The following is a 72,089-nucleotide window of genomic DNA, read 5'->3' as shown; positions in this document are numbered from 1 at the left end:
TTCCACTCTTAATAGATTAGTAATTTGTTGAAATACAGTGTTAACAAAGTGTTTGCCATTATCGCTGTGTATTGCTGTCGGAACCCCACACCTTGGTATGACCTCTCTCACCAGGAATTTGGCTGCCTGGTCAGCATCACAACTGGAGCAGCGTCTTGCTTCAATCCATCGTGAAAATGGACACACCTGTACTAACACATACCTATATCCATTACATTTTTGTAGCATATCTACAAAGTCTGTGTGTAACTCTATGAAAGGACCTATTGGTCTAGGGAATGGAGGATAAATGCTTTTTGGTGACCTTTTATTAGAGTACTGATAACACACATGACATGAAGCTAGGAATACATCAACTAATGGTCCTAGATTAGGAATAAACAAGCTTTTATTTAATTCAGCCGTCATTACTCTTTTAGAATTGTGTGTTGGTAAATGAAGTTGTCGAAGGGCTGTTATAAGTAGTGACTGAGGCATTATAACTTTACCTGAAGTTACTGATCTATAAGGGAGATCTGAAAATCCAGTCACTACCCCCTTGATTTCCAGAGATCTTTTTCATGTTGTGATGCTGCATTTTGAATGTCTAATAATGCCTCTGTAGAAATATTCTCATGGTGTTTTATCTCAACTTCAGCATCTGCATCTTTTCATTGCATATAAACTAGCTTCCTATGCTGCTGTATCAGCAGCTTCATTTCCTTTAGACACCAGATCTGTTCCTTTTGTATGTGCCTGGCACTTAACCACTGCTACTTGACATGGTATTTGCATTGCGGCAATAAGGTCAGCTAAAAGATGTTGGTGCGCTTCTGGTGTCCCATCAGATTTAAGAAATCCTGACCATTCCCATCTCTTCAGCCCTGGGTGAACTGTGGAAGCTACATATGCTGAATCAGTGTATATTGTTACTGGCTGACCCTGACAAAGCCTGTAGGGTCGTTATCAATGCTTTTAATTCAGCCACTTGTGCTGAGTCTTGGGATGGCAAGGGTAAGAGGTGCAATGTGTGTAAGGTATAATCAGTAGGTGTACCAATAGCCTCAACAACAGCTGCACCTGTATGCCTTTTGCCTGTCTCCTGGTCTATCCATGAGGAACCATCAATAAACAATTGACGGCCTTCAGACAAGGGGTCCTCATGTGCCAGGTGATCTTGCTCCTCCAATGTTACACTACAGTCATGATCAGTGGGCTCTAGTGGGTGCACTAAAAAGGTTGCAGGATTGACTGAGTGTACTCACTCAATGCAGATAGAAGGATTTGACAGTATTACTTCATAACCTGTTGCTTTTTGAGTGGTCAGTGTACTTTTATTTTTCTGCAGCACAGCAAATGGAGAGTGCTCAACATACAGGGGTAGATTTACAAGCCCCTTGCGCCACTTTTGCGTCACCTTTCCTATGCTAAAAGTGACGCAAAAGTGTCGCAAGGGGCTTGTAAATCTGCCCCACAGTGTTACAGGGCATCCTGCTGTAATAGTACTACTCTTTTCTACTGCAAAAGCTGCTGCTGCAAGCGCTCGCTCACAAGGAAAGTGACCTTTAATTACTGGATCTAATAGTCCACTAAGATAGGCGACGGATTTGTGACCCATCGGGTATTTTTGAGTAAGGACTGATATCATCAAATCCTCTGTGGCAGCAGAAAACAGAAAAAATCACTTTATATAATCTGGATTTGCTAGCACTGGGGCTGAAGCAATTGCTTCTTTCAATGTCTGTAATGCACTTACACTGTCATCACTCCACTATATGCCTGTGTTGTCACTTTTAGCTTTCTTCATTACATATAATAGTGGTTGTATGATGGTAGTATAATCAAATACCCATGGACGTACAAAATTACAAAGGCCTAGAAAGCTCTGCATGTCTTTCACTGTCTTGGGCTGATCACGTATAGTTTGTATTCTAGAACCTGCTATCTTTTTGCCTTCTGCAGACAACACTTGGCCCAAATACAGCACTTCTTTTTGCACAAACTGTAATTTTTTCCTGTCCACTTTGTATCCCTTAGTAGCAAGTAGCATTAAGAGAGTGACATTGTCCAAAACACATTCAGATTCTGTTTTGCTACATGTTAGTAAATCATCTACATATTGTAAGACTGTACTCTCTGACTAGCAATGTAAAAAATCATCTCTCAATACTCTATTAAACACAGATGGAGACTCACAATAGCCTTGTGGGAGCCTAGAGTAGACGATTTGTTAGCCATCAAAATTAAAGGCTGTCAAATAATGAGTGTCAGGGTGTAAAGGTATGCTAAAAAAAGCATTCTTTAGATCCACTACAGAAAACCATTTGCTGTCACTTGGTATATTAGTCAATATCACAGATGGGTCTGGCACTATGGGGTACTCTACTAATACTATGGCATTAAGGGGGCGAAATTCCTGAACCATTCTCCAAGTATTACCTGTAAATTTTTTCACAGGATAAATTGCGGTGTTACAATGTGATGGACAGGAATACAGGACTCTGTGATTCTTTAGTCTTTGTAATGTCCCTCTAATACCTTCTTTTGCTTCTTTGGACAGTGGATACTGTTTTACACTTGGCAATTGTGCACCTGGCTTCAACTTTATCTTAAATGGTTCTGCAGATAGTATCAGTCCTACCTCATCTGGAGCTGATGTCCAGAGACAAGGTGGGACTGCTGCAAGTGCTTCAATATCATGGGACGGGGTTGGAACAACTGGTAACATGGTCTGTGCATGGAAAACATTCACTAACAACGGTGTGGTGTGTGTATAAACTATCTCAGTCCTGGTGGGATCGTCTGAAAAGAGTTCTGAGTCAGAAATGTCCCGTGGTCTCAGACCAGGCATAAGAAAAACCGGGACCTTCCAAATTCCTCCATCATTATCTGATGCCACCATGGAGCCCCACCTACTGGATATGTCCATGCATTCAAGGTAAAGGGTATTCACCTGTCCCAGTTCATCACCACCAGCTTGCCTCCTGAAAATTAGTCTAGGTGGCAATTCCATCCATTTCTCAAAAGTATTTCCTCTGTCTTCAGAACCGTAAGTACTGCATCTGCTAGCAATTTATAATGCACTGGCTCTGCCCTTCCAACCACATTTTCCTCTGGTATTCTTAGCAGATGTATCCCACATTTTGCTTGCCTTGGTATCTCATATGTTATGGACCCATCAGAGGAAAACCTTATTGTCATGTTTAATTTAGGCATGATATCCCTTCCTAATAAATTTGCTGGTGAATTTGTAGAATAAAGGAGATGCTCCTACATTCACACTCCTGCCACCTCTATGGGCACATGTGTTGTATATGGAATGTGCTGTACTTCACCAGAGAAGCCCTGCGTATCCATGGTGGCAGAGAACAATCGAACATTTCCTTCTGGGAGGCAAGATTTTGTTGCCCCTGTATCAACCAAGAAAGCATACCTCCTTCCCATTATAATAATTTCTACCATTGGTTCTTCCTCTGGGTCTAGAGTCCTAGCTACCAAGGAACAATTGGGATTCCCTGGTGCGTCCCATCACCTCTATGATAAAAGGGGTTTTCACCTTGAACAATCACTCCCCCTTGTCCTTGACTCCCTGTGCTCACCACTGCAGTAGTCTGCACCTGATGCTGGCCTCCTGTTTGTACAAAGGGTGCTGGTGCCCCTTGAACAGGTACATTAGCAAATTGCTGTTGTGGCATATAAACCTATGGTAGTGGAGTTATTTGGTGTTGAGGATAGGGGACATACTTGTTGTAAATTGAGACAATGATGTGATTAAGCATTTACTAAAGACATTAATTCCCCTGTTATAGATTGTGCTTTCTCTGTTATGTTGACCGAAGCTTGGACTCCATTTTGTATTGTCATGCTTCCACGTGTTCCCCACGAGAAGAGTCCAACCTCTGTGTTAGTTGCTCTTGTAATCTGCCCAGTAACAGTCTGTAAATAGCTCCTCTGTCCATCTGGCGCATGCCCAGACTTGACCACATCTGTTATCAGTTAGCCTTGCTTGATCATGTTTTCGCGGGCTCAAGGAGTGCGTTAGCTCCGCCCACATATTGATTCAGTATCGAAAATGACCATAAATGGTAATGTTCTTCGTCTTCATGTTGTATCCACCCACTCATGAGCCCCTCTACTGTGTATAAAAGGGGACCATGTACGAATGTTCTTTGTGCTACTCTATGCAATACTGAAGAGTGTTGTGTGGATTGTAGGACCACCCTTAAGGGTTAATAAATGCTGTCTTTGTACTTTGCAGTTTCCGTGCCAACTTCCTTATAGATTCCATTACAGGAGAGCGAACCCTTGTGTCCTGCGGGCCTAGCTGGGGCCTGTATTCATCAATTGGCGCCCGTCACGTGGGGCTCATCGGCGACTCGGATGCTCGAAGGATTGGTCGCGACGAAGGTGAGGAATTGGGCCGGGGACGTGATCACTGCCAGCGGCGTCTTAGCCCTGGCATCCCAAGGTTTTTCTTCCTTCCCTTCCGAGCTGACCGTCTGGGTGGCGCCGGTCCTCGACTGAGACCTCTTCTGTCGGTCTTGCCGTGAAAGCCGTTTGGGCGATTGTGGAGCTTGGCAGTTGGAATCTGGACTCTTGATTGGTAAGAACCGGTGTACGGTACTTGCTCCGAGTTTTTGAAGCCTGATCTGGCTATTTGAGTTTGATTTGTGATGACTAGTCATATTTTGGATTTGTCTTTGTGAATATATATGCGTTGCAACAGATATAGGCAGGTAATGTGGAGAGATTTCTCCGGAACTGTGTAACTTTGAACGGCGCAACGATTAAGTGCCATTTTTCTATAATATTGCATATTTTGCATTATTTCTGAGCATGCCTGCTTTCAGCGCACTCCGTAAGTGGTGCTGCTGTTTTGGGAACCGGTTGAACCTCGAGGAATCTGCTCCAGCTCCCCCAGAGGGGACTCCTAATAGGGATATGTACGTGAAGCATGGTCTTTCCTCCATAATGTACAGCACAGTATGGAGGAAATATACAAAGAAGGATCCTGAGTTGCGATGGCCTTTGTATGGATCGTTTGATATACGTAAGATTGAGTATGTGGAACAGTGTATGTGTAAGCGGCGTGCTCGTCAGGATATGTTTGAGTGTGTGCGGTTGTGGGTGAAGGAGGTGCGTGAGCGAGAGAAGCGTGAGAAAGCGCTGTTTGATAAAGAACAACGGAAGAATGATCATGTGCGAGCACAGGAAGCGAAGCGTCGGGAGGACAGAGAGCAGACGGACAGGCAAGAGAAGGAGCGTAGGCTACAAGTTTCGGGTCAATACGTTGTTCGGCAGCCACTTTATCCTGTCCTTAATAATCTTGATGATGATTTTTCTTTACTAGATCGCCCTCCGCCCCCTTATGTCGGCGCATCTGCTCCGAGGCCGCAAGATTCTGGCCCGGGTCCGGGTAAGGTAGATACGCGGTCTATGTTATCAGCCGACCAAATGGCTGAGCTTCGGCAAATTTCCTTCCGTGCACTTAACGGCAAGATATCCATAGAGGAATTATTTCATACTTGGGAGGCATGGCAGGAGAGAGATAAATTGTATTTTCTGGGTCATTTCGCGGATGAAGTGATTGATGCTTTCCGGAAACGTTCTGGTGTTTTTGAGCCCGACGAAGTATCATCGGATGCTAAAGCATTGCGTAATGGTGTTTTCTCTTTTTCTAAGGCTCCAGATACGGCTCGGCGGCTGTTCGCCTTGCGGGACGAGGTGCTGGTCTATAAAGAGAAAGCGCGCCAGCGAGCAGGGAAGGAGAAGCAGTCGGATTCGTGCACAACAGAGGGCCACTCATCCACCTCCCAGTCAGATAAGGATGACATAGTGCATGTTAAACCAATGCGAGAGGCAGCGCCTTTGTATGTTCCTCCTAAAGGAGCGGGGACTAGCTCGGACATCACCTCCGCCGATGCTAAGGGATATTTCGTGTATAATTGGGTTTACACTCCATGGCATAGGGCTGATGTTATGGCATTGAAGAATGCGCTGCCCGACCCCCGCAAGAATCCAGCGGCCTTCTATGAAGAAGTCGAGGGGGCCTTGAATTCTTGCGTCATGACTTTAGCAGATATAGATTTGTTCTTTGGGCTTATTCTACCACCAGACATGTGGCGATCTGTGCGGAAGGTGGATGATGCTGCCACTTTTAAGGCTCGATGGTCTGAACTGGAGGATGAGGATAGGGAGAGGAAGCCTGCGCAGAAACCGCCCCAGAATATTTTAGATCTCCCTGCTGCTATTGTGGCTAAGTTGAAGACAATTATCCCCCCCAAAAAAATTGACTGGAATATGTTAGCTGCATGTAAACAGAAAGTTGATGAGTCAGTTGCGGACTTCTTTACGCGCTTTGAGGAGACGTTTCATGATTTTAGTGGCCAGTCGCTTACCGACGATACGGGACGCCACCTTTTTGCGGATAAATATGTGGCTAATTTGCTGCCGGCAGTTGCGGCCCGTCTAAAAGCGAGTGAAAGTTCTTGGTCCTCCGCTACACCGACGGCCCTCCTGACTATCGCCCAGTATTATGAGCGTCAGGAGCAAGAAGCAAAGGGCCAGGAGGAAAAGAAATCGAAAGACTTGAAAACAAAGGTGATGTTGGCGCAAGTCTATGGCCCGCCTCGACGGGGTAGTAGTAGAGGTAGGGGAGGATCTTATGGTCCTCCCTCGGGCCGGCCTGATTTGAATAGGAATCAATGTGCGTATTGTAAGCAATCGGGTCATTGGGCTAGGGACTGCCCGGTGTTGCATGCGTTGCGTCAGGGGCATACCCCCGGTGGCCCGCGAGGTAGAGGGGGTTTCTCCAACTTACGAGGGAATTCTAATGAACAGGCTCGTTTTGACTCTGCTGGGCAGCACCGAGATAGATCAAATGTTTTCGATCGCCAGCATCAGTATCAAGCGTCAGGGATTGACCGGTCGGGGTATCATGACTCTCAGCATGCATAGGATTGCGTTGGATGGGGGTTAGAATCAGTTGAGGTACCGGTCGATCAGAAGGGCCCTTATGTATCGGCTGAGGTTTTGGGCTCTACTGATCAGTTCCTAGTGGATACTGGAGCGACACGTAGTGCGCTATCTAAGCAATTGGTTCCGGGGGCTCCCCCATCCGGCTTAATGGTCACATCGGTAGGGTTCGATGGTACACTCTCCCGAAGCCCTCTTTCACAGCCCCTCATGTTTAAGGTTGATTCTTTTTCTGCACCCTGTCCGTTTCTGCTTGCCCCGTACACACCGGACAATATTATGGGTCTTGATATGTTAAAGCACTTTAGGGCTACTATCCGCTGCTCCCCTGCTGGTGTGCGGGTAATAATGAATGACAATTACCCCCGATCTGAACGGATGTGTACGATGTCAGAGGATGCGCTGTTAGCTACCCTCCCTCATGCTTTGTGGGCAACTTCGGATACTGATGTGGGACAAATGGTGATTCCGCCGGTCCACATTAGCGTCCAGGAGGGGGCGGTGTTACCACGCCTCCCACAGTACCGTATTTCCCAGGAGGGCGAGGAGGCTCTCATACAGATAGTGCAGGATTTGATAACGGTTGGGGTAGTCGAGAAAGTCCCCTACAACATTTGTAACAGTCCGATTCTTCCCATACTGAAAAAGGATACGGATGCCAGAGTTTATCGGTTTATAATTGATTTGAGGGAAGTGAACAAGATCGTGATACCTCAATACCCAGTGGTTTCCGATATCACGACGTTGCTTACCTTGGTCCCGCCTACGGCGACCATGTTCTCAGTGATTGATTTGAAAAATGCCTTCTTTTCCATTCCCATTCACCCTGATAGCCGATATCTTTTTGGGTTTACACTGAATAATGGATCTTATCGTTTCTGTAGGATTCCCCAGGGCTATACAGAAAGCCCTAGCATTTACAGTCAGGCTTTGAAACGACAATTGGATTCCTTTGTCCTGCTCGAGGGTGTCGCCCTCATTCAATATGTCGATGATATCTTACTGGCGGCTGACACCCTGGAGTTATGTGAAAAAAGTACGTTATCCTTACTTTCCTTTCTAGCGTCCCGCAATCATAAGGTATCTAGGAAGAAATTGCAATTCTGTAGACCAAAGGTGACTTATCTGGGTCACCTTTTGTCTAAGGAGGGACGTGCACTCACACCGGATCGTATCCAAGTAATTTTGGATACACCAAGACCATCCACACAGAAGGATGTGCGTGCATTTTTGGGCCTTGTTTCTTTTTGCAGACAGTGGATATTGGGGTTTTCGCACATAGCTAAGCCATTGTTAGCCCTTTTGACAAAGGACACGCCTATCCCAATCCCTTGGTCAGATGAGTGTGATACTGCTTTTCAGCAACTACGACAGGCCCTTTGTTCAGCACCAGTGTTAGGAACCCCTGATTATGCAAAACCCTTTTCGTTGTATGTGCATGAGAAAGATGGATGTGCATTGTCAGTTTTAGTGCAGATGCACGGCGATAAGCAGCGCCCATGTGCATATTTTTCGGCTGTACTTGATCCTGTTGCCCGAGCATTACCAGGGTGTTTTCGCTCGGTTGCGGCGACAGCTGTGTCAATACGCCAAAGCGAGGGAATTGTGTTATCTCATAAGCTGTTGGTATTAGTCCCCCATGCTGTTGATGCCCTGCTTAATCAAACAAAGACGCAGCATTTGACCAGTGCCCGTTTAACGGGATATGAGTTGACGCTTTTGGCTCCTCATATTACGTTGAAAAGGTGCGTAACGCTAAACCCGGCAACATTGCTGCCATACCCCGAAACCCAGCCTGAGGCGCGGAAAGCGCATGATTGTATTCTCGTGACTGAGGAACAAACAAAGGGTCGTATTGATCTCCAGGATACGCCCTTTCTAGATGTAGATGGAGAACTGTGGGTGGATGGATCCTGTCTGAAACTACCAGATGGTACGGCTTCAGCAGCATATGCAATTACCACATTACAAACGATAGTGGAGACAGCACGCATACCACAGAAATCAGCTCAAGCAGCGGAACTGATAGCATTAACACGAGCATGTGAGCTCAGTACAGGATTATGTGTGAATGTTTATACAGATAGCCGCTATGCCTTCGGAGTAGCGCATGACTTCGGCCTACTCTGGAAGGAGAGAGGGTTTTTAACGTCACATGGAGTACAGATAATGCATGGAGAGTTAGTTCATAATCTTTTAACTGCATTGACATACCCAAAGAAAATTGCCATTGTTAAGTGTAGCGCCCATAGGAAAGTGGTTGATAAAGTTGGAGAAGGGAATGCGTTAGCGGATCGAGTAGCACGGGAGACTGCGATGCAGCCCGGTACTACTGCCATGTATGTAGTGAAGTCACAGGTGGAGAGATGGCATGATGCGAAGGAGGAAGTGCGAGAAATGCAAAGGACCGCTTCTGACAAAGAGCGGGAACAATGGGCTAGTGAGGGAGAATTGGATGACGAGGGTTGCTGGAGAAATAAGCAGATGGATAGATGGAAATTACCCACGGCCTTTGTACAACCTATGGTTCAGATGGCACATGGGCTAGCACATGTTGGAGCTTCCGCAATTGTGAAATTGCTTACCCAAGTCTGGGAGCATCCAGAGATTGCTAGCACGGCAAAGAGGGTGGTGCAGACCTGTATGATCTGCCTGAGGTACAACCCAGGAAAGGGTACTCGAACTCCAGCAGGAGGGTTTGTGACACCTACTGCGCCCTTCGAGGTTCTGCAGATGGATTACATCCAGCTTGAGCGTTGTAATAATCTGAAGTATGTTCTAGTAGTGGTCTGCGCTTTCAGCAAATGGGTTGAAGCGTACCCTACGAAAGACAATACTGCGATGACTACTGCGAAGCTGCTGCTGAAGGAGTTTTTCCCCCGATATGGCGTTTGTAGACTTCTGTGAAGTGATAATGGCCCTCACTTTGTAGCGGATGTTATAAAGTATGTCTTGAAGGGTCTAGGCATCACTCAGAAGTTCCACGCCGTGTTTCACCCTCAGTCTGCAGGCCTAGTTGAGAAGTATAATGGTACACTGAAGCTTAAGATCGCCAAAATTCAAGCTTCAACGTCTTTGACTTGGCCAGACGCTCTGCCACTGGCGTTATTGTCAATTAGATCAGTACCGCACTCTCGAACTGGCCTTACGCCGTACGAGATTGTCTTTGGACGCCCAATGAATATTTGGGGTCCACCAAGACCTAAGGCTGTGTATGATGTACCTTGTGTAATGATGAGCGATTATCTGGCACAGTTAACGGATAACTTGGTTTCTATCCATCAACAGGTCCGAGAGGCGCTCCCTGATCGGTCTACCGGCGAAGGACATGGTCTCCGGCCTGGTGACCATGTCATGGTGAAAGTCTTCGACAGAACGAATAGCTTGGAGCCGAGATGGGTGGGCCCTGAGCAGGTCCTCCTCGCAACGAGGACGGCTGTGCGAGTCTCCAACAGAAAGAATTGGATCCACTCTCTGCACTGTAGGAAGGTGCCGCCCGGACTGGTGGAACCTGCCGTGCTGACCGATCAACGAGAAATTTTGGCTGCAGAGACAGGCCGTGCTGCGGAGCCAAACGCCACTGAGGAGCTCTTTCCGGACCACGCGACTCCTGGAGGAAGGCGATATCATCTTCGACCAAGGAAGTGAGTTTTCCAGTAGCGGGACATACTGTCAGAACGGCCCTTGGGTTAGTGAAACGGAGAGCCGATGAGGCAAGGGGGGGGGATCAGCCCTGCATTAGTGTAGCGACACCCGTCTTGGCCCGCTGGTGAAGAAATCAACCGCTGCCCAAGGGGAAGAGTTCTGACAGACTTTTAGTTTCAGGAAGATATTGGGTTTTATTTTTACCTTGATATGGAGAAAAAGAAAATCCTTTGTGCATTAGGGTTCATGTTGACAGTAGCCATTGTTGGGATAACCACATGGTTCGTGGAGGATGTAACTCCCGCTCGGAAGATTCTTGTGTTGACAACTCCGGTGCCTGAGGAGCACTATTTTTATACATTACCGTATCAAGAGTTGAAGCATCGACAATCTTACTTGAATAACACTTTCATCCAGATGCTGCATCATACCCACGTTGCTACGAATGCTACGAACTGTTGGATATGTGGGATGATGCCAGCTCATCAGAAGAAAGGAGGAACGCCATTTATACCCCTTCCTTTCTCTCATAATGGCTCTTGTAGAGCATGGTATACTCTGCTTTTTGCCACTCGGAAACCGACAGTGGGACGATTGCTTTTTAGACTCAATAAAGAATGCCATCAAGACAAGAATGGGTATCCACAAGCGAATGGGACAATTTGGGAGTGGGAAGAGTACCGACCAGACAATGAATCCATTCCCTACATCTTTACGAACACAAGAGACACTGTGGGAAAAGATAAATTTGTGATTCAAGTAGCACAAGCTCAAGCGGACCTGTGTGTCCAGAGTGTGGGTTTTATCCCTGTTGGTGTCAGTGATTGCATTACTGTTTTGAATATTGATGGGTTGAACAATAGTACCTTTTTAGCCTCCCATAATATGTACTTTGTGTGTGGAAATAAAGGTTATTACCGTCTGCCGGCTGGGTGGTCTGGGGTATGCTATGTATCATTTCTATTACCTCCTGTATTCTTGGCTCCTGCATCTTATCATAAGGATTTGAAATTATTGAATAACGTGACTGTAAATAGGTATAAACGTACTTTATCAATTGATGATGTAGATCAGACTGACACCAGTCTGCAACAATATATTGATTTTAACCTAGGACTGTTTTTCTTTGTTGGAGCTGCCCTGAACAGTAGGAAGATCCGAAGATTAACAAGAGTGGTAGAAGCTGTGACAAATCAGACTGCTGCTGCTCTTGGGAATCTTACGGAGGAATTACAGATCACTAGAATTGTTGCATTGCAGAATCGTATGGTATTAGACGTTGTGCTAGCTGACAGAGGAGGAGCATGTAAAATTATTGGAAGTAGCTGTTGTGTGTTTATCCCTGATCATACGCCATCAGTTTATAATGCCATCAATAAACTGCATAAAATTGCAGCTGAGATCCATACAGAAAACGGCACTTGGTCTTTTTCTGGATGGTTTTGGGCGTTAATTACTGCCTGGGGATGGAAGGTTCTAACTGGTCTCTGTATTATTGTAGCGGTTCTGTTCTCATGCTGTATTTGTATTCAATGTGGTCCCTTACTCTGCTCATTATGTGTATCATTCTGTATCCCTGATAAGAAAGCTATTGCTGATGTTGCTCACCAAAAAAGTTTAGCTAAAGAAGTTGAAGGAATGATGACAATTGACATATATGATGATTATCCTAACAAACCGGATGTCTTCAGTAAATGCTGAAAGGGTCGTCTGTTGTAAATTGAGACAATGATGTGATTAAGCATTTACTAAAGACATTAATTCCCCTGTTATAGATTGTGCTTTCTCTGTTATGTTGACCGAAGCTTGGACTCCATTTTGTATTGTCATGCTTCCACGTGTTCCCCACGAGAAGAGTCCAACCTCTGTGTTAGTTGCTCTTGTAATCTGCCCAGTAACAGTCTGTAAATAGCTCCTCTGTCCATCTGGCGCATGCCCAGACTTGACCACATCTGTTATCAGTTAGCCTTGCTTGATCATGTTTTCGCGGGCTCAAGGAGTGCGTTAGCTCCGCCCACATATTGATTCAGTATCGAAAATGACCATAAATGGTAATGTTCTTCGTCTTCATGTTGTATCCACCCACTCATGAGCCCCTCTACTGTGTATAAAAGGGGACCATGTACGAATGTTCTTTGTGCTACTCTATGCAATACTGAAGAGTGTTGTGTGGATTGTAGGACCACCCTTAAGGGTTAATAAATGCTGTCTTTGTACTTTGCAGTTTCCGTGCCAACTTCCTTATAGATTCCATTACAGGAGAGCGAACCCTTGTGTCCTGCGGGCCTAGCTGGGGCCTGTATTCATCATACTGATAAGGACCATATTGAGGTGTTGGCCCCGACTTGTTTACATTTTGTCTTCCCCTTCCTCTCCATATTCCTATCACTCCCTGTGCTTCATCACTCTTGTTAAAGCGGCATCCAGCAATAAAATGTCCAATGTTACCACAGTAATGGCATTTAAAATGTCTTCTTCCTTGCATCTGTCTCCCCTCTCTTTGACTCCTTCCTTGCTCCCTGTTTGCAACAGGAACCTGCCCAGTCATTTCTTTTCCTGTCTTTTCCTTCTAATTTTTCTGTATTGTTTGTGTCACCATTTTGGCTTGGGCTCTGTCACTTTGGTCTTTATTTTTCCTCTCCTTTTCTTCCTGTTTCCTAAAAAAATGTATAATATTGTGCTTGTATTTCTGCCCAGGGTTTTACATCTAAGGCCACAACCTGATCTAAATGGTCTTGTATGTCTCCTGGTAACCCCTGTTTTAAAATATTCTAGAATAATCTAAACTACCTCCCATGTCTACAGGTACTACATCTGCTTCCCATTTTTTCTTCATCATTGTTATGTAGTCTGCACAGGTCTGTCCTGGAGACATAGTTTGTGTCATCAATGCCCCAATGTCTGGTCGGTCTGGGCACCAATTCCTTTATTCAGTACACACCCTAGAGCGCACTACTCCAAAAGCAGTCCCATCATGTTTTCCTTTAGAAAATAGTTACTCCTTGAATCCCTGCACTTCTCATTATACTGCCCACCTCATCCCCTACTATGGTGCTCAACAGGCTCTTTACATCCCCAAGAGCTAAAGGTATCCCAGCTGTTGCATTTTCAAATGCTTTTATCCATTTCCCTGCTCTTTCGTGTAATGGAGACTGGCCTTTTTTTAGATTTTCTTTATCCATGTATTGCCATGGAACATAGACGGGCTATGCTCCCTGTCTCACCAGTGGCATTTCCATTACAGCGGTATTCCTGCCACCATGTCCCTCATAAGGTGTCTCAGAACTTAAAGCATATTTCTTCCACACACACAGACTTTGTTGCATGTAATCATATTCCCACTCTGGGTCCCCATAACCTTGAAAAATACATAGATCAGCCATATTTATCAATTCAGGGTCAAAGGATCTTGCTCTTGGCCACACTTTCATCTGTGGCACCATGCCTTCTGTCCATCCTGCAAGGTTATTAGTAAATGAGACAACATTATACCAACTGTTTTCTCCCTTGACTACTATTTCATTGTGTGTCAAGTCACTGTTTCCTTTCCTTTCTTTTCTCTGTATAAAACTTGTAATTCCCTGCATATTTCGTACATGAAGGGATCTTACTTCAGCCGGGGGGGTAACTTTGTCCTAACTCTATCATACCCTCTGCCCGAAATGGATATCCAGGCCTTGTTATACTATTGGGAAACACAACTCTACTCTTGTTTGTTATCTAAAGGCACTTTGTTCCTCTAATCTTCTATTTATTTCGGTATTTCTGTTCTCAGCCTCTTGCCACAATTCCATGCCTTCCCGGTCAAGAACCCTTCTAATTTCACTCCCCACTGAGTTTATTTCTTCCTCATCTTTCTCATCCTTTCCTGTCACATTCTTGATTTCTATATCTTATCCTATATCCTTTACAACTGGCTTTTCATCTGGTTTAAATAATATAGATTTACATATATTTGAACAGTCATCAGCAATTGTATTCTGTATTTCCTTTACACTGGTGGTCATGTCACGATAACCCTTATCCTCTTCCTGATGTATTTTTGATCATGCTCCTAAGTCAAACTTCACCTGTGGGGTACTAGTATAGTATCCATTTCCCTCACTTGAGTTTTGAGGAATCTTGCTAGCCCATTCTAATATGTCTTTTGACTTTTGTTCCAGCAATTTTCCATTATTGTCTTGTCTTAATTTTACTGAATGTCTCCTGTTAGGGACACTAGTCCCTTGTGTTCTTTTTCAGGTTTAAGAGAATCTTTATTAATTGTTTGAGCAAGATCAACCTCCCCCATTTTTAATAAGTCATCAACCTTTGGTGTAACTTTGTTTATGTCAGTCAGGGGTATTAATATTGGATATTTATGGCCCACCGAGAGCGCCTTTCTCCTTATCTGGCCCTTTTACTGGTCGACTTTGAGAAGGTTTTTGACTCAGTGGGGTGGGAATACCTTGGAGAAACCCTGGAGCGAATGGGGTTCGACCCCCAGTTTCGCGCCATGGTCCGTGTTCTGTACGCGGATCCACAGGCTCGGGTACTGGTTGATGGGACTTTGTCCCGCACATTTTCCATAGGACGGGGGACAAGGCAGGGCTGCCCGCTCTCGCCCCTTCTCTTTGCCCTGGCGATGGAACCCCTGGCCGTGCTGATCCGATCGGATCCTGTTCTCCGTGGTTGGGACTGGCCGGGTATGGTACCTGATAAAATTGCTCTATATGCGGACGATGTCCTTCTCTATCTCTCGGATCCGGCTGTCTCGGGTCCTCGGGTGCGCCGGACTTTTCGCCGGTTCGGGCAGGCTTCTGGTCTCCGCCTGAACTCCGGGAAATCTGTATTGGTCCCGTTACACCCATCTAGGGAGTGTTTTGACTGGCAGTCTGGCATTCCCATCCGGAGACTGTCCTTTAAATATCTGGGGATCTGGGTCACCCTTCTCCCGGAACTCTGCTGGGCTCTTAACGTGGCCCCCGTGGTTAATAAGACCAGATCAGACATGATAAAATGGCAGTCACTCCCGTTGAACCCATTGGGAAGGATTGCTCTTTATAAGATGATGATCCTCCCCAGGTTTCTATGCATGCTACAAAACACGCCCTGCTCCTTCCCCCGCTCCTTGGTTCGAGACCTGGACAGGGCCGCGACTAAATTTCTCTGGGGTGGCGGTAGGCCCCCGGTTGGCTTTAGACCGCTGCCGGGTTCCTTCTTATGATGGTGGCTTGAGCATGACTAATCTTTACCTGAATTATCTCGCTACGCGGCTGCTGGTGGTCCATGACTGGTTCTCGGGTGGGTGGGATGATCCGGCTTATAGACTTGAGGTGCAGCTCACCGGATTCCCTTCTATTCAAAGCATGCTCTATGGAGCGACGATCCCTCGATCGCTTCCGGAGATCGTACGGGCCCCCTTTCTGGCGTGGCGGGCCGCCCTACGGCACACCCATTGGTCGAAGGTACTGACCCGGGTTACACCGCTCTGGCATGGCGCTTGGCTGCGGGAAGTATCGGGGCTCCACGGATTCCGCAACTGGGACCTCCTGGGGATCTCCTGCCTGGGTGATGTCTGGTGGGGGAGCCACATATGTTCCTTCCAAGAGCTCCGGAGCCGGTTTTCTTTACATTCCTCGCAATTTTATAGGTATCTCCAACTGCGCCATGCGCTCCAATCTCACGTCACGCTGGATTCCAAGCTCCCCGACCATAGCCCGCCTGAGGCTCAAGTGATGCTGGGATGTCTGGGGAGGGGGGGCATATCCCGTATTTATCGGTCCCTGGTCAATAACACCCTGGTGGATTGGAGCGGACTGCGGCAGAGGTGGGAGGCGTGGGTGGGTCCTCTGGACGAAAGTGATTGGAGGGACGCCCTTATGGCGCCTAGGATGATCACCACGTCGGCTAGATTGCGGCTTATCCAGCTTTACTATCTCCACGCTGCATACCTGACCCCGGAACGTCTGTTTCGGGCGGGCCTGTGCTAAGCTGCTTCATGCGCTCGGTGCAGGGTAGATCCGGCAGACTTCTTTCACATGGTCTGGTCTTGCCCTCGACTGGGGAGCTTCTGGGCCGAGATTGAAACTGAACTGACTGAAGTCCTGGGATGGGAGGTCCCCCATGACCCTCGGTTGGCTCTGTTGGGAATAACGGAGGGGCTGGATGGCTCCTGTAATGAGAAGTACTTCCTGACTACGGCTCTGGTGGTGGCCAAAAGGGATATTGCGGCCGCCTGGAAGTAGATTGACCCACCCAAAGGGGCTAAATGGAGGAGGGGGTGGGCTGGTGCGCGGCACAGGAACGGACACTGTACGCTTCCCGGGGTTGCCCCAAAAAGTTACGCAAAATATGGGGGAAATGGCTTGGGGGCTTGTTTTAGGGGAGGGATTACATTGGGCGGGAGCGGAAGGGGGAGGGGGAGGGGGATCGTGCGATTGATTATCAAAGATTCTGTGACAGGTCTTGTTGATGCCAATTTCTTCAAATTGCTGTATGTCCTTTTTATGTTTAAAACGTTTTTATTGAGACAAAACAAACCATGGGGGAGGGGGACAGGAGGCAGGATACGTGGAATACAGTCAAAGAAGAAGGGATGCATCTCCAGAGGGTTGGCGATAGGTGAAGCGTTGGCTCAGAGGGAAGAACACAGTAAATGAACGCTAGAATTACAAGCTGTGGAATCCCACGCGCGTATCCGACACCCAAAAGCAGAGCAATAAAACCCCCCCCAGTCAACCCCTCAACAGAACACAGTCCCCCCCCTCCCATCCCCCATCCTCCCAGTACAAAAACAACAACACTCCCCCCTCCCCCCGTCCTATGGTCCCGCAGCAAAGTAGCCCTAACCAGGAAGCCCCGCACCCCCCCCCCCCCCCCCCCGGGGGTCCCCATCTCACATGTAAGCTAGTCCGCCGGGGTCACCGGCGGCCGCAGCCTGAGAAGCCTAAGATACCTCGGGCAGGTGAGCTCCCGGAATTCAGTGGACAGCAGCGCTAGAAAGGGTTGCCATAGCTCCTCAAATTGGTCTATCTCCCCCGCAACCGTAAGCGACAGCTTCTCCATCCCCAGCACATGCCAGAGTCTGTGCAACCAACCGGTGATGGAGGGGGCGGTGGATGTGCGCCAGTGGATCAGAATGTTCTGAACCGCAGACCCCAGCGCTATCGCAATCTGCCTACCCCTGCGGGACTTCAGTGGGTACATTAGGTCATTGGGGAGGCCCAGCAGGACATACGCCGGGAGGCGCGGCAGCTCTATGCCAAAGTGCTCATCCACCTCGTCCAGAACTTCCTTCCAGTAGGCGGTCAGCACTGGGCAATCCCATAGGATGTGTGTAAGGGTACCTTCCTGCCCGCAGCTCCGCCAGCACCCCTTGTCAGTGTGTCTATGCATTTCATACAGTCTCTCCGGGGTGTAGTACCAGTATGTGGACACTTTAGTGAAGGTTTCCGTAAGGCCCGTGTGGTATGCAGAGTGCCGCGCCCGATACGCAATTTTGTCCCATTCCTTGTGGCTGAGTGTCCTACCCAATTCCCTGTGCCAACGCTCCCTCCCCGGATTGTAGTAGTGAAACGGCGGGGGTTGTAGGTGTTTGTACAGATCAGTGATCAGTTTAGCGTCGGAGGTCCGAGTAGCCAACCACCGCTCATACGGTGTAATTGGGCGGGCAGCGGCGGCACGCACCTGAGGCTGGAGGGCCCAATGCCGAACTTGCATGTAGCGCAATCTGTCCAGCTCCGTCAGGCCGAACTCCTGGCGGAGTTGCTGAAAAGGAACCACTCCTTCCGGGCCATAGATCTGGAAGAGTGCCCTGCAGCCCGCCTGCACCCAGTGGGAGAAAACCCCCGGCTCCATCCCAGGGGAGAAGTCCGGGTTGCCCGCAATGGGCGTGAGCGGCGAAGGGAAGGTGGTAAGGCCCCGGGCCTCACAGACCGCGTCCCACACACGCAGGGGGACCCGCGTAACAAAGTAAGCGTAAAGATTAGCGGGGCGGTGCGCGCGGCGCAGGAATGGAACCTCTTGTAAGGTGCGGCCCGCCACTGCCTGGTCTTGGAAGAGCCAATGTTTGTCGGACTCCCACCTGCTCCACTCCACCAGATAGCGGAGCTGTGCCGCCTGAAAGTACTTACGGAGGTCCGGAATGCCGAGACCCCCCGCTTCCGGAGCAAGCGTGGAGAGGACCCTCTTCATGCGTGGCCTGCGGCCCTGCCAGACAAAGCGGGAGATGTCAGCCTGCATTTGTCGTATCCAGCCCACCGGGGGTTGGAGTGGAAGGGCCCGGAAAAGATATAGTATCTGGGGCAGCACCGTCATTTTGACCGCCGCGATTCGCCCCAGCCAGGACAGCAGGCCCTTGTTCCAGCGGCCAAGCTCGTCCTTGATCTTCCCGCTGAGGGAGGCATAATTGGCCGTAACCATCTCCGACAGTGTAGGCGCCAGCAGAATCCCCAGATACGGCACCGTGGACGAGGACCACTGCATGGGGAAGAGCCGTTGAAGATCCCTCCTGGTTTCCGCAGCCAGGGACACGTCCAGTGCCATCGACTTGCTCATATTCATTTTGAAGCCGGCCACCCCCGCGAAGGCGTCCAACTCTCGGAGGCAAGTAGGCAGCGACCTCCTAGGGTCGTCCAAAGTCAGCAGGACATCGTCCGCATAGAGACTGACGGTGTGGACGTACTGGCCCATCCGGACCCCGACAGCATCCGGATTGTCACGAATCCTCTGAGCAAACGGCTCCATGTAGAGGGCAAACAGGAGCGGCGAGAGAGGGCAGCCCTGCCGCGTGCCGCGCTCGATGGCAAAGCTACCAGAGCTACACCCGTTTACCCGCACCGACGCTGAAGGATGCTTATAGCAATTAAATACCATGGTGCGGAACTTATCGCCGATTCCCAGTTTCTTAAGGACCCGCTCAAGATACGGCCAGTGAACTCTGTCGAAGGCCTTCTCTGCATCAACGGACAACAACATCCGCTCCCCCGAGATCCTTGAGGCCTTCTCCAGAACATGTGTCACCCTCTTGGTGTTGTCAACCGTCTGTCTACCGGGCACAAAACCAGCCTGGTCCGCCTCCACCAGGTCGGGGAGGTGTGGACCCAGCCTGGCTGCGAGAATCCCCGTGTACAACTTGAGGTCGACATTTAGGAGAGAGATGGGCCGGTATGAGCCGCAAAGGGCCCGGTCCTTCCCAGGCTTCGGGATTACCGCGACCGTCGCCCTCAGGAGATCCGGAGGGATGGCTCCCGGTGCGGAGAAAGAGTTAAACAGCCGCGTAAGGACAGGGGCCACGGCCGTGCAAAAAGTCTTGTAGAATAGCGACGTGAACCCGTCCGGGCCCGGGGCCTTGCCATGTTTCAGCCGCGCAATAGCTGAAATCACTTCCTCCACATGGATGTCCCGCTCCAGGTGGTCAGCCTGAGCCGGGTCCAGTACCGGGAGGGTCACCGACTCCAAATAGCTATCGGTCTCCCGTGGCGGGGAGGGCTCCTCAGCATACAGCGCCTCGTAGAAGCCGCGGAAAGACTCCGCTACCTCCGCGTCCCCGGAGACAACCCCCCCCGTCCGCGCCCACCAATTCTTTCACGACGCTGCGCTGTTGCGCGACCCGGAGCCGGTGTGCTAGGAGCTTGCCACATCTGTCCCCCCCAGTGTAGTAGGCATGTTTCAAACGTAAGGCGGCGTACTCCGCCCTATCAAGATCCAGAGCCGAGAGGAGCTTCCTCGCTGCCTTCAACTGCCTCCAGACCCTCGGCGCTCCCGTACGGCGGTGGACCTGCTCAAGCTCCCGAACTTGAGCCGTCAACTCATCCCTCTTCAGTTGTCGCTCCTTATTCTCGGCTGCAGAGATAGAGATGAATTCCCCCCGTAGGACGGCCTTCAATGCCGCCCACTGTGTCGCCTGCGAGGTGTCAGTGTTGCTATTGTGAGTGAGATAGTCCTGTATGACCTCCCCGATGCGTTGCACCACCGATTTTTTGTGTAGAAGTGTGTCCCGGAGGCGCCACACCCCCCGAGAGGGGGAGGCCGCCGGCCACTGGAAAACGCCGACAACTGGAGAGTGGTCAGACAGGGTCAGGACCCCGATGTCCGCCGCCGTGGCAGCGGCACGCATCGGTCCACTCACCAGGAGGTAGTCCAGCCGTGAGTAAGTGCGGTGTGCGTGCGAGAAGAAAGAGTAGTCCCTATCCGTGGGGTGCAGGGAGCGCCAGAGATCATGCAAGTCCATGTCCGCAATCCGGGCCTTCCCAGCCTGGGACAGTTCCCCCGTCTGCGGGAAGCGCTGCGCCGATCTGTCCATCCCAGAGTCAAAGACAATGTTGAGGTCTCCGCCCAAGATAACGTGTCGGTCCGGGGAAGCAGTGACATCCACCAGCGCGGAGTCTAGGAAGCGCTCCTGGTGCTCGTTTGGGCTATAAACGGAGCCAACCGTAAATGCTATGCCTCCCAGGCTCATGCGATACGCAAGGAGCCTCCCCTTCTGTTCAGCACACTTATGCAACACCTCCCCCCGAAAGGAGCTCGCTAGGAGAATGGCCACCCCTGCCGTCTTGTTCGCTGCCGAGGAAAAGAACTGGGTGGGGAACTTAGCAGAGCGCATCCTGTGGCAGTCTCGGGGCAATAAGTGTGTCTCCTGCAAAAGGCAAATGTCCGCCTGCGTCCCCTCCAGCAACGACAGGATCGCCCTGCGCTTCACCGGGTTATTCAGACCCTGAACATTAAGGGTCACTACCTTTAGGCCCGGCATTCCTCGCAGGGATCGGGAGCGCCATGCAATGGGTAGGGAATCAGCGGGTGGGGCGCGCGGGGCCGCAGCGCGGGACAAGCCAAGACAAAGCGGGCAAAGACAACATCGGACGGGACCTTCCCAACCCCAAAACAACCCCCTCCCCCACCCAAAACACAACCTTGGCAACTAGCCATCCCCAAACTCAAACACCCCATAGTCTCAGTCAAGCCCCAAAACGGGCAAGTCCGTAGAAAATAGCAAAGTGGACGTCCAGCCACTCACCTCCGCCCGCTCCCCCCCAACCCCCCCGCCCCGTGCCAAGCATGTTAAGAAGCTAAAGACATCTCCCCCCGGAGTGTATGTTAGGCCGTCAAGGCCACGCTAGAGGAGCCGATCGAGTCCCCGGCCGCCGCCCTCAGGGCGTCTGCCATGTCCGCCCTAATGGTAGGGGAGTCCGGGCGCCCTGCACTGGTCGCTGAGCGCCGCCTCGATGACCTCCGCCTATTCCGTCCCTCCGAGGACCTCCACGACGGCGTAGCTCCCTCTTCCTCCGCTGCCGTGAGCCCCAGGACACCACAAATGTCTTGCAAGGAGCGTAGCTGATGCAATACCCCGTTCCACCGAAAAATCAAGCGGAAGGGGTGACCCCAAGAGTACGGCGTCTCATGCTCGCGCAAAAAGTCAGTGGCAATCCTAAAGGACCTGCGTTTCTGTAGAGTGATGGCAGAGAGGTCCTGGTACAGCGCCACCGGCCGATCCCGAAAGGTCAGGGGCTGTTTCCTGCGGGCTTCAGCCATGATACGCTCCTTTAGTGGAAAGTCGGGCAGGAAGGCCAGAATGTCCGGTGGGGGTGCCGATGGCTGGCGCTGGCGGCCAACCCTATGCGCCCTGTCGATGCTGATGGGAAAGTCCGCGGCCTCCCCCAGGATTTCTCGGAACAGGGCCCGCAGATAGCCCCCCAGATCGGACCCCTCATCCGCAGTCGGCACGCCACGCACTCGGATGTTGTTCCTCCGAGATCTGTTCTCGAGGTCCTCAGAGTGGGCCTGGAGCTCCACACACTGTTCCCGGAGGCGAAGAACGTCCTGCTGGAGGTGGACTATCTCCTCCGCTCGCTGTTGGCCCTCCGTCTCCACCGCCTCCACACGCTCACCTAGGCCCTCCACCTCTCTGCGCACTTCTCGGACCTCGCTGGCTACCTCCCGCTTCAGTGTCTGGAAGTCCTCCCTGAGGGAGCTAAACAGTTCCTCCATGAAGGCCCTCGTGACGGGTGGCTCCCCTCCAGTCACATCCGCCGGAGCCCGGGAGGGCCCCGGCGAGGGCTGTGTCCTGTCCCGCAAGTGCTGGGCCCTGCCAAGCATGTCCGGCAGAGTACGGTCCCCTTTCTTCGGGCCTCCTTTCCCAGCCATCGTCAGCTCCGCAGTCGGGCCCCGATCCAGGCGCCCCAGAGATGCTCAGCCGCCGGCAAGCACTCGGGCCGGGGGATCCCCCACAAGTGAGGTCGCTGCGTCACAGGTGACAAAATGGCGGCCGAGCCCGGTCACCGTCAGCCGCAAGAGCTAGCGTGAGACAACCAAGGGGGCCGCAGCGAGGGGGTCCCAACAGCTCATCCCTCCGGTAGTCAAGACAGCAATATCGGGAGGTCGTGTGCAGCCAGCATCCAGGGCTCAGCGGAGGTCGCCACCACTGCTCCTTCGGGGACAAAATGGCGGCCGGGCGGAGCAAGCCACACCGACTAGGCCCGGCGGCACCCCCGGGGCCTCCGAGGTGCCCCGCCGTGAAATAAGTTCCACCACCGGCCCCCGTTAGTCACGCACAGGGGGCCAGATGATCCGACCCCAACAAGGAGTCCGCCGTACCTCGGCTAGGGGTCAGGGCCTCCGCAGTGCCAGGTGTCGCCGTCACCAGTCCGAGTGCCGGGGCACCCGTCCCAAGCCCTCCACACCGTCGGGCCCCTTCCCGCCAGGCTCCTTCAGTCACCGTCGAGCGGCGGGCCAGATCCCCTCCAGACCGCAGCTTTCAGCACCAGGCCCAACCGAGGCGCCCGGACAGCTCTCCAATACGCTCCGCCCCTCGGGCTCACCGCCGTCGTCCCCTGATCTCAGACGAACTTTTGGGGGGGTTCCCCCGGGGCGATCCGGACCAAAACAGCACCGATGTGTGCCCCTGATGTTCCGCCACGCTCCTCTCCCGCGCCGAGCCTCAGCGGGGGGAGAAAAGCATAACAAAAAGGCTTTAGCTTGGCCGGGCCGGAGGAGCTACGGGAGGAAGCGTCCGCTCACCCCGCCATCTTGGCCACGCCCCCCTGTATGTCCTTTTTGATTGTGATGCTTATATGAAAATAAAAATGTGTTTATCAAAAAAAAAAAAAAAATATTGGATATTTATAGCCTAAAGCTGGAATATCAGTGTCCAATGAGTCTATTGTGGTAGTAGATTCCTTATCTTCCACTGACAATGATGGATACATATCCTGACGGCATAAAGGATCTTTAATTATCTCAGAATATGTTGAGGGTGGTGCTGTGTCTTCTACATGGGAATCCTGACTGAATATCTTCCACATGTCTAATGATGCTAATCTTGTTGTTCTTTTATCTCCTGTATATGCTCCTAAGACATATGATATTAGATGGGCTATCACTGTATTATCAAAAGAGCCATCTGGTGGCCATGGAACCAGGGACGTCTTTGTACCTTCTGCCCATTCCTGACAATGTCTTTTTATTCTAGCAGAGTCTCCTGGAAATGTGGAAATCATATGGCCTGAAGGAGTCCCTTTCTGTCCCTGCCTCCCCGGGGAAGATTTCTTAAAGAAAGGGATGACCTCACAATTTTACTTTTAATCTACCAGAAACTTTTACTATTCCAGTTCGTTGGGAAAAAACTTGTGGACTATGACACGGACTACTCCCTTTTGTTTAGCCGCGTCTTCAGTTATCATTAAATAAGCAAGTTGTCGGATACTTACAAGAGTTTCACACGACACACCTACACTCAAATCAGATGGATCTATATTACACAGAATAAATCTACCTGGTATCCTAGTAGACCCAACTTTTACTATTCTTAAAGGCTCCGGTCCTAATGGAGTTAACACTAAAAAAAAGTTTGTACTTCTGATAATGCACGAGAACTCATAATATATCACACATGATATAACAATCACAAATCTACATTATATATATATATATATATATATATATATATATATATATATATATATATATATATATATATATATATATATATATATATATATATATATATATTCACTTAAAAAACCATAGGTTTCACACATGTTATAGTTAGCTGGACATTTCACTCGTAAAAAACCATTGAAATTCCCCCGTTATAGTTAGTTCAGCTAACTATAACTCGCGCGACGGCAATCCACTGCTGATGACGTCACATATTACATCACTCATGACATGGTCAGTGACATCACTCATGACATCACTGATGACATCTCAAATGACATCACTGATGACATCACTGATGACATCATCCAGTGAATACTGAATGTGTGTCTTTCTGAAAAATAAATATTTTTTATATATGTATATCTAAAGGTTAATGGAAGAATAAATGGGTAAATAAGTGTCTAAATGGATGTTTTTTTTGTAAAATTAATTACATAACTGACTTAACAGTATCTTAGTGAATACAGTGATGTAATGTGTGACGTCATCAGCAGTGGATTGCGGTCGGGCAAGTTATAGTTAGCTGAACTAACTATAACGGGGGAATTTCAATGGTCTTTTACGAGTGACATGTCCAGCTAACTATACCATGTGTGAAACCTATGGTTTTTTCAGTGAATATATATATATATATTTATATATATAAAACAAAGAAGCCAGAACAAGGCGAAGAAAAAGGAGAAGCCAGCAAATCAGTGGCCTGGTCAACCCGTGCCAAGAGGGGAGCAAGATGACTGTAGTAAACTTGTCGGACCGTAAGTTATCTCCTTTGGATATCAAACTGCTTTCCTTGGGACTCTTTCTGTCCATCTAGACATTTGGACTATGTACAAACCCGTATTGATGTCTTTTGCTTTTTAAGAAAACTTAAATTGAAGAAGTGTTTTTTTACAAAAACTCCACCGATTGTAGAAGCCAGTTGTAATCGAGGGTCAAAAACATTATGTATCTCTGACGTTGACTTATTACATACTATGACTGAACTAAAAGAGAACATAGTGTATCAAGAAGATGCAGATATAGATCTAGATAGGTTGCAATTACCATTGAATTTATTGGAATCCAGTCATTTCAAGTCTAAGTCCACATTTACACCAGATATCCATTGTGATGCGATAGAGGTCTTTGAAAGAAATGTTATTCAGGATCTTAAAAAATTGAGATATGAAATGCAGAGTAGAGCACGTAAGAATTTAAACAGTGATCATTTTAGAGCTATACAAGATCTGAAAAATGACCAGTCTATTGTTATCAGATGCTCAGATAAGGGCGGAAATGTTGTAGTTTGGAGTAAACAAGAGTATTTAAGTGAAGGTCTACGTCAACTGAATGACCCACTTTGTTATAGTTTAAGCAGTTACTCAGAGGTTTTTAAATCATACTCTACGTATAATGAGATGCTAGTTAACTGGAAACATCAAGGGTTACTAGAATGGGAGGAATTCCAAACTTTATATTGTAAACATCCTAAACTGCCTATTATGTACTTACTTCCCAAACTACACAAAAACAAAGAGAAACCTCCCGGGAGACCTATTGTGTCCTCAATGGGTTCTCAATTAGAAATGACCTCTACATTTATTGATCATTACTTAAGACCTTTTGTTGTTGCACTTCCAGCATATATTAAAGACACAACACACTTTCTGACACTAATTGATGGGATAGTATGGGAAGATGATTTGTTACTGGTTACACTAGATGTAACCAGTTTATATACCAGTATTCCGCATAGCCTGGGGCTCCAGGCTATGAGACACTTCTTAAGAGCCAGACATATCTCATTATTTGTGCATACACAAATGGTGATAGAAATGACCCAATACTGCTTGACCAACAACTATTTCCTCTTTATTATCAACATTTACAAACAAAAACAAGGTACTGCGATGGGCACCTGCTTCGCCCCCAGTTACGCGAATTTGTTCATGGGCTGGTGGGAGGAGCAGGTGTCCCAAGAGTGGGAAATGCGTGGTGACAACATAGTGACATGGGCTAGATTTATCGATGACATCTTTCTAATCTGGAAGGGGGATGAATTATCGGTCAATCGGTTTATTGAGACACTTAATGACAACGAGTTGAATTTACAATTTACATCACACATCAGTAAAACACGGATCGTGTTTTTAGATGTGGAAATTCAAGTTAAAGATCAAACTCTAGTCACTAAATTACACAGAAAGAAAACCGCAGGAAATAGTCTTTTGAATGCACAGAGTGCTCATCCATCAAGCTTAATACAAAGCATCCCTTATGGAGAGCTTTTAAGAGCTAAACGCAATTGCAGTACACTGGATGAGTATGAAATTGAGAAGGCAGTAATGTATGACCGCTTTCGTGAATGCAGATACAGTCATCATAACATTAAACAAGCAGAGATCAAAGTGGATAGGCTTGTCAGATCTGAACTTCTGAGACCAAAACCAATAAGTGATGAACAAGATGACAATGTTAGATTTATTACCACCTTTTCTAACAGTGCTTTCAAAATCAGAAAAATATTTAATCACAATTGGCATATTTTATTGAGTGATGCTACTTTGAAAAAGTGTCTTAATGATACACCACAAATAACATTTCGCAGGAATAGATCTCTCAAAGATGAATTGTATAACCATGCTATCTCTTCCACGGACGTGGTTAGTAATGTAAACTATACTGGCTTTAAAACCTGTAAACATTGTAAAACCTGTGCTAATAGCAGAGATTGTAAGATTTTAACATTCCCTAATGACAACAGGGAATATACAATTAGTGGGAACTTTTCTTGTGAAACTGATTATTGTATTTACTGCCTGCGTTGTCCCTGTGGAAAATTGTACATAGGTAGTTCTATCCATCGAGCAAAAAAAAGATTCTTGGAACATCTACGTGCAATTAGGAAAAACAGGGGGCAATACACAGTAGCACGCCATTTTTTCAGGGAACATAATCAAAATGAAAAATTGTTATCTTTCGCAGTATTTTATACAATTCCTAGACTTGAGAGAGGGGGTGACAGAGAACGTCAACTAAGACGTATGGAATCAAGGTTTATAATAGAGTTTGACACTCTGACTCCTATAGGATTGAACTCAAGCGAAGAGATGGCTATACACTTGTGATTCATAAGGAAGATCAATATTATTGAATCATGTGTTTTATCGAGTTTGCTTGAGGTTTCATTAATGCTTTTTATGACTACTCCAGTTGGTCAAATTGTAGATTCGAAGAATTTTACTGAGATAAGAGAATTTGAACATGAAAGATTTATCAATTGTTCTTTCTTTTCTTTTTCTTTTCTCTTCTTTTTTTTCAGTTACTCCCCCCTCCCCTTCCCTTCTTTTTCTTTCTCTTTTGTAGCATTTGGAAAATAGATGTGAAGTGGATTTATTGTACTAGAAGAGACGCCAAGTGGACTGTTTACACATATTCTGGGGAACAGTTAACCTAATGATTGTATGTGGTTTGTTATAAATTGCAGTTCTAGACAATGCCCACTTGGGCTATATTTGTGACTTTGAATTAGAGCAGTGATTAATGAATTTAAGCATGTATTAATTTACAAGTGCCGTTGATTTTTGGAATGTCCTTTATGAGTAATCACATATCGGCAGAACCAACGCCCACTGGGGCGATTGTTTTCAAAAATGTCTACGTTCGAAACATTTAGATTGAGAGTGCTGTTCTGCTAATCATATATTATTTTATAGATTGATTGACATTATCTCTCTATGCCATTTACAATTAATGAAATGTTTGACAATTGTTTAAATTTATATTCAGTTTCAGGACTGTGTTGCAACAGATCCCTGCTCAAACCACTACAAAATGGCGCTTAAACTTTGAATGCACCGTCTACTTTTAGTCCTATTTCGATATCCTTGAATGCTCATACGAAAGGAGGTTGAGATTTTGTTGAAGCCATACCGTGAACAAGCTTTATTGTGAAACGCGTTGGTTGAGGCTGCAATTTTGCCTGGATTAAAATTTTGAATACAGCACCCCTGGAAGTCCTGGATTTCTTTTCGTGGAATTACGGAAAGTAGCGGTTTTGATATATATATATATATATATATATATATATATCAATGAAAAAACCAAAGGTTTCACACATGTTATAGTTAGCTGGACATTTCACTCGTAAAAAACCATTGAAATTCCCCCGTTATAGTTAGTTCAGCTAACTATAACTCGCGCGCCCGCAATGCACTACTGATGACGTCACATATTACATCACTCATGACATGGTCAGTGACATCACTCATGACATCACTGATGACATCTCAAATGACATCACTGATGACATCATCCAGTGAATGTGTGTTTTTCTGAAAATTAAAAAAGTTTAATATATGTATATCTCAAGGTCGATGGAAGAATAAATGAGTATATAAGTGTCTAAATTGATGATTTGTTTTTTAAAAATTGATTGTGTAACTGACTGATTAAGTGTATCTTTATGAATACATGGCTAAGTGAGTAATGTTTAAATGTGTAAATACCTGTATCAGTCTCTCACTTTGTATATAAGTGGCTGCATGGGTTGGTGAGTAGCTACATGAGTGTCTATATAGGTTATTAGTTGGTTTTTTGAGTATCAGTATGAGTGTCTGAGTGTCTTCATGGTTCGGTGGGGGTTATTATGTAGTGCATAGGTGCATGAATGAGTGACTCACTGTTTGTATGTGTTGAAGACAGCATGTGTGTAGGACCGTATGGGTGGATGAGTGTGTGTATGGGTGTGTTAGTGATTGAATGACTGTCTCAATAGTGTCTTTATGAGTAACTACATATTTTTTAAACTAGTATATATGACTATTGGTGTATATAAGTAAGTATATGTGCGAGTGAGAGATTGGAAGAGTGCCTGTATGAATAAGTATGTGTTTCTATAAGTGATTATTTAAAAGACTAAGTATGTGTAAGTTTCTGTAAAAGTAAGTGTGGTGGTGTGTGTATAACTGTATATGCAGGTAAATGGATGTTTGATTCTTTATTAGCATGAGTGACTATGTGTGAGTAACTCTATGAATGAGTGGCATTGTGTTACAGGATGTTTAGGTGTATGAGTACATATGATGTGTGAGTACATGTATGAGTGACTGTATAGGATTGTTGGTGGATGAGTGGATGTGTATGTGGATCTTAGAATTACTGAATAGGTTGTTGTAACTGTTATTTGTATGTCCATTTTTTTGAAAATTTCAGTCTCTATTTTTAAATGTGTGTATCAAAGGTTATATTAGGGTGAGAGGAGGTCTACCACTCTATCACAAGGATGATGTCATCAGTGATGTCATTTGAGATGTCATCAGTGATGTCATGAGTGATGTCACTGACCATGTCATGAGTGATGTAATATGTGACGTCATCAGTAGTGCATTGCGGGCGCGCGAGTTATAGTTAGCTGAACTAACTATAACGTGGGAATTTCAATGGTTTTTTACGAGTGAAATGCCCAGCTAACTATAACATGTGTGAAACCTTTGGTTTTTTCATTGAATTTCTAAGGTTTTTTAAATGCTAATTCCTAACTATAACGTGTGTGAAACCCATGGTTTTTTCAGTGAATTTGCAAGGTTTTTTAAATGCTAATTTTTTTTTTTTCCTTCTTTGTTTTTTTACATATTTTTATTTAAATTTTCTATCCTTTTTTAAAGAGTTTGGTTAAATTTTTAAAATTCTACAATATGTTTTTATTTTACATTTTTTATAAAATAAACAGGTAAAATTTATTAGCAATACATTTTTTCCTTTTTTTTTTTTTTTTTTTTTAGTGCGCGTACGGTAAGCTTACGGTTTACGCAATGTCCGTAATTTATCTACACTGTTTGCGTATAGTTACGCAATTTGCGTAGCCGCGCGTACTCCGCGTGGGGCGCATACGCGTGTACGCTACACGCGCACGTTACGCGGAAGTGTTGGGGAGTGACTGTTATGCGCATGCGCGCGAGCGCGTGTCTTTTTTACGCGCATGCGTACTTTTGCCGTAAGCGTACCGTAAGCGTACGGTGGGTCATGTGATCATGAAACACAACTTTTGATTGGTTGAAACTACTTTCAGTTCTAGAACTCTCCTACACCACACCCATTCCCCTCATTTCTGCTTGTGATCCCTTAGGAGAAGGAGCTGGGTTGTCTTTGTGATACGATGGCAGAACAGCAGAGCTCTTCTGAGAGTGAGGCTAGCAGCACTACCTTGAGGCAGAGAGCGAGGAAACAAAAGACCTCTTACGTATGGGAGTATTTTACTTTTCCAGAAGGCCAGCAAAAGGTAAATGCACCCTTAGTGACTTGTAAGCTGTGTAAGCGTGTACTTTCAAGAGGGAATCCCGACAGGAAGTATTCCTTTGGGAATCACACCATGATGAGACACCTTAAGGATGTACACAGAAGGACACATGCTCGACTTACTGAAGGTAACCCTTCAGTAAATCAACCAAGCACATCCACAGCAGCTCAGCCTGGACCATCATCTGCAGGGCCGAGTCCTTCTTCTGCAGGTCAGGTGAGCCCTTCATCTGTGGGGGGAGCATCTCCTTTTTCTGGTCCTCTGGAAACTAACCCTCGGTTTCTGAGGGTTGAAATATGGTGCGCCACTTGTCATGATCTAATTTGTCATAGGGAGACCAGTATTTCCCTAGTGAACAATAAAATAGATCAGCACACTTGTCGTACCGTCTAATATTCCCATTCTTTCTTTCCTCTGTCCCTGCATGAACACAACGGCTCTTTTAAGAGCCAACCTTACCTTTCATCTATTTTTTATATATGTTTTTAAAACTTTTTTTTTTTTTTTTTTACCGTACGCGTACGGTACGCGTAATTATTATTATTTTTTTTTAAAAAAAACACTAAAAATCAATTATCACATTACAAGGTCCTTGAGAGACTACAATGAAAAACTGAAAATGTAATTGTGGAGAAGTGGAAAAAAGGGACCATGATATTTTTGACTTACCATACCCACTCAAAAAAATATTTATTCATTTCATTTTTTTTTTAATTGCTTTAAAAATGGTTCTAGTTTTCGAAAATTTTATATCTCAATCTGAAAAAAAAGAAAAAAGTATTAATATTTAATAAAACATTTTATAATACAGTACACATATTTACATATTTTTCAACTGCACTCCAGCAAGGGCAACCAGCCTTAGTGATGCTGAATGTATTTGCATTACTGACTGAAACCTCAAACCCCACTCGCTTGTGAATACTGTGCATGATTCCACATAGTAAGCAGCTGGGTGTGTGCTAAGAGTCTGCTTCTGCACCAAAAAATGGCTCCCCCTTTCCATCTAATGCAACTGTGAAATCACCAGAGCAATACGCAATAAATCTCTGCCTATAATTCCTCTTTGCACACAGAGTCATGTTTTCACATTAGTCACAAAACGAAATTTCTTTGCCAATTTGAAAGCACACTTACTGCTCTTTTTTTTGGCAAGTGATAAACACTTTTACAGACTGACACATTATGAATCCACTTTTCAGATTTTTTAAAAAGCACATGTCCAAACTGCTTTTTCAGACCAGCACCATTTGTAACCTGGGTGACTGCCTCCACTCCAGCAAGGGCAACCAGCCTTAGTGATGCTGAATGTATTTGCATTACTGACTGAAACCTCAAACCCCACTCGCTTGTGAATACTGTGCATGATTCCACATAGTAAGCAGCTGGGTGTGTGCTAAGAGTCTGCTTCTGCACCAAAAAAATGGCTCCCCCTTTCCATCTAATGCAACTGTGAAATCACCAGAGCAATACGCAATAAATCTCTGCCTATAATTCCTCTTTGCACACAGAGTCATGTTTTCACATTAGTCACAAAACGAAATTTCTTTGCCAATTTGAAAGCACACTTACTGCTCTTTTTTTTGGCAAGTGATAAACACTTTTACAGACTGACACATTATGAATCCACTTTTCAGATTTTTTAAAAAGCACATGTCCAAACTGCTTTTTCAGACCAGCACCATTTGTAACCTGGGTGACTGCCTACACTCCAGCAAGGGCAACCAGCCTTAGTGATGCTGAATGTATTTGCATTACTGAGTCCAACCTCAAACCCTTAAACTATTCTTTTTTTATACCAGTACACCTTAATTTATTGTGAAAACATAGTCCATATTATTTTACTTGTTCCTCACATTTAAATTTCTCCCAAAACAGAAAATAATAAACACAACTTCAACAAAAAGAATTGCATTTCTATTATTCATTTCTTAATTTACCATATACATCCCCTCTCAAACTCTAAACTCATCATTAAAATTAGTTAGTTGTGAAAGAAATGTGGCACTCAAACAGCAGATTATCAGAGCCAGGATCTCTGTTCTTTACACCTCTCTCCTCTCAGCAGAACCAGATAATGGCAAACTTTCCCTCTCTTTTTCCACATATATACATGTTAATTTCAAATCTCAGTGCTTCCCCCTTTTTTTCAAATGTAATCACACATTTCTATTGGTTGAAAACCAACCCTTTTCCAAAAGTACCCTTCCCCCAACTTGACTTCTGCCTAGTACCCTTCCCCCAACTTGACTTCTGCCTGCTACCATAGCAACAGCTCATGGAACACTGCTGTGTGGAGTTAGGTCAGAAGTTCGCCAAACAATGTTTCAATTCCACAGAGCAAGAGTGCTTGACTTTTCAAACCTAACAGCAAATCCATAGTACTGTTCTTTGGTAACACATTTTTCTGTACCAATACAAAACATGCTTCTATTAATTTACACATACAGCCTAGTTTTTATTCTAGAATGGTATGAAACAGCCAATCAGTTCTTTTTTTTTTAATGAAAAAAATATGTATGCCTCCATTTCCAAACTGTCTTTCATTTCTTTTTACCATTCTACTGAATTACACCTCCTGAGTGCATCCAGTTCTCCTTTGAAGATGTTCACAGTGTGGATTGTAGGGCACAGCTATGTCTTCTGGAGTGAAAAGTTTGCAGAGAAAACAGGTATGGTGAGAGACCTTGCTTTGCCAAATGTAGACATTAAATGGATTGGTCAGAGAGGGTTAAAGTGGCACCAATTGATGCCATTGGTGAAATCCTTCATGCAAAACCAACACCCTGACCTCATAATAGTGCACTGTGGTGGCAATGACCTAGGCACTTTGACTGGGGTAGGTCTGGAAATGCTTATGAAGGACACCTTTGCACAACTGTTTTCACTTTTCCCTAAAACTGCCTTTGTGTTTTCTAACATATGCCAAAGGCAAAAATGGAACTGGTCCAATCATTTCTGTCCGCAGATTGACAAAGCAAGAAAGCACGTCAACAAATCTGTTTCTGCTTTCCTCCGTGACTATGGTATGGGTTCCATTTACCACAACAACTTGCGTTACGACATGCAAGACATTTATAGAGGAGATGGTGTGCACTTCAATGATGAAGGGAACAGAGTCTTCCTCTTGAACCTTAGACTCTGCATCGGTACTTACTTGTAGGTACCACTTAAAAATCACTTCATAAACACAACAGCTCTTTTTAGAGCCCCCTAATATCTAAACACTTAAATCTGCATTTCATTTCTTTTTTTTTTTTTTTTACCGTACGCTTACCGTACGCGTACCCCGTGATTTTTTTTAACATCAATAAATGTTTTCTTTGTACTTTTCTGTCCTTCTTTGACCCCCTTACAAATGTTAGGGGGTCTGTAACTCTCCTCCTTGCCCCCTTTTCTTGTTATCACTCTTTTTTTTCTGAGTGAAACACACAAAATGGCGGCCGCCGCTTCCTGGTTTCGACCGATTCGAATGTTTACTAAGATCTAAGAGCCAATCAGAATCGCGCTCGCGCACGCCACCGTACGCGTACGGTAAGCGCACCGTAAGCGCACCGTAAGCTGGCTCAGATATATATTGATTTAAAGGCTATTTTCTCAGAATCTACTGAACAGATTTACACCAAACCTACAAAAGGCACTTCCTTGACCTGAGGACTACCTCTCTGCCAAATTTCTAGTAATTCTGTTCAGACGTTCGGGCTGTAGCCCTGTCTAAAGGTCCTATGGAAAAATGCATGGGAAAAACGCGTTGTGGGACCCCCCTTTTATCTCAGCCCCCGCTTGACGAATCCCCCCGAGACTTTCAGGGTAGGAGCGGAGCGTAGCGCCCCACCTATTTTGAAAAATTCGCGTGGATTCGTCGACCAGCGCCAAAGTTATTCAAAATAGAATGTTGCGGATTTCCTATGGAAACGTGGTCCTAACTATAACTACCTACTGGCGACCGCCAGTAGGTAATATGTATATATATATATATATTACCTACTGGCGGTCGCCAGTAGGTAGTTATAGTTAGGACCGTGTTTCCATAGGAAATCTCAAAATTCTATTTTGAATAACTTTGGCGCCGGTTGACGAATCCTTGCGAAATTTTCAAAACTAATGGGGCGCTCCGCTCAGCTCCTACCCTGAAAGTTTCGGGGGGATTCGTCAAGCGGGGGCTGAGAAAAAAGGGGGGTCCCAAAACGCGTTTTCCCCATGCATTTTTCCATAGGGACTTTAGTCGCAGCTACAGCCCGAACGGCTGAACAGAATTATGTGAAATTTGGCAGAGAGGTAGCCATAAGGTCCATGAAGTGCCTTTTGCAGGTTTGGTGTAAATCTGTTCAGTATTTCCTGAGAAATTAGCATTTAAATCAATATATATATCTGTACGCGCGCAGCGTGCGCGCACTGAGCAAGTCCTGTGCGTGCACCTTGCCGATCGCGAGCGCACTTCTGATTGGTTGTTAGATGTCAGTAAACTTTCGAATCGGTGGAAATCAGGAAGCGGCGGCCGCCATTTTGTCTCTCGCATAAAGAGGGGGTGATAAACAAAGGGGGAGAACTTGAAAAGGGGGCAGAGTGGGGAGATATTGACCCACTAGGCATTGTAAGGGGGTCACAGTAGGACCTTGTAGGGCAAAAAAAAAGATTTATATTTTGAAAAAAAATATCGCCGAGTGCGCGCACCCAGCGCGCACCCGAAAAAAAACTTTAAAAAAAAATAATTAAAAATCGCATTTAAGTGTTTAGATATAAGGTGGCTCTAAAAAGAGCCCTTGTGTTTATTGTTTGTTTTTTGGTACCTACAAGTAAGTACCGATGCAGAGTCTAAAGTTCAAGAGGAAGACTCTGTTGCCTTCATCAGTGAAGTGTACACCATCTCCTCTATAAATGTCTTGCATGTTGTAACGCAAGTTGTTGTGGTATATAGAACCCATACCATAGTCTCTGAGGAAAGCAGAAATAGATTTGTTGACGTGCTTCCTTGCTTTGTCAATCTGCGGACAAAATTGGTTGGACCAGTTCCACTTTTGCTTTTGGCATATGTTAGAATATACGAAGGCAGTTTGTGGAAAAAGTGACATCAATTGCACAAAGGTGTCCTTAATAAGCATTTCCAGACCTACCCCAGTTAAAGTGCCTAGGTCATTTCCACCACAGTGCACAATAATAAGGTTAGGCTGTGGGAGATGTAGAAAGGTTTTCACCAAAGGCATTAATTGGTGCCACTTTAACCCTCTCTGACCAATCCATTTAATGTCTACATTTGGCAAAGCAAGGTCTCTCACCAAACCTCTTTTTTCTGCAAGTTTTTCACTCACGAAGACATAGCTGTGACCTACAATCCACACTGTGAACATCTTCAAAGGAGATCTGGATGCACTCAGGAGGTGTCTTTCAGTAGAATGGCAATATGAAATGAAAGACAGTTGAAAAATGGGGGCACACATACTTTTTTTTATAAAAAGAACTCATTGGCTGTTTCAAACCATTCTACACTAAAAACTAGGCTGTATGTTTAAATTTTAAAAAGCATGTATTGTATTGGTTCAGAAAAATGTGTGAACAAAGAACATTAGTTTGGATTTGCTGTTAGGTTTGAAAAGTCAAGCACTCTTGCTCTTTGGAAATGAAACATTGTCTGCTGAACTTCTGACCTCTCTGCTCACACCTGTGTTCCATGACCTGTTGCTATGGTAGCAGGCAGAAGTCAAGTTGGGGGAAGGGTACATTTGGAAAGGGGTTGAAGTTTTCAACCAATAGAAATGTGTGATTTCATTTGAAAAAATGTGGGAAGCACTGAGATTTGAAATTAACATGTATATGTGTGAAAAAAGAGAGGGAAACTGTGCCATTAACTGGTTCTGCTGAGAGGAGAGAGGTGTTCAGCTCAGAGATTCTGGTCTGATAAACTGCTGTGTGACTGCCACATTTCTTTCACAACTAACTAATTTTAAAGGTGAGTTATGAGTTTGAGAGGGGGTGTTTGTGGTTAATTTTGATATAAAAAAAAGAATTGTGATTATTTGTTTAAAGTTGTGATTTACATTTTCTGTTTTGCGAGATATTTAACTGTTTTGAATATGTAAAATATTATGGAGTATGTTTTCACCATAAGTTAATGTGTACTGGTAACAATGAGGAATACTGTTTTGTGCCTACCATCAAACTATGAGTCTGTGTGCAGAGAAGAATTGTTGACAGAGATGTAATTTGTGTTGCTGTTGAAAGGTAAGACTTGCAGTTGAAAGAAAAGGACAGCTTGTTTTTAATTGTGATGGTTAGCATTTAGCAGAAATCACTTTGAAAGAAAAGAGAGGAAAATGGCAGCACATTTGAAAAAAGCATTAGTTCTGTAAGAATTGATAACTCAGGAAAGGGGCAGCCTGTGTTTTGTGCCTACCAACACAGCATGAGTCTGTGTGTATATATGAATTGTTGTCTGAGATTTAATTTGTGAAGTTGTTGTTCAGTAAGAAATGCAGTCCTAGGAAAGGTGCAGCCTGTGTTATGTGCTTAAAATGATGACATGAGTCTGTGTGCACACAGGAATTGTGGGCAGAGATTTAATTTGTGAAGATGTTGTTCAGTAAGAAATGCAGTTCCAGGAAAGGGGCAGCCTGTGTTATGTGCCTAAAATGATGGCATGACTCTGTGTGCACACAGGAAATGTGGGCAGAGATTTAATTTATGAAGTTGTTGTTCAGTAAGAAATGCAGTCCCAGGAAAGGGGCAGCCTGTGTTCTGTGCGTAAAATGATAGCATGAGTGTGTGCGCACAGGAATTGTGGGCAGAGATTTAATTTGTGAAGATGTTGTTAAGTAAGAAATGCAGTCCCAGGAAAGGGGCAGCCTGTTGTGTTTACACAAATTATCCCTTAGCACACATGCACTGTTACATACATCCCTGCAGTCTTCATGCAGTTCTGGAAGTCTCTTTGCTCATCTGTCTTGCACCAGACAATACACAGTGTTCAGAATCACACTCTTGGCACACACGCAGCAGCTTCTCCAACACTCTCATGTGTAGTACTCAGCTCTGTGTGCTGTTTCAGATAGCACTGTGTAATGCAAACACATTCAACGTCACCAAGGCCTCATTTAATTTGATCTAGTCTAATTAGTCACCCTGTAACACATGGACATGGTCTTAAGGAGCTGTTAGGACATGTGCTGTTTTCTGCTTCTGTAAATGATAAGGGAAATGTATCAGGCTGTAACAGTAATTTGGTACTATTCAGGGACACTCTTTTGTTCCAAAAAACATAGCATGAGTCTGTGTGCGCACAGGAATTGTGGGCAGAGATTTAATTTGTGAAGATGTTGTTCAGTAAGAAATGCAGTCCCAGGAAAGGGGCAGCCTGTGTTATGTGCGTAAAAAGATGGCATGAGTCTGTGTGCACACAGGAATTGTGGGCAGAGATTTAATTTGTGAAATGTTGTTCAGTAAGAAATGCAGTCCCAGGAAAGGGGCAGCCTGTTGTGTTTACACAAATTATCCCTTAGCACACATGCACTGTTACATACATCCCTGCAGTCTTCATGCAGTTCTGGAAGTCTCTTTGCTCATCTGTCTTGCACCAGACAATACACAGTGTTCAGAAACACACTCTTGGCACACACGCAGCAGCTTCTCCAACACTCTCATGTGTAGTACTCAGCTCTGTGTGCTGTTTCAGATAGCACTGTGTAATGCAAACACATTCAACGTCAGCAAGGCCTCATTTAAATTGATCTAGTCTAATCACTCACCCTGTAACACATGGTCATTGTCTTAAGGAGCTGTTAGGACATGTGCTGTTTTCTGCTTCTGTAAATGATAAGGGAACTGTATCAGGCTGTAACAGTAATTTGGTACTATTCAGGGACACTGTTTTGTTCCAAAAAACATAGCATGAGTCTGTGTGCGCACAGGAATTGTGGGCAGAGATTTAATTTGTGAAGATGTTGTTCAGTAAGAAATGCAGTCCCAGGAAAGGGGCAGCCTGTGTTATGTGCGTAAAAAGATGGCATGAGTCTGTGTGCACACAGGAATTGTGGGCAGAGATTTAATTTATGAATTTGTTGTTCAGTAAGAAATGCAGTCCCAGGAAAGGGGCAGCCTGTTGTGTTTACACAAATTATCCCTTAGCACACATGCACTGTTACATACATCCCTGCAGTCTTCATGCAGTTCTGGAAGTCTCTTTGCTCATCTGTCTTGCACCAGACAATACACAGTGTTCAGAAACACACTCTTGGCACACACGCAGCAGCTTCTCCAACACTCTCATGTGTAGTACTCAGCTCTGTGTGCTGTTTCAGATAGCACTGTGTAATGCAAACACATTCAACGTCAGCAAGGCCTCATTTAAATTGATCTAGTCTAATTACTCACCCTGTAACACATGGACATGGTCTTAAGGAGCTGTTAGGACATGTGCTGTTTTCTGCTTCTGTAAATGATAAGGGAAATGTATCAGGCTGTAACAGTAATTTGGTACTATTCAGGGACACTGTTTTGTTCCAAAAAACATAGCATGAGTCTGTGTGCGCACAGGAATTGTGGGCAGAGATTTAATTTGTGAAGATGTTGTTCAGTAAGAAATGCAGTCCCAGGAAAGGGGCAGCCTGTATTATGTGCGTAAAAAGATGGCATGAGTCTGTGTGCACACAGGAATTGTGGGCAGAGATTTAATTTGTGAAGATGTTGTTCAGTAAGAATTGTAGTCCCAGGAAAGGGGCAGCCTGTTGTGTTTACACAAATTATCCCTTAGCACACATGCACTGTTACGTACATCCCTGTAGTCTTCATGCAGTTCTGGAAATCTCCTTGCTCATGTCTCTTGCAGCTGACAATACATAGTCTGCAGAAACACACTCTTGGGACACACGCAGCAGCTTCTCCAACACTCCCATGCGTACTACTCAGGTCTGTGTGTAATGCAAACACATTCAACGTCACCAAGGCCTCATTTTCTTTGCTCTACTCTAAACACTCACCCAGGTTGCAGATACTTATGGTATGAAGTAGCTGTTAGGAAATGTGCTCTTTTCTGCCTCTGTGATTTTCCAGGTAAAATGTGTAAGGCTGTAACAGCAATTATCACTTGATCTACCAGAGTAGTAAATGTGCTTTGAATTTGCATATCAAATTCTGTTTTCTGCTTAGAAGCACACCATGAGGCTGTGTGTGCACAGGAATTGTGGCCACAGATATAATTTGTGTTGCAGTTGTTCTGTTAAAAAATGCACTTGCAGGAAAGGGGCAGCTTGTTTTTTTTCAACTGTGGTGGTTAGTACTGTGCACAAATGAGTAAATCACAAATGAGAGACAAATGGAAAAACATTTGAAATAAATGAAAAGTAAAACAAAATATTTTAATGAATTATAATTACAAAAAGGATTTTTTTTTAGTTCCTTGCAGGTATTGCTGAGCAACAGTGAAAAAAAAATGCCTTTAAGGACAAGAAAAAGGAAAGAAAAGCAACAACAAGTATATCTGGACAAAACTGGGAAAAAAAAATAGCAGGAGAAGCTGGTGATGGCAAAAAGAAAAAGTCTACTGGTAAGCAGAGCAGAGATTTCTTAAAAAAGATTTTCAAAAAACACAAAAATGGCAAAAATAACTGTAAAACAAAGAGTTTTATGTACAAAGCAACAACACAGTCAACAGCAAAAAAAAGCTAATGTACAATCAGAAGTATGTCAAACAGATTTAACACGAAAATTAGATTTTAAAAACATTCGTCTCAAAATGTTTCAGAGAAGAGTGATGTTAAATTTGCTAAAGGATGTGAAAAAATATAAGAAAAAATCAAAATTTATTAAGAATTTTTTTTATAGAAAATATTGTAAGTAAGGCTTTGGAAATAAAAAGAAAACTTTTTATTCTAATTTTGAATAGGATGCGTAGATTAGAAAAATTAGTGAATGCAATGAAGTCACAAAGCAAAAGGAAAAGAGAAGTGAAAAAAAGTAACTTTTGTAAAGTGTTCTTGGGAGAATGGAAACACAGTTCAAGTACTGAACCATTTTTTAATGAAGAGAGTTATCTTCAAAGTAATAGTTTGTTGCATGCAGTTGACACCAATGGTAGAGCATATGAAGTTAAGAATGGTTGTGTGATGCAAAAAGAAAAAATGGTCCCAAGAAATGAGGAAGAAGTAATGGCTGCTGAGGCTATGGGGAGACGTCCAAAAGCCCCAGTGTACACTTGGAACTGTAGTAGTATTTGTACTGTGCGTCAGGAATCTATTGATAAATTACGTGACTTTCTAGAGAATATAGTAAAAAGAGTGTAAAACAGAAGATGAAGGTGCTTCAAACACTAGATCCATGCAGAGTGAGAGAAAATACTGGTTTGCAGGGACATTCTCTGGCTTGTCTATCTAGAAAAGTGTGTAAAAGTGTTTTTCATCATTTTAGGATGCTGGCTGTTCATCATACTGAAATGAGAAAGTTTGTGAGAACATTGTATTTTGCTAAAAGTCCAGCAGTAAAGTTGAATGAGTTGAATAATGCTCTGTTCCGTGGATCTGTATCAGATGTAGTGAAGGTTACTGATGAGATTCAGTTTTGTTACTTTGGTCCAGAACAAGAAAGTGCAAAAAAGGACACAGTAAATGAGGAAAATGAGGAACAGAATGTAGAACTCATTATTACTAAAAATTTTGAGGATGAAATGACAAAATTTACTATCCCCTCTAATGAAAGACCAAATATTACTTGTATTTGTTGCCGCAGAAGTCATTATAAAATTCAAACAAGGAGTGTTGATCTGTATAAAAAAAAGTGAAAATGAAGATAATTGTAAGTGGAAGGATTTTGCAACATATATATTTCTTGAAAATTGTTTTGAATTGGGTGAAGATCAGCGTATTTGTAAATACTGTTATAATAAGTTAGAAGAAAATAGAATGCCGACCAGAGCTGTACATAATAATTTAGAATTGGATGCTATTCCTGCCGAACTTTCTGAATTAAATACATATGAGTCTATACTCATTCAATGTGTTCATCCGTTCCAGACCATAGTACGTATGGAGCCCAAAACTGGTAAATTACCTCCTTCTGATTTACTGAGAGGTTTAAAAGGAAGAGTGGTGTATTTGCCCTTGGATTTGAAAAAAAATATGGAAACTATTGATGCAGATACTTTGGAAACTGAACCATTAGTAATTCTGGTTAATGGTGTACCTACAAAGAATAAGAAGATTTGGCAAGAGCTGGTGGATGTACGAAAAGTACAAAGAGCAAATTTGTATTTGAAAAAAAATAATAAATGGTATGAATCAATTTATATAGAAGAAGAAGAAGAAGATTTACAAGAAGACACAGAAACACCAACTGGTCAAATTGAAAAAGTGGACAAGTCAAAGGAAGAAGAAATTTATGAACATTTTAGCATACATCCTCTTCATTCAAAAGAAGTTATGGGAGACACTATTGATCTGTTTCAGATGAAGAAAGCAAAAGGAACTCCCGTGAGTGTATGGGAGGAGAGCTTGGAAGCTCGATGTTTTCCCCAGCTGTTTCCTACAGGAAAAGGAGGACAATATGATGAACGTCCAGAACAGATTCCATCTTCTGAGTATCGGACTACAAGACTATATGCAGAAGATCCAAGATTTCGTCAAAGTATTCCTTATTTGTTCCATCTTTTATTTGAAAGTGACTTGTCTGCATTATCTTATGCAGTAAATCATATTTTAAAAAGTGGCGTACATTTACAAAATGTGTCTGCTAAGGATTGTATGGAGAAAGTGCAGCACCGAGATGATCATTTGGAAACACAACTGATCAATCTGATGGCTTGTCAGCGTGGGACAAATGAATATTGGTACCGACGCCATGGTGAATTAAAATGCATGTTACGGAATTTAGGAACTCCAACATGGTTCCTTACCCTAAGCTGTGCCGAGTACGCTTGGGATGATTTACTGGATTTTCTAAGAGAGGCAAATTCAAACATTAAAAACATTGAATACAAGACAGCTGGAGAACTGTGCTCTTTGGATCCAGTTAATGTTTGCAGATATATCAATCATAGATTTGAGGCTATGATGTCCTTTATCTGCAATAAAAAAAATCCACCTCTTGGAGAAGTAGTGGATTTCTTTTGGAGAAAAGAGTACCAGGCAAGAGGTGCTCCTCATATTCATATGCTGTTGTGGATCAAGGATGCCCCAAAGTTTGGAACAGATACTGATGAAGCAGTGTTATCTTTCATTGAAGAATACGCAACATGTGCTATACCTAAAAGCACAGAAGAGAAAAAGTTAAAAGAGCAAGTTTTACGTTTCCAAAGTCATCGGTGTGGAAAATACTGTCGACGGAAGTACAAGACGAAAGATAAATTCTACACAAAGTGTCGATTTGGATTTCCTAGACCTGTTCTTTCAAAAGGAAGAGTCAACAGTTTTATGTCAGCTGTGCGACATACTATAACCAGAAAATCTCCCAAAAATACCTACAACCTAAAAAGAAATGAAGAGTCAAAATGTATAAATGACTTCAACCCAGTCATTTTATCCATGTGGAATGCTAACATGGATATTCAGTATGTGGCAGACAATTCTATTGCTGTTGCTCGGTATGTGACATCTTACATCACTAAATCTGAGAAAACCGAATTGAAGGAAATGTGGGAAGAGATTTCTCACGAGAAGACTGTCAGTAAGAAGCTGTACAGTTTCAGTTTAAAGATGTTATCGCATCGAGAAATTGGATCCTACGAATGCTCAGATAGGTTATCATCTGCAAGTCTTTACTCGAAATCCAGAAGAATAATTTGGGTAAGCTTAGGCCTTGCAGGAATGAGAAATCGGGTAATGAAATCTGTTGGCGAAATTGAATATTTGGCCGAGAATGACCCAGAAAGTACAGATATTTTGAAATCAAACATGTTGGACACATATTACCCAAAGAGAAGTCATCATCTTGAGAACGTGTGTCTCTATGAAGTGCTGCAGAACTACATTTATTCATGGAAAGCCACAGAAGACATCAACAATGGAAAATATAAAGTCATTGGTGAGGAAGGATGTTTGGTGAAGCAAACAAAAGGAAGTTTGATAAATCACAGGAAGCTCAGTTGCGAAACTACTGACAAAAAGGAATTTTACTACTTGGCTCTTTTACAGCTGTTTAAACCATGGCGTTCAGAGGACGAACTACTGGGAGAATTTCAAAGCTATGAAGATTCTTTTAATGCTAGCAAAGACAGTATAGAATGCAGTACTTTCTCAACTTATGTCCAAATGTTAAATGAAGAAAATGAACAGGAAGCAAAAATTGCAGCTGAAGTAGCTAGAGACAGTTCTCAAGACAGCCAAAGTTCAGTAACACTTAGTCAAGATCCCCTAGGACAACCGATCATAGAAAATGAAGCTGCAGTAGCCATGACTGAAGTAGAAACGGCTATGAATCAAGCACAGGAAGATTCAATCGACTTACTAAATCTGGAACAACAACTGAATAAAGAACAAAAAGAAATTTATGAAGAAGTCATCAAAAAAATTGATCATGGATTACTACATGAAAAGAAAGAGTGCTCATGCACATCATTTGAACCAATCAGGATGTATGTGAGTGGACAAGCTGGAACTGGTAAAAGTTTCTTAATAAAAGTCATCAGAAGCTACCTACAGCAAAAAACAGCTTCAAATTTGTATTGTGTGGTAACTGCTCCAACTGGGTTAGCAGCCTATAACATAAAAGGAATTACCTTACATCGCTTGCTAATGTTACCAGTGGAGCATGAGAACAAAATAGAATACCACAAGCTAACTGGAGAAGCATTCCTCGAAGTTTCAAGAGTGTTGAAGAAGATGCAAGTTCTCATTATTGATGAGGTGAGCATGGTTTCAAATTTAATGCTTGCCTTTGTGCATTTAAGAATGCAACAAATTCTTAAGAGAGACTATGACGTGTTATTTGGAGGTAAACACGTCATAGTTTTTGGGGATCTTCTGCAGCTCACTCCAGTTAAAGGACAACCAGTGTTTAATACTGTGACACATGAAGACACGAAGAAGTCATTAGGAAGCATTGGTAATGCAAATATTTGGTCGTTCTTTGAGTACAAAGAACTCACTACCAATATGAGACAAGCAAACGACGAAGATTATGCAAGTATTCTGAAAAATATCAGAATTGGACTACTCACAGAAGTTGGCAAAAAAGCATTACAGAGTCGGTTGCTACATAACTTATTTCCAAATGAAGAAATAGTTGCAGAGAAAATATACCAGAACATTGCAGAAAAAAATACTGTAATCTGCTTAATGCCAACACTACGTGAGTGCTCAATATTCAATGAGGAACTTTTGAAATTGGAAAAGGAAGAGATTAAGAAAATGGAAGCAGAGGACAAAATTCAGCATGAAAGAATTACTTTTACATTAACAGGCAAACTGAAAAATAAATTGGATTCACTAGAGAAGAATATTTCCAAAACAGCTGGATTAGAAAAAAATCTATATGTTTGCATGAATTGTCGAGTGATTTTAAGGAGAAATTTGGATGTAGAAAAATGTTTAGTGAATGGAGCTATGGGAAGAGTTGTGGGTTTTATTAATTACCAGAAAAAAGATGGAATTGAATGTTTAAAAATAAAATTTGATCAGATAGAAGAAGTTAAAGACATTGTCGTTGTTCAGTTCGTTTCATGCTTGTGAAAGACTTATATGTACGTAGGAAGCAGTTTCCGTTTTCTCTAGCATATGCTGTAACTATTCACAAGTCTCAAGGATTGACTGTAGATAGTGCTTTTGTAAACATTGGTTCTACTGTGTTCAAAGAAGGTATGGCATATGTTGCTTTGTCACGAGTGAAAACATTATCTGGTTTATTTATGATAGACTTTGATGACTCAAAAGTTAGTGCTGATACAAACTGTGTAAAGGAGTATAACAGATTAAGAAGAACCTATGCTCCTCATTTAGGTCAGTATCCTGTGATTGAAAAACATGTTGTTTGTCGGAAAAGGAGATTTGAGAATATCTGTAATGTGGATGAACAGAACAAAAAAAAAAAGGACAGTGATGTGATAGCAAGGAAAAAGAAAAAGGACAGTGTTGAAGAGGTTGTTGGTTGCCATTTTGAAAATAGCTCTGGTGTCAACTGCTATGCAAATGTAGTGCTGAATGTTGTATTTTATCTTGAAAAGTTGCTAGAACAGACAATAGTAAATCATGGAAAAAGATTGTGTTCTCTGCTGAGTCTCCTTTTTGAGAAGCTGAGTACTGATAAAACTGAAATAGAAAGTGCTACTGATGTTAGAAATCTTTTAGATGTATGTTGTGGTTCTACACAGTTTAAAGAAAATGTCCAGCAAGATGCTCAGGAATTCTTAATATATATTTTGAGTGTACTAGAAGATGAAGGAGTAGAAGTAGAAAACTTATTTGGTGTCTCTTACAAATGGGAACATTGCTGTGAAAACTGTATGAACACATGTAGTAGTAATGTTGATTCAGAAAGGTTCATATTTTTACCATTACCACAAAGTAAGTCAGTGACTTTTAGTAAATTAGTTAAAGATGCCAATCACAACATGGAATGTTCTGAACGTAAATCAGACATTTATTCTACATTATTTTTACAGAAATATGGTCAGTATGTAATTTTAATGATGCAACGTTGTAGAGCTGATGGTTCAAAATTGGATACTTTAATAAAGAAGTTTATAGGACAACAATTATCAATTTCTGGAAAAACTTTTGTTACAGTCGCAATAATTTTTCATGAAGGACCTACTGTAACTTCTGGACATTACACAGTTTATCTTAAATGTGAAAAAGGCTGGACACTGTGTAATGAATCCCAATTGATTTTCAAGCAACGTTTGCCTTATGATTTACCCAATTCTTACTTAATTTTTCTGAAACCTAAATTTTGAAAACTAAAAACTGCATCTGAAGAAAGCATTTTTTGTAATTTTAAAGGATTATAATTGAAGATATCACTTAAAAAGGATTTTGAAATTACTATTTGGCCTAAAGGAAAAGTAATAAAAACAATTGTGGACTCCTTTGACAGAAATTATTTTGGCATGTGTGCTTTTGCGACAAGGTTTAAAGACGGTTTGTCTAGAAAATTTTTATTCATCTAGAGAAGTACTTGTAATATATATGTAATATTTCTAACAAGGTATATTTTAGTGAGGAAAGTTTTAGGGCTTTTTTTAAGCAATCTTTCAGATTGTTTTTTTTTTTGCCCGCTGTTAAATGATGAATACAATTGTTTTCACTATTTTAAGTGAAAAATAAAAAATTCTGAAAACAGCAAAAAAAGGGCAAAAAATTGCTTTGTAAAATATGTCAAAACATGTAATGCTTTTTGTAATGTATGATTGAATATTAATACTTATTTTCTTTTTTTGCAGAACTGGAAAGAAAAAATAAAAAAAAAATTCTGTTCCTTTGCAAAATACTTGGAAAAAAAAAATTTCGATTTTTTTTTTTTTTTTTTTTTTTTTTTTTTTTTTTTAAATAAGAGAAAAATATTAGTATTACTCAATCCTCCCTTTTCATGCTTCCATTTCTTCCTCTTTTTGTACATTAAATTTAAAAAAAAAAAAAAATTTAAAAAAAAACCTTGGGTGCGCGCAGGGTGCGCGCACCTCAAAAAAAAAAATTAAAAAAAAATCCCTCCCAAAAACATTTTGGGGTTAAGTTTTTATAAGTGGCTCTTAAAAGAGCCCTTGAGTTAATGGAGGGAAACAGGAAGAGAAAAACATCTATGGCCTACTGCACTCAAATTTTCTCTGAATGAGATCAAGACTGGTCTCACACACAGAAATAAGTTTACCACAATCAGTGCAGCGTGTGGACAACCTAGCAAGACAAGGTGGTCCAAAACGAGGTGTGGAAGAAGGCAAAGGCACCACTGCAGAAGAAGTGCTCGGCTGAGCTGCCGAAGATGTGCTCGGCTGAGCTGCTGCAGATGTCGTCGGTAGAGCAGGTGGAGGGTTTGCTCCAGAAGCTCGACGAAAAGTCACTGGATGCATTTTGTCAACATGCCTCAACATAGTGTGAATGCTAAAAGAATATTTCTTGTTAGGATTCCCACGTGACAAGACTTTTTGACAAAGTACACATGTAACTTTAGGTGCATTTACCTTTTTTTGTCCCTCTGGAAAAGTTAAAAACTGCCATATAAAGCTGTCTTTCTGCTTCCTGATCCTCTGCCTCTCAAGAGTGTCCTGGTCACTGTCTGAAGATGGTTGCTGTTCAGCCATTGTCTCTCAACAACAGAATAGCTCCTTCTCCAAAGGAATCAGAACTAATAATGAGGGGAGTAGGTGTGGTTTGGGAAGAATCTGGAACTGAAAGTACTTCAAACCAATCAAAAGTGATGATTCTTGATCACATGACTTGCCATGAGGGGATTGGGTGTGGTGTTGAAAGAATTAGAAACTGAAAGTAATGATAACCAATAAGAAGTGCTGTTTTATTATGCATAAACCCGAGGTGCGCGCACTGCGCAAACTCCGAGCGCGCACCTCGTGATTACGTATGCGCGAACGCATAGGAGCGCATGTGCATACGTCATATGCGCATACCTAGCGCGCATACATTGAACACGCGTATACGCGACCGTTATTGCGCGTAATTTTAGCGTATGCGGAAGTAAACCGCGTGGAGCGCGTAGGACGCACGCATGCATGCGTACGTACGTACGCATACGTACTGGGTGCGCGCTCCCAGTGCGCACTATGACGTATATTTGCGTACGTAAATAACGTACGACGGTATTCATAAAAAACGTACGAAATTGTACTAGGAGCGCGCTCAGAGCGCGCACCCCAAGAATTTATATAAAAAAAAAAAAGTGGAGAAAAATTAATTGCAAAAATTAAAAAAACTATTCAACTTTATCCTAATTGAATTTTTAAAAAAAAAGCAAAAACAAATAAAAAGATACAGATAATATATAAATGAATACATAGGAATTTTATTTTTAATAAACAAATTTTTTTTTTTAATTAAGTAATACAAAAATTAGCATTTACAAATTCACTGAAAAAACCAAAGGTTTCACACACGTTATAGTTAGGAATTAGCATTTAAAAAACCTTGCAAATTCACTGAAAAAACCATAGGTTTCACACATGTTCTAGTTAGCTGGACATTTCACTCGTGAAAAACCAATGAAATTCCCCCGTTATAGTTAGTTCAGCTAACTATAACTCGCGCCCCCGCAATGCACTACTGATGACGTCACATATTACATCACTCATGACATGGTCAGTGACATCACTCATGACATCACTGATGACATCTCAAATGACATCACTGATGACATCATCCTTGTGACAGAGTGTCAGACCTCCTCTCACCCTAATATAACCTTTGATACAAACATTCAAAAATAGAGACTAACATTTTCAAAAAAATGGACATACCAATACCAGTTACAACAACCTCTTGAGTAATTCTAAGATCCACATACACATCCACTCATTCACCAACCGTCCTATACAGTCACTCATACATGTACTCACTCATCATATGTACTCATACACCTATACATCCTGTTACACAATGCCACTCATCCACAGAGTTACTCACACACATAATCACTCATGCTAATAAAGGAAGAAACATACATTTACTTGCATATACATTTATACACACACCACCACACTTACTTCTATGGGAACTTACACATACTTAGTCTTTTAAACAATCACTTATAGAAACACATACTTATTCATACAGGAACTCTTTCAATCTCTCACTCTCACATATACTCACTTATATACACCGATAGTCACATATACTAGTTTAAAACATATGTAGTTACTGATAAAGACACTATTGAGACAGTCATTCACTCACTAACTCACCCTTACACACACTCATCCACCCATACAGTCCTGCACACATGCTGTCTTCAACACATACAAAGAGAGAGTCACTCATTCATGCACCTATGCACTATGTAATACCCCCCACCGAACCATGCAGACACTCAGACTGATACTCAAAAAACCAACTAATAACCTATATAGACACCCATGTAGCTACTCACCAACCCATGCAGCCACTTATATACAAAGTGAGAGACTGATACAGATACTTACATATTTAAACATTACTCTCTAAGCCATGTATTTACTATGATACACTTAATCAGTCAGTTACACAATCAATTGTTCAAAAACAAATCATCCATTTAGACACTTATATACCCATTTATTCTTCCATCGACCTTGAGATATACATATATAAAACATATTTAATTTTCAGAAAAACACACATTCACTGGATGATGTCATCAGTGATGTCATTTGAGATGTCATCAGTGATGTCATGAGTGATGTCACTGACCATGTCATGAGTGATGTAATATGTGACGTCATCAGCAGTGCATTGCGGGGGCGTGAGTTATAGTTAGCTGAACTAACTATAACGGGGGAATTTCATTGGTTTTTCACGAGTGAAATGTCCAGCGAACTATAACATGTGTGAAACCTATGGTTTTTTCAGTGAATATATATATATATATATAATCTACTGGCGGTCGCCAGTAGATAGTTATAGTTAGGACCGTGTTTCCATAGGAAATCCGCAACATTGTGTTTGGAATAACTTTGGCGCCGGTTGACGAATCCTCGCGAAATTTTCAAAATAGGTGGGGCGCTCCGCTCCACTCCTACCTTGAAAGTCTCGGGGGGATTCGTCAAGCGGGGGCTGAGAAAAAAGGGGGGTCCCAAAACGCGTTTTCCCCATGCAATTTTCCATAGGGACCTTTAGTCGAAGGTACAGCCCGAACGGCTGAACAGAATTACTTGAAATTAGTCCTCAGGTCAGGGATGTGCCTTTTGCAGGTCTGGTGTCAATCTGTTCAGTAGTTCCTGAGAAAATCAAAAGTAAAATCATATATATATGTGGGCGGAGCCTAACCACACATCTCATCCTGAGATCTGATTGGCTGTCAGCACTTCATCCAAGAAGTGTTGGCAGCCATCTTGGGACCAATATACATGATAGCACCTCATTAAAAAGCTTTGCAGTTAATAGAAGGTTTTAAGACTTTAGTTACATTATAAATCATTTGTTGATGGTACCATACTCATTTTAGGAATTGTGGTATGTTCTAAGGTGATTTCACCATGTGAAAAAGTCTTCTGCTGGGATATCATGATTGAGAGAAAAATATTTTCTCATGCTTTTCCCACAGAGGTTTGGAAGGTGATCTATAAGCTAAACTGAGAGCTTATTTTCTGTAAATTCACATTATCTTTCACAGTCATGTGAGAATGAAGTCTGACATTCTCAGTAAAACATGTACATCCAACAAGGGCAGAGACTGTCAGTTGATTCCTTTGTGTTCTACTGCAGCTTCCCAGAGTGTTCCAAAGAACAACTAGAGCGCTAACAGTCCTACTTATGATAAACGTATGGCACACCTGAAGCCATCTTGCTTGGATTAAAGTGGTAACTCTTAAAACATTGAATTTAAAAAGGAACAAAATGAGGGGGTTCATTTTTCCATAAAAAGTATGATTAGTGCTGCAGAAAGAAAAATTAGGGCACATTTTGAGGTCCTTCTCAAATCCTCTTCTATTTCATTAAAAAATTCTGACATGCAGACTGAAACATGCACTTTCAATACCAGCAGCAGTTTTCCCTGGTGAGCAGTAGCTTTACTACAGTGATCTAATGAGCAAAAAGAGTGCTAACATTCTGAATTTATGGCAAATGTGTGACACATCTGAATGCCTTTGGAATCAAAGTAAAAAACTGAAAGTATTTCCTACTGAGGAGACTGCAGTAAATGAGGAAATTAGGAAACTTCATAACAAATAAGTCTGCCAAGATGGCCACCAGAGACAAAAGAGCCCAAATGTAGCCCAAATATCACCCAGATGTAGCCCAAGTATAGCCCAATGACAGAATGTCCCAGAGTGTTCTTAAAAACAACTAGAGCGCTTACTGTCTTCATTATGACAAAAGTATGGCATACCTGAAGCCATCTTGATTGGAATAAACTGGTAACACTTAAAACATTTAATTTAAAAAGGAACACAATGAGGGGGTTCATTTTGCCATAGAAATTATGATTAATGCTGAAGAAAGAAAATGAGGGCACATTTTGAGTGACTTCTCAAATCCTCTTCTATTTCATTAAAAAATTCTTACATGCAGACTGAAACATGAACTTTTAATACCAGGAGCAGACTTCCATGGTGAACAGTAGTTTTACTACAGTGATCTAATGAGCAACTAGAGTGCTAACATTCAGAATTAATGGCAAATGTGTGACATATCTGAATACCTTCATTATGGAATCAAAGTAAAAAACTGAAAGCATTTCCTACTGAGGAGACTGCAGTACAAGAGGAAATTAGGAAACTTCATAACAAATAAATCTCCCAAGATGGCCACCGGAGACAAAAGAGCCCAAATGTAGCCCAAAATCACCCAGATGTAGCCCAAATATAGCCCAATGACAGAAGTGTGCAAAACACTTATTATTTTGTGTTTTTGCAGTGTTATATAGTGCATACTTGTCAGGTATTGGAGTGCTTTACATGAGCATTGGTTACATCACACAAGAACAAATTCATTTTGGTTGTAGACATGGGGAGACTAAGTGATTTGACCAGAATCACAGAATGTCGAGCTGAAACAGAAACTCCAACCTGGTTCCCCAGTTGCAAAGTCTGCAGTTCTGGAAGTAACACCACATCCTCTCCCCTAAGTGCAACATTTAATCAAGTGGTCAACTGGATAAAAAAACATAAAGGTAACAAATAATTTAAAAGTGCTTTCTCGCTATTTGAAAACTCAGAAAATCTGTCCTTATTTTAGTCTTTTAGAGCACTAACCATAATTTTGATGCCAATAAGACCCTCTCATATATGTAATTTCTAAAGGAAATGCTCTAGGTATTACAGTTTTGATTACATCAAGATGACATCAGGCGTTCCACACTTTTGTAATAAATATAGAATGTTAGCAATCTAGTTGTTCATTAGGATACTGTTGAGAGGCAGAGGCCAGGGGCACGGACTCTGAAAATTGAAGGCAGGTAGGAGGATGCAAAGGCAACAATTTAACCACACTGAGCAGGCAGGAAGGGCCGTGGCAGCACAACAGACTATGGAGGGCAGTGGAAAGGGGGGCAGGGGCAACAAACCAACAATACAGGACTTGCAAGAGAGGCTGTGGCAATGTAATAGACCATTGTGGGCAGAAGGAAGAGGCAATGGTAGTACAACCATACATGCCAACAGACCCGATTCAGCCAGGAAACGTCCAATGTTTTTAAGCTCAAATGGGCTTTATTTTATCTGTCTCCTGTCTACAATCTCCTCTTTTTCAATGTAACTCAAAGGGGAAAATCAATACCCCAGTTTTTTTCCAAAATCTCCCTCTTACCAAGTTCAAAATGTTCGCAAGTATGGTACATTGGATCATGGAAGGAAATGGGGTAGGGACATGGACTTGGATAACAGAGGACAGGAGGGACATGGAGAGGTGCACCAAACTGACCCTGCAGGGCAGGCATCAGGGTTTGCAGCAGCACAATACACCACACAGGGCATGCGGGACGGGAGTGCAGCACAACAATCCATAGAAAGAAAGAGGGGGGGGACAGGACCATGCACATGGACAACAGAGAACAGAGGGGCAAGAGGCAGGACCATAATGGACAGACAGGAGAGAAAGCTGCAGCATAACAGACCATAAAGGGCAGGAGGGATGGATCAGAGGCATTACAATGGAACAGACAAGCCAGGAGGGAGGGAGTAGGGGTCTACACATGTAAACAGAGGGCTGGGGGCAAGGGGGCAGGGCAGGAGCAGCAAGATAGCCATGGAGGTCAGGCAGGATGGGCACTAGAAGCAAGACACACCATGAAGAGCAACAGTGAGACTGTGATGGCATACCCACAGACCATGGAGGGAAGGTGGGAGGGGTTCAGGGGCAGCTAACTGACCACACAGGGAAGGTGGGAGGGGCCATGGCAGCACAGAAGACCATGCATGGCAAGTGGGAGGGTTAGTGGTAGCACAATGGCTATGATGGGCAAGAAGGAGGGTGCAGGGGCATGCACAAAGGACGATGGAGGATAGAAGGGAGGGTCAGGACCTGTGCACAGCCAAGAAAGTTCAGGGGAAGGGGCCTCACAACAGACCGCACGGGGCAGGCAGGAGGAGCAGTTGCAGCACAACAGACCAGGGAGGGCAGAAGGGTGTGGCAGTACAATGGACCATGTAGGACAGGAGGAAGAGGATAGGGGCATGGCATGTGGACAGGCAGGGTGGAGGTGGCAGGGACAGGTTACAGTCATCTGACAATGCTAGGCAGGTGGGAGGGGAGTGGCAGCTCAACAGAACACTCAGAGTAGATAGGAGTGGCAGGTCCATGGAACATGGTGGGCAAAAAGGATGGAGCAGGGGCATGCACAAAGACATCGGAGGGCAGGGGGAAGGAGAATAGGGGCAGCAAGCTAAGCACAGAGTTTAAGCAGGAGGTCAATGATGGGGCATAGAATTGGGCAATGGAGGGCAGGAGGAGTGGACTGGTACATCATACTAAATTGAGGGCAATGGCAGCACATCAGACCATGCATGGCAGGAGGGAGGAGGCTAGTCCATGGATTCACACAACAGAGGATAGGGAGGAGGGGGATGGGGCAGCAAGCTAACTGTTCAGAGAAGGCGGGTATTAGGAACTTTATTGTTTTTAAAACGTGTGTCTGTGCGAACTACTTAAAATACGAACAAGTATGCAGCATAATCTCACTTTTATTCAGGAAGAAGAGGACGTTTGTGACTGTGACTCGGGGCTCACTTGGCAGAAACACCCCCTGACCCTCCACCCCCTATTGCAAAATGTAATGCCCGTGAAAAGGGTAGGTGAACACAGTGTTATATAGAACATAGTCCTGAGAGCACGATTGAAAATGAAAACTAGATACAGTGTATGGTATAAACTATGCACCAAAAAGTGTGATATAAGATGAACCGGGCGTGAAATATAATATGCAATACATTGTGCGCAATGACAGATTCATTGGAGAGCGCAAGATAGCACAGGCACTAGCGCGTGCTATGCGATATGCGCCTTGGAGTGTAATATGCACAGGGCAGTGTTGTGTAACCTAACTAGTCTCTAAAGTTGTAATATAAAATATGTGCTGGGGAGTGTAACGTTGCATATGCACTGTGACAAAGATATGGATCCCAGATTGTAATATGTATGGCATAGCACTGTGCGTTATAACATAGGCATCGAGGAAGGCACGTTAGATGGGGCAATATAACCCGTGCGAAGACAAGTGTGGCATGACATATTCACGGGGTGGTGTTACAGTGCACATGGGCTAGAGAGTGTCATAGCATATGCACTAGCTAGTGGAATACAACACAGAGGTGTGTGGCACTCAGCAGGCAATGGTGGGTGTAACACAGCATTGGGCTCTGCCAGGAGCGAGCTGTGACTCTCAAGTGATGTTCGTCCCCTTTCCAGAGAGTAAAATAAAAAGTATTACACATTCGGCAGTGGATGTGTGTTTTATTAACCGTGAGGGGGGTTTCTTGCATAGTTTTGGTCGATTTTTTTGTCGAATCCCCTTTGAATGGCTTGGTGTGCATGTGTATTAAATGTGCCCGTCAATAGCTACCCATGTTTGTATAAATAAACGACAAGGGTGTCTACCGGGATTAGGCACGGTAGGGCATCAGACATGTCAGAGCTTCACTAGTGGTGTAAATACATTCCACGTGGATTCATTGTATGCATAGTCGCCTTTTAATGAATATCACGCAAATCGTCATGGTGATAGGTACGTACGGTTTGTCCAGCATGTCCTAGGTGTGTCTATAAATATATATTTTTTTAAAATAATAAAAAACAGTGACCGGCCCTGGGGATTGGGGTCAAAATTATAATTAGGAGACAGTCCCTGGGGGATGGGGTCATCAGGGCCAATAAATTAGAATAAGAAGGGGAACCACACAGCCCCCCTTCTTAAAAAATTAAAATAAATAAAAGATTGGCATCGTGCTGGAGGCCACGCCCCCTCCTTGCAGCACTCTGCAAACGCACCCCCTGGCGAGTTGTAAGTTGTGGAATGAATTCCTCTTCAATACTGAGGGTCCCTGAGGGCCAACTAGCCCAACAGGCATCTCCAGTATGCACCAGGGAGCTGCGCTGCAGACAGGTGTTCTGAGGCCAAGCCCCTTTTTACACCTCTATGCAACGCAGCTCTGTGGCGCTTACTGGAGGTACCTAGTGGTCTAGTTTGACCCTAGGGACCCTTAGGATTCAAGGGGACTTAATCTCTCAACTTAGAACAGCCACAGGGCGCGTTTACACAGTGGTGAAGGGAGGGGACGGGGCCTGAGGTGACGTGTGCAAACACGCACTATGGCACGTTTTAAATTGGGGATATAATTTTCCTTCAATACTGAGGGCCCCTGGGGGCTAACTAGCCCACCAAGTGCTTCCAGTAAGCGCCACTGAGCTGCATTGCAGAGAGGTGGTGCAGGCCGTGCCACTTTTTACACCTCTCTGCAACGCAGCTCTGTGGCACTTACTGGAGGTACCTAGTGGGCTAGTTGGACCCTAGGGACCCTCAGGATTCAAATGAACTTAATCTCCCAACTAAAAACGGACACAGGGCGTGTTTACACAGTGGTGAAGGGAGGGGACGGGGCCTGAGTTAACGTGTGCAAAAACGCCCTGTGGCCTATTTTAAGAGCTAGTTTTAATCCCCCTGCCCTATTATATACTAGGGGCTTACAGAGGAGGTCATGCTAATCACAGGGGGACCCCAACGCATAATGTTCCCTAGTGTATGTAGGTGTTTTCACTGTATTCTAAGTGTCTTTTAACATAGCACTGGCTCTAGGACTGGTTAGTCAGACTCAGTTACCACCAGTATCCGTCTGAAAAAGTTGAGGGTACAGGATGATTTTGCAACAAGGCTTCTTTCTGCTCTTCTTTTTGTTCTTTCTGCACGTTATCCTTCTTCCTGCACTTTTCTTCGTCTTTGAGGACTTCTGTTGCTTCTTTCTGCACTTCTTTTTTTTCTTTCTGTGCATTTTTTCCTTCTTTCTTCACATGTCCTATCTCTGTAGGCATAGTTAGAAATTAGCATTTAAAAAACCTTTGAAATTCACAGAAAAAACCATAGGTTTCAGGCACGTTATAGTTAGGAATTAGCATTTAAAAAACCTCAGAAATTCACTGACAAAACCATAGGTTTCAGGGGTGTTATAGTTAGCTGGACTTTTCACTTCTACAAAACCATTGAAATTCCCCCGTTATAGTTAGTTCAGCTAACTATAACTCACGCGCCCGCAATGCACTGCTGATGACGTCAAATATTACATCACTCATGACATGGTCAGTGACATCACTGATGACATCTTAAATGACATCATTGATGACATCACTGATGACATCATCCTTGTGATAGAGTGGCAGACCTCCTCTCACCCTAATATAACCTTTGATACACACATTCAAAAATAGAGAATAAACTTTTCAAAACAATGGACATACCAATACCAGTTACAACAACCTCTTCAGTAATTCTAAGATCCACATACACATCCACTCATTCACCAACAGTCCTATACAGTCACTCATACATGTATTCACTCATCATATGTACTCATACACCTATACATCCTGTTACACAATGCCACTCATCCATAGTTACTCTCACACATAGTCACTCATGCTAATAAAGAATCAAACATACATTTATTTGCATATACAGTTATACACACACCACCACACTTACTTCTACGGAAACTTACACATACTTAGTCTTTTAAACAATCACTTATAGAAACACATACTTATTCATACAGGAACTCTTTCAATCTCTCACCCTCACATATACTCACTTATATACACCAATAGTCACATATACTAGTTTAAAACATATGTAGTTACTCATAAAGACACTATTGAGACAGTCATTCACTCACTAACACACCCTTACACACACTCATCCACCCATACAGTCCTGCACACATGCTGTCTTCAACACATACAAAGAGTGAGTCACTCATTCATGCACCTATGCACTACGTAATACCCCCCACCGAACCATGCAGACACTCAGACGGATACTCAAAAAACCAACTAATAACCTATATAGACACCCATGTAGCTACCACCAACCCATGCAGCCACTTATACACAAAGTGAGAGACTGATACAGATATTTACATATTTAAACATTACTCACTAAGCCATGTATTCACTATGATACACTTAATCAGTCAGTTACACAATCAATTTTTCAAAAACAAATCATCCATTTAGACACTTATATACCCATTTATTCTTCCATCGACCTTGAGATATACATATATAAAACATATTTAATTTTCAGAAAAACACACATTCACTGGATGATGTCATCAGTGATGTCATTTGAGATGTCATCAGTGATGTCACTGACCATGTCATGAGTGATGTAATATGTGACGTCATCAGCAGTGCATTGCGGGCGCGCGAGTTATAGTTAGCTGAACTAACTATAACGGGGGAATTTCAATGGTTTTGTAGAAGTGAAAAGTCCAGCTAACTATAACACCCCTGAAACCTATGGTTTTTTCAGTGAATATATATATATATATATATATATATATATTGTTTTAAAAAAGCAACTCACATAACATATTTATACAAAATGTCAACTTTTTCTCTCTTTCTCTGAGGTTTTCCTAATTCAAACTGTCAGGATAAACTTTGTACATAATTCCTATTTCTCTAATATTTCCCCAAGGGAAAGAAAAACAGTCTGCCAAGTTTAACTAAATAAACATCTATTTCTCTGATGATTCCTAAACAAAGGTCTATCAGGATCAACAGAAGGCATTTAATTCTCTCTCTCCCCCTCTGACGATTCCTAAACAAAGGTCTGCCAGGATTAACTAAAAACACATCTCCGTTTGTAACAGTTGTGGATCAATACACAAGGATTCGACGATCGCCCTTTTTTCCTACCTTATCTGGCCGCTGCAGACGTCCCCCACACCGGTAACCATGTCATCCAAAAAACAGATCTTTCATCTCAACGGGCGTCTGTCATCCTCCTCAAATTGTGCACAACGAAATTAGTTGTCTGAAGGGGCCCGAAGGAGAACCTCCCCAGCGGCAAGCCGTAGCAAAGGGAATCTCCTGGCTGGCTCTGCCACGATGTCGGAAAAAAAATCCTTTAAGCAGTGAAAATCATTTAATCACCACATCTGCAACAAAAGGGAGTACAAACAGGTTTATTGCATATGCCAGACAATTACAGATGGGAGAGCGACCCATAGTGAGAGAAGCACAAGTCAGGCTCAAATTACACACGATGCGAGTCTAGTCTTATAATACTAATTTTGGCATACATCCATATGTTTAATACAATGTTAACAATAGAAAAAGCTTCCACCTTTTCTATTATGTCCCACCCAGAGTACATACTTTTCCTGCAGCTTTTTCCTGTGTTCGTGACTTCTAGAAGTCACTTCACACTTACAGACTACAATTGGAACATTCTCTGCTGCTCCAAATTTCCTGTTACACATTCACGTCATGAAGTTTCTCAGCAAACATAAAATGAGATGAAAAAACACTTAAGTCAGACTGCATTTAGACCTTTTTTTGAAAGCAGGCTGAAGGTTATTATCAGATTAAATGTGCAATTTAAACATGCACTTTTAACCATACATTTAATCCGCATTATACTGTTTTTCTTTCTTTACATGATAATATTTCACAGTTTGTGGGCAAGTGATAGTTAAAACAGAATAATGAACAGAATAATTAGGGCCTAAATCTAAATTAGGCTTTTGATTCCTTTCACCATGTTTATGTGCGTGAGGACTCTAGTGGCCCTTGGCAGAATCCTTACAAGTTTTACGGAATCCAATAGGTGTGGTTAAAAATCTGTGATGCAGTGCATTCAGTTAACAGATGCTCTCTGAAGAATAAAGACGTGCACTACAGAAGTTCATGTGTGGTGTGAAGTTCATGTGTGGTGTGGTCTGTTACACGCTCCCGGGCTAGGGAGGACATGAAAGGAGCAACCTAGACACCACCAGGCAAGCCAGCGCTTCTACTACGGTAAACACAAAAATCCATCTCCTCACATGGTGTGTGAGTGGATGAAATTAATTATCCAGGAAGCATAAAGAGAGCAGCGGGAGGAAGTTATTATCAACCAGCGAGAAAGAGAGAGGAAGAGATGAAAAAAGGGTTCAAGAGAGGGAAAGAGATGGGAGAGAAAGCGAATGCACCCCTTTTCTGTCATATAAGTGTACCATTTGTATTCCTCAGTTGCCTTAGAAGTCAGATGGATAACGATTGACAATAAATTGACCTCATATCCTGGTAAATAAAAGATGAGCAAGAGGTTGTGAATAGCACTTTAGAGTGCAATAAAAACAGATAAAGAGTAAGACAAATGGTAAGCAGAAAGACCTTTAATAAAGAGACCTACATTTGTGAACTATGGCTCAGATGTACTAACCTTTCTTGCGTTTGCAAACTCTCTGAATTTGAGTCTGCATGTGCCGCTCGTAGGCTTGCAACTGCTGTCGGACTACTGTGGGCTCTCCACGAGGACGCTGTGCTGCATTGGGGGTGATACTTACCGGACCATTACCATCCTAAACCGGGACTGCGAGGACCAGGCTGCTTGGCGGTGAGCGCAGCTGTCTCCTCTTCCCGGCTCCTCCCTCAGAAGGTATTTGACGCCTCGCGGCCCCCGCTTCGCGGGAGCCACTCGTAGGCTTGCAACTGCTGTCGGACTACTGTGGGCTCTCCACGAGGATGCTGTGCTGCATTGGGGGTGATACTTACCGGATCATTACCATCCTAAACCGGGACTGCGAGGACCAGGCTGCTTGGCGGTGAGCGCAGCGGTCTCCTCTTCCCGGCTCCTCCCTCAGAAGGTATTTGACGCCTCGCGGCCCTCGCTTCGTGGGTGCCGCTCGTAGGCTTGCAACTGCTGTCGGACTACTGTGGGCTCTCCACGAGGACGCTGTGCTGCATTGGGGGTGATACTTACCGGACCATTACCATCCTAAACCGGGACTGCGAGGACCAGGCTGCTTGGCGGTGAGCGCAGCTGTCTCCTCTTCCCGGCTCCTCCTTTTCCGCCCCTTTGTCTTTATTGCATAACTTCGTTCCCGCACGCTAGCGGGACGCGTGCGGGACTAAGCTCGGGGCGAAGACCGGGCTAAGAGCGGGCCGTTTGAGGCCGCTCAAGACTGGAGGCACTGGGCTGGGCCACCCCCCCTTATATCTTATTAAGTGTATTTGATTGTGATTACCATATCGAAATTGGGGGGAGGAATGTCTAGGATCAAAAGTACCGTAGCTGGTACTTCTATGGCAGGAACTCTGGATTATTTTATTGTTAGAGCTGCAAATATATTAGAACGAGAGATAGACCTTACTGAGCGTCGTTTATCGCTGGATCCCTTTACAACCAAACGTTCATCTCTAGGGAAAATTGCTTCATCTGTTACACCTGGGGTAAACATTATTAAACTTATTCCAACTGATTGTTTGACTAGTGAGGCTGAAAGTGTAGACCTCAGTACGGATTTAACTTTGGAAAGTAATAAGTGCAGAGATGCCAGAAGGTCTACCAGGTCTGTAACTACCTCGGTTGACGCTGCTAATAATCAAAACGAAGGTGTTTCTACTCGTGCACAATTACATGCAACCTCTGAGGCTATTTCTCTTTCTTCCTCTACTGCTTTAATTTTAGGAGCTAAACCAAAACATAAGGCTGCTCCGCAAGCAAAAAAGGGGAGTCAACCCAGAGTGTCGAAAAATAAAAATATAACAAATGCGCCTAATATTACTCCGGGCGCTGTTGACCATCCCTTGAATGAAGTCACTTCAGACTTAACTAGGCAACTAGATGATGGGTTTTACTCCAAAATAATGGAAGTTTTTGAAAATTCAACCCGTCCGATCCTGGATAGACTCACCAAGATAGAGGAGCGTCTTAAGAAACTAGAACAGTCTGCCTCTATTAACCTAGAATACAACCAATCTCTGAAGACAGATTTACTTAGGGAGCTTCACAAACACTCTCTTCTTGCCAATCCTGTAAGTAATCCAAAAGAGAAAACTCCTCCCTCCTTGTCTTTGTCCCTAACGGACCGGCATATGGGATTATCCCGGGACAAATGTGAAAACATAGCCTGTATTGAAAATACAACAAGTATTAGTGGCCTCCAAAACTCATATATAGGATTTAAGCCCCCGCAGAAATCTTTGGAAGTTAATACAAAAGCCAACAATGCTATTATGCAAGATAAAAATGTACTAGAAAATAGAACTGATTTTATCCAAGATGTTGTCCCTAAATTACCTATCTTAGATCTCCCATCAGAATCCTCACCCTTTGTTATCGTATTGACGGGAGTACCTGGCTTGGAAAGAAAATCTAATGAGTCATACCTTGAATTGAGGAACAAAACAATGCACTGGCTCAACATTAATCGACCTCTCCCTCCTCATATCCATACAAAAATTTTATTTGTTCGGAGAGTTAGCTGGGTGGGTAGAAGGAGTAAAGATATACCGGGAGATTGCATAGTTGTTAATTTTAAGGACACTCAAGCCGTAAAATATATCCAGCACGCACAACCTTTCCTGCCCAACACAAACATCATTCCACTACCTCTTGCTTATTTTTATCCCTACCAACCAACCAACAGCACGTGTGAACAGGTTGGGAGGGCAAAAACATATATTAACCGGGAAAGAGGTACACCGCCTATATCTAATCAAGGTTGGCTGGAGACCATTCCAATGTCAAACAGGTACAGCTGTCTGGATATGGTCGACTGACTACCCCTAAATTCTAATGCCCCCGAATATGTAGGGGAAGTCGCAGCCGGTGACGAGCTAACTTCACTGACCGACTCACAGCCTGTACAATTGCCAACTTCCTTAGTGAACAACTTTGAAACCATCCCCATTAACATTGTGGGTGATGAGACAATCGACCATCTCACACTGCCGAACAGTGGATCTTCTGAAATTGTGGTTCCTTGTGTAACTCCTACTGTGACTTTATCGTCAGAGGGCGATATAGGTCTTCCTATCACATTTTTGTCCTGGAATGTCGCAGGGCTGTCTTCCAGGCTAGGCGACACAAACTGTATTTCCTTTTTAAAACGGTTTTCGATTATTTGTCTCCAGGAATGTTGGTCGGTTGATCCCATTCATATGAATGGTTATCGCACCTACCACACGCCAGCTATACACACTTCGAGAGGGAGAAATAAAGGAGGCCTTTGCACTTATGTCTCAAATTGTTTAAAAGAAACTAAGATTTCTTTCTTCTCTGATTCCATTTTCTACCAGATCTTGCATATAACGCTGGGGGGCAAACAACACATAAATCTGATAAATTTCTATAATAATATACCGAAAGATTTATGGGCCTCGACTTTCAAAGAATTATATGAGACCCTTAAAAATATAGATGAAAAAGAACTTTCTGATAGTTGTGTGATCTGGTTGGGTGATTTTAACTACTTCCTATGCCCATTGAGTGACCAAGATGTATGTGGTCTGGGAGAGATGGATGGTGCTCCTGTGACACATTTTTCCCATACACTTTTGGGAAAACACCTTAACGACATACTTTTCTCCCTGGACCTGGGCTTTGTGAATGAATTATGCTCTCCATCAGTCCCGTTTAACCCTACATTCATTGGACGGGGTTGCAAATCAACAATTGACTTTATGCTAATATCCAAACGTTACCTTCATTATATCCTCGCGTTTGAAACATGCGAGGTAGCAATGAGTGATCACTTACCGCTTAGTATGTCCCTTACCATGATGAGGGGTAAAAACAACACTGCTACTACGATCCAGACCCTTTTCGATTTTAGACTAGAACTCGTAAGGAAGAACGGTTATTCCCTAAAATGGGACAAAGTGGAACCAGTGGCCTTCCTAGGAAATTTAATTCGTTCTGAGGAAGAGGAATTTAATACCTGTCTCACAGAGTACGTTGAGCCTTTTAAAGTCAATGATGCATTCCTTAGAATTTCAGAGGAAATTAAAAAGTTACTCACGAGACCACTGAATTCTGGGGCAAATAAAACCAAGAGATGGTTTGATAGAGAGTGTAGCAAGACACATGCTCATTTAATGACACAACTTAAAAGAGATCCCAGGGTAATGGTTGAAGTTAGATCAGCCAGACTTGCCTACCAACAGGCAGTTAAAAAAAGGAAAAAACAAATTAAACAGGAAGCCTGGAGTACTCTTCGGGAAACCTGTAATTCTAAAAATAATACCGCTTTTTGGAAAGCGGTGAATGCTCCTTTTTTTGCCAATGATCCAACAGACTCTATTGTAACAGCTCAGAAGAGGGTTGGGTGACTTTTTTTCGGGAGCTTTACACAGAGGACTTTCAGGTTGAGATAGAAAGGGGGTTCAACTCAGGTAATCAGGATGTAGTACCCTATCCAATAAATGTTGATTTTACTATGGAGGAAGTTCTGATAGCCATCAATAAGAGCCCAGCGGGCAAGGCCCTGGGTCCGGATGGAATACCCGTAGATGTTTTTAAGGCCAATAGTAAGTTATGGGCCCCACTTTTAACCAACGTCCTTAACAGCTTTACTAAAGCGGGCTTCCCAAAGACTTGGCAGGAAGCCATCGTGGTACCTATTTTCAAGAAAGGAGATCGCAATTTACCGAAATGTTACAGACCGATCTCCTTACTTGACTCACTCATGAAGATCGCGGGGAGAGTCATACTTAATAAATTGCAAATATGGGTTGATGATACAGGTACTCTCTCCCAATTTCAATATGGTTTTAGGGAAGGTTTAGGAACATTAGAGCAAGGTTTGAACCTAGCACTCCTAGTAGCCAAATACGTCGAGGCGAAAAAAGAGAACTTATTTCTAACATTTGTGGACTTAAGTTCGGCCTTCGACTGTATTAACCACAACAAACTCTGGCTAACCATGCAGGACATGGGAGTGGACCCAAACCTCCTTATATTCATTGGAGAATTATATCGGGAGGCAGGCGCAAGGGTACGCTACGGGGACAAGGGGGACTGCACTTCCAAATTTCCCATAGGAAAGGGCGTGAGACAAGGCTGCATTTTAGCTCCTTTTTTATTTAATTTATACATTAACTCGGTCGCGTCTCACCTCTTGGAAGATAAGCAGGATTATCCTAAAATTGGTAACTCCTATATCCCCATTCTTTTATATGCAGACGATGCTGTAATCATGGCCCGGACCCAAATCGGTCTCCAGAGATCGATTACTAGCTTTTCAGAGTATATGGGTAGCAGAGGCCTAAAGATTAACATAAGCAAAATCTTCAACATGTGCTGCACGAAAAAGAAGAATCTTAGCTGTAACTCATTTTTATCTAACACGAAAATCGAGACTGTAAATACTTTTTCGTATTTAGGTATTACTTTTGATAAAAAGGGAACTTGGATAGCAGCAGGTGAATCCCGAAAGCTAGCATTCTCGCGAGCAATTGGGGCGGTTAAACATTTTTCAAACAAGGTTGGAGGCCGCCCAGTACCAGTCCTGCTTGATATTTATAGGTCTAAGTGTGTATCAATAGCACTATATGGCGCAGGAATTTGGGGGATAGTGAATACCCCAAGGATTCAGATTCAGATCTGCCAGAATGCTTTTTTGCGTTACTTACTGGCTGTGCCGGGGTCCACTTCTTCTTATGTCTGTCACCAAGAGCTGGGTGTGCCTTACATTGTAGATCTTATCAAACTGGAGCCCATCTTGTTGTGGCATAAAGTTTGGTCTGGAACTGAGACAGGCCTGAACAGGGATATAATTAAGGATTGTCTAGGCCTGGATGGAGTCCTGAAAATTTCATGGTTTAATTACCTAAGGAACTTCTTTATGGAGTTGGGCCACCCGGAGTTCTTTGACTCTCCAGATAGCATGATGAACTTATCAAGAAAGAAGCTCAAGCAAACCTGCCTGCATTTCCTATCAGAGCAACGCTGGTTGTCAGAGAAATGCAAGAGCTCTGTTATGGCCAATCATTTACTTATCAAAAACCAAGGTATCCAACCATATTTGAAACTAGTCCCCAGCTGCTATTCTCGCATGTTGTTGTCTCGCTTTAGGGCTGACATCTTTTTTAGACTGGTCACCTTTCCTGAGAAGAATTGTTGGCTCAAGGAACTTATTCCTTGTCCCTGTGATCAGGTTTCTGTTCAATCTTCCCTTCACTGTATTCTTTTTTGTAAATTTTATTCAGAACCAAGGAAAAGTATTCTTCGACCCGTTTTAAAAAAGTTAGGGTTGAGACAATGTAGAGTGGCGTTGGTCAGATTACAAATGTTAGATGATGAATTTCTTATTTCTTCGGTCTCAATGTTCCTCAAAACTATTATTAGATTCAGGATCTCCATGAATTAGATTATTTTTAAAATGTTGATATATTAACCCTCAAAGTTTGTTCCTTTGAATGAAATGTAATATATGTGTGCTTTTATGGTTTTGTTTTTAAAATCGAATAAAGCTGTTTCTGATCTGAGTCTGCATCAACACAAAAGGGTTTTTACCAATCTTATTTTAGGAGTTGGTACAGCTTTACAAAATCCTAAAATTTGATTGTGACTGGATACCAATTAAGTATTTGGACTGGGTATGATCTGGGTGGCCCTTCCAACTAACGAACCTGTGTCTTATCGATCAACGGTCTGCGACTGTGATAGCACTCGCAAACCATTGAAAAGTTACCAGCCCCTATGTCGGTGTGGTAGTCCATCTCCAAAACGGAAGGAATCGTTTTAAAATGGAATTTATTTAAATGCAATATTACATAAATCCCTGTGATTGCATCAATCCAATGAATATTAATTAGGTAGGTCAGATTGTGACCCAATCTGATTCCGAATTTTACAAACTGACTGATGGAAATGGCCCTCTCTACAGGGTCACCCCAAACCTTTTGCCTTCCTCCTCCCCTTTTTTCTGAATTTGTTTTTGTTGGCTTTAGGGCTAAGGGATATCGGTAAGGCTGCTAGCGCTGCTGCCGCTTTTAAGTACTTTATTGTTTTTCACTGGTTTTAAACATATACTTGCAACTTTTGCACACTACCGAGCACACGCTCACGGCATTTCTTACCTGCCTTCCTCATCCCGGTCCACCGTGGCAGTTTGCTGTTTGTGTGGAGGGCGGGGTAGGCTGCATCTGCCAATCAAAAACACTTTGATTGAGGAGAGGGCGGAGTAGTTTTGCCGCTTGTTCTCCATTTAAGGCCGATGTGCCAGCGGACGGGCAGCAGATATCGGTAAGGCTGCTAGCGCTGTTTCCGCTTTTAAGTATTTTATTGTTCTAGACTGGTTTTAAACGTATTCTTGTGACTTTTGCACACTACAGAGCACACGCTCATGGCATTGCTTACCTGCCTTTCTCGTCCCCGTCCATCGCGGTGGTTTGCCGTTTGTGTGGAGGGCGGGGTAGGCTGCACCTACCAATCAAAAACACTTTGATTGAGGAGAGGGCGGATTAGTTTTGCCGCTCTTTTTCCATTTAAGGCCAATGTGCCAGGGGACGCACAGCGGCTATCGGTAAGGCTGCTAGCGCTGCTGCCGCTTTTAGGTATTTTATTGTTCTTCACTGGTTTTAAACCTATTCTTGCGACTTTTGCACACTACAGAGCACACGCTCACAGCATTTCTTACCTGCCTTCCTCGTCCCGTTCCACTGCGGCGGTTTGCCGTTTGTGTGAGGAGGGCTGAGTAGGCTGCACCTGCCAATCAAAAACACTTTGATTGAGGAGAGGGCGGAGTAGTTTTGCCGCTCGTTCTCCACTTAAGGCCGATGTGCCAGCGGATGCGTGTAGCGGGCAGGCCAAAGGCAATCCCATCTGCGCCCGTCCGCGCCCGGATCGTGACCAGAGCCAGCCATGCTGCCCATCCCAGCCCACCAACAAGAATTGTTTGGTCCAGGGAGCAATTATTCAAGCTGATCTCAGTAGGCTACCCTGGGCCTGCTTGTTTTGATCTCTGTGCGCTGGAACAAGTGGGACAAGGCCAGGAGTTGTACTGTAAGTCATGCTCCTTCGCGCTTGACAGAGGGCTGATTATGGGAAGTGGATGCAAGGGCACTCCCATGGTAGCTTTCTCTAAAACACGCACCTCAGCCTTCAAGTCTAACATTAGGGCTGGTTTAATCAATTGTAGATCCCTTAGAGTCAGATTCTTGGGATCTTATGTTCCTCACCGAAACATAGCTAAGAGAGAGCACTAACCCTGACATCCTGCTGGCTATCCCATAGGGCTATAGGATAACTACGGTTAACCGGGCTGGCAACAGATTGGGGGGTGGGTTTGCTGTGATCCTGAGAGAAGGCTGGGAGATTTCGCATAAGAGGATTGAGCGCATTGGATTGATTGAGGCGCTATCATTTAGTATCAAAATCTCCCCGCCTTCTCTGTTGCCGGATTGCTACAGACCCCCGGACTCTGTGTCCACTCAACTGTTGGAGCTATGCGACATGATCACAGATCTCTCACTGAGGCACGCCATTTTTATAGTCCTTAGCGACTTCAATGTCCACATGGACAATGACAGCTGCCCCCTGGCCTCTCAGCTGGCCGATACTCTCAAAGGGTTAAACCTTATTCAAAAGGTTTCTATGCCCGCTCATACAGCTGGCCATATGCTGGATCTCATTTTTACCAATATTCACTCTCTAAAAGTAGAAAATCCTATTCCTCTCACATGGTCGGACCACAGTCTAGTACCTTTCAATCTGACCATTACCAGTTGTAACAGTCCAGTGAGATCAGCATAAGAAGATAGAAGAAACTGGAGGAAAGTCTCCCCTTAGTTTTTGGGTCCAATACTACTAAATACCCCTTTGCTGCTCACAGGAGAACCCAGCTGTGACACCTCCATCTTCAACGGTTGTGTTACTGCAGCCCTTGACAGAATAGCCCCTATTAAGACCATGACATTGGCTAGAAATAAACCCTCTGCCCCCCTGGTTTACTATAGAACTCTGCTTGGAGAAAAGCCTCTGCAAGAAGCTTGAGCGTGCCTGACGGAAAACCTATAACTCAGAGGCTAAATGCGCTTATAGAGCAGCACTAAAGAAATGCGATGGGCTAAAGCGCAACACTATTAGGGACTTTGTTGCTAATCAAATTATATCTTCTGATATCTCTGCTAAAGAAGTTTTCAAGATTGTTCAGGGCTTTATTAAACCGGTGGCCTTGAAGAGCACCATAGCCCCTTCAGCCACCCTATGTGAAGATCTGTCTGTCTTCTTACAGGAGAAAGTTCAGGCTATCTATTCTTCGTTTACCTTGACAGGGTTGTCAGCTACATCATCACCTATCTCCCACCACTCAGGCGTGTGGTCTGAATTTTGCCTTTTTTGCCCCTCATCGTGCCTCATCGAATTGAACAAAATTAAATCCGTATCTCCGGTTGATCCCTGCCCAGCCAGGTTCTTCAAACTGCTGGCCCCTTTATTCAATCCCTCACTAAACCTGATTTGGAATTCTTCTCTGAAATTAGGCATTTACCAGACCATCTGGAAGACAGCACTGGTCTAGCCAATCCTCAAGAAAGAGGATGCGGACCCGGCTGAACTTAGGAACTTTAGGCCTATCTCCCTCCTGCCTGCACCGGTCAAGATCCTTGAGACGGAAGTTCAGAGACAACTATCAGAGTTCCTGGAATCTAACAACTACCTTCATGACTCCCAGTCAGGTTTCAGATCAGGCTACAGCACTGAGACAGCTCTGCTTGAAGTGGCGGAAACGATACGGGGATCTCTAGACCAGGGTAGCTATGCGATGCTAATGCTGTTGGATTTATCCGCAGCTTTTGACACGGTTTCGCATCAGATCCTTCTAGAAAGGCTTGAGCTGTTGGGAGTGATGGGAACCATTTTAGCCTGGTTCCGCTCTGTTCTTGAGGGCAGGATGCAGAAAGTTCTCCTACGCCCCCATGTCTCCTCTTCTAACCCTCTTGTGTGCGGAGTTCCCCAAGGTTTGGCCTTGAGCCCGACTCTTTTTAATGACTACCTCGCTCCCCTTGCCTCACTAGTCGAGCAATGTGGTGTAAGGGTTGTCTCGTATGCTGACGACACTCAGCTTGTGTTCTCTTTTAGGGATCACACTGAGGCAGCATTCGCCAATTTCAAACAGTGTTTGATTAACATCTCAACGTGGATGACTGACAGCTGTTTGAAGTTGAACACTGAGAAAACGGAGGTTCTGTTTTTTAATCAGCCTTCCCCCCCCACGGTCCCAACTTTGGTGGCGTTGGAGCTCAATCCTCCTCCACTTCCAGTTGCCTCCGCTAGGAATCTGGGGTTCAAATTTGACTCTACCCTTTCAGGCAAGGCCCAGATATGCCAAATTTCCTCGTCATGCTTTTGGAAACTGAAATCCCTGTGGAGATTCCTTCATCTCTTGCCTATGGACTGTAGGAAGACGGTGGTCCACGCATTGATCATGTCTCAGCTGGATTATGCTAACAGTTTGCACTTAGGTCTCCCAGCCAATTTGATTAGGAAACTACAGATTATCCAGAATGCGGCAGCCAGGCTCATCAGAAATGTGCCACTCCGCCATCATATCACCCCCCACCTGCGCAGCCTGCACTGGCTGCCTGTAAAAAGGAGGATAGAGTTTAAGTCACTGACCATCACCTACAGAGCAGCTAGAGACACTCGAATCACCAGAAACTCCTTGTGGTTTCCCGCTTCGCAAAAGCCAGGGTTGGTGGATAAGCTTTCTCCGTTAAAACTGCCTCTCTCTGGAACTCTTTGCCTGAGCATATATGGAAGGCCAAGTCACAACCTATGTTCAGGAAGGTTCTGAAGACCTGGCTTTTTGGCCTACCTTAGAACTTTGCTACCAGTGTTTATCCTACCGCTTCCGCTGCTAGCGCCGGGACACTTCAGTTGGAGGTAGCTGTGCTAACCAGTGCTAAAGTGCATGTGCTGTCTGCTTAAAACATGGTAACATTGGCTTATCCACAATTGGCATATTCAATTTACCTATAAGTACCATGCATTACATGTGACCAGGGCCTGCAAATTAAATGCTGCTAGTGGGCCTGGAGCACTGATTGTGCCATCCTCTTACATAGCCCTTAAAAACATGTCTAAGGCCTGCCATTGCAGAGGCTGTATGTGCAGTTTACACTGCCATGTTGCCATGTTGGATTGGCATTGAAAACCCATGGTCAAGCCTTAAGCTCCCCTTTATTACATATATGTCACCCCTAAGGTAGGCCCTAGGGAGCCTATTTAACGTTTTAAATGTCCTGGAAGTAAAAAACTCCCAAATTCGTTCTTCACTACTGAGTGGCCCACCCCTCTCATAGGTTAATACTGGTAAAAGATGTATGGCAAATTCGGACATACAGCAGGCCTTTGTAAATTTCTTCCAAAAACTATAGATGGGAGATATAGGGGTTTCTGAAGAGCAGATCAGGAATTATTTCAGAGAAACCAATACTCCGACTCTGAAATCAGAACTGAAGGAAAAGTAAAATTTAGGGATTAGCATGGAGGCGGCACAGGTGGCAATTAATAAAATAAAGAGAGGGAAAGCTTGCAGCCCGGACGGTCTTGGAAGAAGAGTTAGTCCTTGTTTTAACTGAGTTACTGAATGCTACTTTTTCTGAAGGACAAGTTCTGCCGCCCTCCTGAGACGAGGCCACTATTAGCATAATCCTAAAACTGAATAAGTATCCAAGCAACCAAGAGACTGGAGAAACTGATCGGTACCTTAGTCCATGAAGACCAAAAGGGGTTTATTACCAGAAGGCATCTCCATGAATTAACCCATGAATTAATCAGTGCAATAGATATGGCTACCAAGGATAAAATCATCTTAATGGGACTGACATTTGATGCAGCCAAGGCCTTTGATAGGGTGAGCTGGCCTTTCCTTCATCTTGTAATTCAACAATACAGCCTTGGCGGGAAATTTTTCAGAGCAATCAAGTCACTATATACAAACCCAATAGCAAGGATAGCAATAAATGGGAACCTAACTAAACCGATAAATATAGAGAAAGGGACATGTCAGGGGTGTCTCTTGTCACCTCTGCTTTCAACTCATACATTGAGCTTTTGACAAACAAAATTATAGTGAATCAAGATAATATCCCCTTTGAGTGCAATAGATGGGTGAAAAAAGTGCCTCTCTACGCTGATGATCTGATGATATACACTCAGAATCCAGCAAGATCCCTTTCACGGATACTTTAGAAGATTTTGGGAGCGTTCCCGGATATTTGGTTAATCAACAAAATACGGAAATAATGGAATGGAA

The sequence above is a fragment of the Triturus cristatus genome, chromosome 5_2, assembly GCF_964204655.1.
Source record: "Triturus cristatus chromosome 5_2, aTriCri1.1, whole genome shotgun sequence".
Lineage (NCBI taxonomy): Eukaryota > Metazoa > Chordata > Amphibia > Caudata > Salamandridae > Triturus > Triturus cristatus.
Note: the sequence above shows the minus strand (reverse complement) of the source record.